The sequence below is a fragment of the Ictidomys tridecemlineatus genome, chromosome 5 (assembly GCF_052094955.1).
Source record: "Ictidomys tridecemlineatus isolate mIctTri1 chromosome 5, mIctTri1.hap1, whole genome shotgun sequence".
In the NCBI taxonomy this organism is placed as follows: Eukaryota; Metazoa; Chordata; class Mammalia; order Rodentia; family Sciuridae; genus Ictidomys; species Ictidomys tridecemlineatus.
In genome coordinates this window covers 80,697,974-80,770,062 of record NC_135481.1, presented here as the reverse complement: position 1 = coordinate 80,770,062, position 72,089 = coordinate 80,697,974, and the positions used below count along the sequence as shown (strand labels likewise).

Genomic DNA, 72,089 nt, shown 5'->3' with positions numbered 1-72,089 from the left:
TGCTGAGCTTAACCCAGTCAAGAATCAGCACACCTTGCTCCACACACATAATAACTATGACCAAACTTCAATGATACTTTCATTCAAAGAATGGAAGGGAAAAAATCCCAACTAACAAATGGCCCTAAGTAGGAACAGCAAGAGGAGCCTCAGGTCCCACACATGGATGGCCACTCTTATAGTAAAAACAGATAATTAACACAAAGACTGTGAGCAATATGTCTTGGAGGAGTCTCAATCTAGATGCTCCCATACCCCCTTTAGAATATACAGAGTTGTTAAGTGAACAAGAGCAATCCAGAAAGCATACCCCAAATACCCTGCTGTATACAACACAGTTGCCAGATCTACAAGAAGGACTCCAACTGTTTTGAGACCTACAGAGAAAGTGAAATCCTTAAGCCCTGACAAAATATACACTATATCAAAATACACTAATCATCAGCAAAGAAATAGCAGGGAAACTATACAAAATCCACTCTGAAATATATTGAAAAGTTTATGAGAAACTGGTTTCCCAGAGCACTTGGGCAAGAAAAGGCCCACACATAAAAGAGAAATCCATCCCAATAGATCATAAACCCCAACACAGGAATACAAGAACTATGAACAAACAAGGTACCAAAGATACTGAAGTGGATAAAACACCGTAAAAAAACTCAAAAGAATGATTGTAAAAATGATCAATAAGTTCCAAGAGAACACAGAAAAACAACTGAATGAATCAAGGAAGTCAGTGTAGTATATGAATGAGAAATTCAACAAAGAGATAAAGATAATGAAAAAGAATCCAACAGAAATCTTGGAAATGAGAGACACAATAAATCAAATAAAATGTTCAGTTGAAAGTTTTTCTAGAAGCATAGACCATGCTAAGACAAAATCTCAGAGCCGAAAGACCCAGTGGATAGCCTTGAACAGACAAGAACAAAGATAAGAAGTAACCATGGAGGCTAGGGTTGTAGCTTAGTGGTAGAGCACTTGCCTAGCACATTTGAGGCATTGAGTTCCATCCTCAGCACCACAATAAATAAATAAACAAATAAATAAAGTATTGTGTCAATTTGCAACTAAAAAAAAAATATTTTTAAAAAGTATTCGTGCCCAAACGTCGGTGAACCTAAGTACATAAACAGATACTACTCAACTCAAAGGCTCAGAGAAACCCCAGTACACCAATACTGGGTGGTTTCAACATACCTCTTTCACCAATAGATGTGTCATCTAGACATTAACACTCCCATTCCAAAAGGGAAAAATAGGGGCATAGAAAGAAGGGATAGGTCCAAAGGAAGATCAAAACCCAGTCAGTCAAATAGGTCCTGTAATTCTGTGTACAGCATCTAGGACACATGGCTGTGAGATGTTCTTTTCAAAGAACTTAGGCAGCCCCACCCCACTGGTCTTGCCAATTGCTGTCAGCAACATCCATGCCACTGACTGAATGCTGTGCTGCCTTGAAATTTTCTCCACCAGATTAATTAGTCTGCCCTTTTAAAATTCAAACAAAGTTTCAGGACATGGGCAAAATGTAACCAAGTTCTTTGCCAGAATATAACATGGATGGCCTCTAGTCCAACTCCCAAAAGAATCCTGATTTTGCTCTGAAACTTTATAAGCACAGTCCACATTCCTGTGAGCATTCTGGTCTTCTGAGCTCCCACCAGAATTGTCCATTAAGCTTTGCTCACAACATTCTAAAGCTTTTCTAACTCATACCTCTAACATTTTTACAATTCCTGCTACAAACAATTTCAACAACTTCTGAGTCACATGGTCAAGTTAGTCACAGAAATAACCCTACCTCTTGGCACCAATTTTTGTTTTAGTTAGCTTTTTCATTGCTGGTGACCAAAATAACTGACAAAGACAACTTAAAAGAAGAAAAGTTTATCCAGGGTACATAGTTTCAGAGTTCTTAGTTTATAGAGAGCCGACTCCATTGTTCTGGGCCCAACATGAGACAGAACATCACTAAGGAAGGGCACAGCCAAGGAAAGCTGCTCAGCTCATGGTGGGGTCAGGAAGCAAAGAGAGAGGGGAAGGGGCCACAAGAATAGCTCTTCCAGGGCATACTCCCCAGTGATCCACCTCCATTAGCTATGCCCCACCAGCCTGTAGTTATCACAAAGTCAGTTTATTCAAACTAGAATGGATTAATTAGGTTGCAGCTCTCATAACCTAATTACTTTGCCTCTGAATATACTTGCATTTACAAGAGCTTTTTGGGGACACCCCATCACCAAACCATAATACTCTATTTACAGATGATATGATCTTATACTTAGAAGACCCAAAAGCTCCACCAGAAGACGAAGTAGCAGTTTACAAAATTAACATACAAAAAAATCAACATCTTTTCTATACACCTCAGTCTGCTGAGGAAGAAATCAGGAAAATAATCCCATTCACAATAGCCTCAAAAACAAACAAGGAATTAATCTAACCAAGGAGATGAATGACCTCATCAACAAAAACAATAGAAAACTCAAGAAAGAAATTAAAGAAGACACAAATTGGAAAGACCTTCCAGGTTCATGGATAGGCAGAATTAATATTGCTAAAACGGCCATGTCACCAAAAGCAATATGCAAATTTATTGCAATCCCATCAAAATACCAATGACATTCTGTATGGATCTAGGAAAAAAAAATAGTCCTAAAATTCATTTAGAAGAACAAATCACCCAGAATAACCAGAGCAATTCTAAGCCAAAAAAGCAGTGCCAGAGGAATCTCAATATCTGACTTCAAATTACACTACAGAGCTATAGTAACAGAAAACACACGGTTATTGGAATAAGTACAGATAGACCAAAGGCCCAGAATAGAAGACACAGAGACAAACCCACACAGATACAGTCATCTGATCCTTGACAAAGGTGCCAAAAATAGACATTGAAGAAAAGACGAACAATATTTCTAATAAAAATGTTGAAAAACTAGTTATTTATATGTAAAAGAATGAGACTAGATCCTTATCTCCCACCTTGCACAAAAGTCAACTCAAAAAGGATCAAAGACCTAGGTATTAGACAGAAACTAGGCAACTCCTAGAAGAAAACATAGGGTGAACACTCCACATATAAGCACAGGCAATGACTTTGTTAATAAGATTCCCAAACATCAAGAATTAATAAATGAGATGGTATCAAGTTAAAAAGCTTCTTCAGAGAAAAGGAAACTATTAAGAATATAAAGAGAGAATCTATAGAATGGGAGAAAAGTCTTTGCTAGCCATTCTTCTGACAATAACCAGAGTATATAAAATATTCCAGAAATTTAACACCCCAAACCCAATAGCCCAATTAATAAATGGGAAAATGAATTAAAAAGACACTTCTCAGAGACCAACAAATATTTTTTTAAAAAATCTTCAACATTTTTAACAATTAGGGAAATTAAAAACAAAATTACACAGAGATTTTATTTCATCCAATTAGAATGGCAGCCACCGAGAACACAAATAATAATAAATGCTGGAGAGGATATGGAGGGAAATGAACACTTTTACACTGTTGATGGGATTGTAAAAGTACAACCACTATGGAAATTAGTATGAAGGTTCTTTAAAAGACAAAGAATGGAACTACCATTTAACACAGCTATGCCACTCCAATTTCAATGGATTAAAAAAAAACTAGAAATAAATCCTCATATATATGATCAGGTGACCTCAACAAAAATGACAAGACCACTCAGTGGGGAAAAGTCAGTCTCTTTAACAGATGATGTTAGGAAAATAGGATAGTCACAAAGAGTGAAGTCGGACCCTTGCCTTTAGTCACATACAAAAATTAACTCAAAATGGATTAAAGATTTAAATGAAAGACCCAAAACTTCTAGGGAAAAAAAAATACAGGAAAATCTTCATGACACTGAACTTGGCAATAAGTTTTTAGACTGGACACTAAAAACATAGGCAGAATAATAGATAAAGCTGTATATCAAACCTCAAGACCCATTGTGTAACAAAGGACACAGTTAATGGAATGAAAAGGCGACTTACAGAGTGGGAGAAAATATTGGCAAATCATGTATATAATAAGAAATCTTATCCAGAATATATAAAGATCTCCTACAACTCAACAACAACAACAACTATCAGATGACCTGATTTTAAAATGGGCATAGGAATCAAGACTTTTCTCCAAAGATGATAAATAGACACATAGCCAACAATATATTAAAAGATGTTTAGCATCACTAATCATCAGAGAAATGCAAATCAAAACCACAATGAGGTATCACCTCACACTATTAGAATGGCCCTATCAAAAAACTGAAAGTAAAAAAATATATATAACAAATTTTTAAAGACTGAAAGTAAGAAGTTCTGTAGAGGATATGGAGAATTTGGAAACTTTGTGCAATGTTACTGAGTTTATAAAATGGTGCAACTTCTTTGGAAAACAGTATAGAGTTTCCTCAAAAAGTTAAAAATAGAATTTTCGTATAATCTAGCAATCCTCTTTATGGGTATATAACCAAGAATATTAAAAGATGGTTCTCAAACATATATTTGCATATCTATATCATAGTATACTCTTCACAATAGACAAGAGGTAGAAGCAAACCAAATGTCCATCAACATATGAATGTATAAACAAAATGTAGCATACACACACACACACAAACACACACACACACACACACACAATGGAATATTATTCAATATGTTTTGGAAAAGAAATCCTGTCACATCCCACAATATAGATGAACATTGAGGAGATCATGTTAAATGTCAGTCACAAAAAAAGGCCTGTATCATTTCACTTATGAGGTATTTAAATGGTAGGAGCTGGGAGTAGAGGACAGAGGGTAGTTGTTTAATGGGTGAAGAGTTTCAGATTTGCAAGATGAAAAAGTTCTGCAGATCCATTTCATAACAATGTGAATATACTTAACACTACTAAACTGTACATTTTTAAAAGCTGAAGATGAGAAATTTTTTTGAAAAGCAACACTCACCCCCAAGTATTTGTCAAAACCCATATAATGGTATGAGTACACCTTAATGCAAACTATGAACTATAGTCAATAATAGTGTATCAGTATTGATTCATTAATTGCATCAAATGTGCCATTCAACCTAAAATATTACCTGGGGCTGAGCAAAGGGTAGGATGAATATATAGAACTCAATGTTCTACCTGTTTGATTATTCTTTAACTATAAAACTCAATAAAATATCAATTATTAGAAAAATAAAACATTTCACCTATAGCTACCTGGATGGGTGATGTTGACTGAGAAGATGCACTGGCTTGTGCACAAACTCAAGTGCGACACAGATATGGGAAGAGGATAGAATAGTAAGCACTGTGGAACTGGCGGCCGCTGGTGGTGTTAAAGAGAAAATGATCGGGCTGGGGATGTGGCTCAAGCGGTAGCGCGCTCGCCTGGCATGCGTGCGGCCCGGGTTCGATCCTCAGCACCACATACCAACAAAGATGTTGTGTCCGCCGAGAACTAAAAAATAAATATTAAAAATTCTCTCTCTCTCTCCTCTCTCACTAAAAAAAAAAAAAAAAGAGAAAATGATCCACTCTGAATAATCAGTCACCAAAGGGTAAAAGCTAGAGAACCCCCTTACCTCCGTGCTGTATTTAAAGAAACCCTCATCTCTTACAGCCAGAGGGCTCACCAAACTGAGGACCAAGTCATGAAATCATTTTAAGACTATCAAAATTCTATCAGTATGAATTCTCAGCTCTAGCAAGTATTTTATACCAAATTCATAGCCCTGATAGGAAAGCAGGAATGCTTAAGACTTGGGATGGGGATATTTGGGTAAACACACTTGACAACACTGAACCTCAAATTACCCTGGATCCTTCAAACCTGTAAATGTTTCTCCATGTTAGAGAATAGTGGCTACTCCTTGCCTGAAGACAATGTAGGTTCTTCAGTGGAGGAAAGTACCTTATAGGACAGTCATGTCCTCTTTGGGATGTGCTCTCACATTCTCTCCTGCACCAAGAACTACGGTCAAAACCGAATGGCCCAGCTAAGAGAAGTTCAGACCTGTTAATGGATGAGAAGGATTATACACTGACCAGTGCAAGAGCTGGCCAAGATGAACCCACAGGAAAGACAAGAAGTTGCCCAGACATGGACCATGAGAACTAAGGGGAGAAGAATATGAAACTGAATAAGAACGAGTTATCAACTTGGGGCCCAATCTTCCATGACACAAGATTTACCACCCTGATAAAGCTCCAGAGGTTTTTCCTAATCTATTGTTGAAATGGCTCTTGGAAACCTAGAAAATGTAATGGCACATATGAAGTGAAAAAAAGCTAGCAGAACTACCATGACAGACTGTGGGCAAAGGATTAAGGGCTCATAGAAATGGGCATGCTAGAATGGACTTAATATAATGCTTTGTACTGGAAAACCCATTAACAGACTATATTCCTTGGAAGAGCCTAGAGAACATTCTGGTTATCCAAACAATATTAAATGCGCTGGAGAAAAGGTTTTACCAGCATCATAGAGAAGCTTGGAAATAGTTGTCTTCTGTAAACTGAACTTAATAGATAAAGGATGCTGTTTCAGCAGTGGGCCCATCACTAGCTATAGGGATCATAAAATGCAAAAATACCAGAGGCCTCAAATTAGCACATAGTTGCCCGAAGTTAAGTGGTCATGATCGCTCAAATGCACAGCAAAGTCAGAATGGTAGTCAAGGTTGACAGATCGACAGGGATTCACAGGACATGATATTCCTAGAGGCAAGACAGATAGCCAAGGGGTATTGCTTAATATTGTTTAATAGGTCAAGTTATATAGGCAGAAAATTGAGATCAGCTTTCCTCATAGAAACCTATGGTCCTCTCCCTATTTTTCCGAGTAAGTTCTCAGATCCAGAATTCACTGATTGAAAGGGAAGACAGATTAAATCTGAGACAATTTGAACAACAAAATAATTATGGTAAAGGATTATAACATATTAAATAAGTAAAAATTCATAGAGCTACACTTATACAATAAAGGAGAAGAAACAGCTCTTTCTTGCAGTAGAAAGTGAATAACTATTAAGGGAATAATGAACTTAGACATAACTATTTAATAAGCATCTCCAGAACTGGGGGGAAAAAAAGTTTCAGGCAAAAATAATCAATGATTGCTAAAATAATAATGAAAGTCTGATAAGAAAGAGAATATAGCATTCCCATAATCTCAAGTATCACTCTCACAAGACACTTACAAACTGACAGGAACAACCTTACCCAAATTATCAAATTTAGCATTTGCTGTAGTAGGACTAATCTGTGCCTATTACTATGATGGACTGCAGAGGAGAAAATATTGCTTCAGTGGTAATTTTACCAAAAATCCATTTCCTGTTTCTGATTGTAAGGCAAACAAACCCATATTGAGAGACACTTTACAAAATAATTGGTTTGTACTCTGGAAAGCAGTATTGAGATGTCTCAGGAAACTTAAGTAGAACCACTGTTTGACCCAGTTATCCCACTCCTTGGTATATACCCAAAGGACTTAAAATCAACTAAACTATGGAACCAGCCTAGATGCCTTTCAATAGATAAATGGATAAATATGTGATATATATATACATAAAGGAATATTACTCAGCCATAAAGAAAAATGAAATTATAGCATTTGCTGGTAAATGGATGGAACTGGAGACTATCATGCTAAGTGAAATAAGCCCCAAAACAACAAAGGCTGAATGTTCTCTCTGATATGCAGGTGCTAATTTACAATGGGGATAGAGGGTAGGGAAAAATGTGGATTTGACAAAGGAGAGTGAAGGGAAGGGAGGGGATTGGAGCAGGAAAGTTAGTAGAACGAATCAAACATTATTTCAGACCTGCTAATGGATGAGAAGGATTATACACTGACCAGTGCAAGAACTGGCCAAGATGAGCCCACAGGAAAGACAAGAAGTTGCCCAAGACTTCTATATATGAACACACAACCAATGTAATTCCACATCATGAACACCCAGAAGAATGGGAAGTTATTACATATGTGTAATATGTCAAAATACATTCTATTTTCATGTATTTAAAAAGTTGTTCTGTACTCTTCAAAAATGTCAGTTTCATGAAATACAGACTCAGAAATTGTTATAGAGTAACAAAACCAAAAAGAGCAGACAACTGAATATAATGCGTGATCTTGGATATTCTTTTTGAAAGGATGTTTTAAGGACAATTGGTAAAATTTGAATACAATCTGTAGTTCACACAATAGAATTGCACCCATTTTAGTTTTATGATTTTGATAATTGTAGTGTGGATCCCCTTAATGGAGATCTCTTTGCTTCTAGAAAATGCATACTAAAGTGTTCAGAACTAAATAGAATCATGTCTATTACAATATGATATAGCTCAGGAAAAAAATGTGTGTGATACATACTCCCTTATCTACCTACAGAGAAAAGGATAAAGCATGTACAGGAAAATGTTAACATTTGGGGGACCTGGGTGAAAAGTATCCAAGAATTTTTTTTTTTTTTGCATTTTTCTTGCAACTTTTCTGTAAGTTCAAAATTATATAAAAATTAAAAATATACATTCATATAAAAATAAAAGTGAGGAAAATTCAATATCACAACAACCTTATATAGTAGTGATTATCCTACAGCTTCCTGAACGGGGTCCCTGGTAATTTATTCAGATAACCATATCCTGGAGGAAGTGGATACCCAGATCTTGAAAGGGCTATTATGCACAGGGTCCCCATTGACGCTGATACTCAGATCCGGAACTTTCATCATTGCAGAGTCATTTGGTGTCAGGTAATAGTCGTACCTTTGGGTCCATGGATCTAATGGTCATTTCTCTAGTTCCCAAAGTGTAAATGGAATGTACATGCTAATTTGCAAAACGCTCACATTGAGCATTGCTTCCTTAACCACTGGAAGAATTATAATAGGAAAGGTCAAGTGGAAGCCCTTGAAACTGCCCCACTTTAACCAAAAGAATAAATTAATAACCAAAAGAATAAGTTAATAAACAATATCATTTTCCAGGGAGCAATGAGAGATTAGAGCCACTCTTAGATTTCAGAATAAGAAATATTACTCTCAGCAGAGATCAGAAGAACCACTAACTACAAAGGTAATGGTACCTAGCCCTGTGCATATTCTCATTGAACTCACCTGTATTGATAAATCATAGCGGACAGCAGTGGAATAGCACAAAATTAATCAAGTTGTAGTCCTTATTGCAGTTTTTGTGCCAGGTGTGGTATCTTTACTAGAGAATATAAATATAGGCTCTAGAATGTAATATGTAGCAGTTAATCTGGCTAATGCATCCTTTTCTGTGCCTATCAGGAGGAAAGATCAGAAACAGGCCCTGTTCACATGTGATAAACAATAATGTATATTCATGATCTTGTTCTAGATTCTTAATTATTCTGCTGTCTATTAAATGGTATGATTTGGATATGGTTTCAGTATGTCCCACAAGGGTTTATGTGCTGGGAACTTTAGTCCTAATGTGGCAGTGCTGAGAGGTGGTAGGGTCTTCAAAAGGTGGAGCTTAGTGGCTGGTCCTTGAGTCACTGGGGGAGCTGCTTCCAGAAGAGATTAAGGAACTCTTATGGAACCCCTGAGTTATTCTGTCTTCATACAGAGAGAGAGAGAGAGAGAGAGAGAGAGAGAGAGAGAGAGAGATTGTTTAAGAGTGAACCTAACCCTGAGTCATTCTCTGGCTTCCAGCTTAGCAATGTGATCTCTTCCTCTCACATGCATTGCTGACATTTACTATGAAGTCTTCACCAGAGCAAAGTTGAACTGAGCCAGTGCCATGCTTTTGAATCTCCAGAACTGTGAGCTTCACAAAGTGAATTTGCCTCAGGTATTTTGTTATAATAACAGAAAACTAATACAGTCCCAAAGCAACCGAGAACGTCTAGGCCGTCTACAGATAACACACAGTCAGTAGGTATTTACAATCTAACAACAACAAAAAAGTCCATCAAAAGAGGGTAAGCTATGAGACACAGAAAAGGGAGAGTTGGAGAAGTGAACGCTGGCAGCTCTGAGACACCTAGGAAGCGTGCTGCACATCACATATCAAAACACAATGAAGTTTCCTACATGCACACACACTCCCTTAACAAGGAAATAAATGGAAATACACCACTTTATCTAGCGGCTGGTTAGTCTGCATGGTGATGGCACACTGCTAAATAAATAACAGTGCTTCCGTTATACAACCACTATTAAGTGACGACTTTATAAAAAGAAGTCAGTTTGTTTCACCAAAGATACATCCAAAACCAAATAAGATAAAATATGCTCATTAGTTGCTCCAAAAACAGTTTGCAATGAGTTCCTTGAGATGCATAACATAATATAATGGGAAATTAAAACAAAGGCTTCAAAGAAGACATAGTATTTAAGTTCATCTTTAAACAATAAGATTTTGGCTGGTTAAAAAAAAAAAAAAAAACAGGCGAGTCAAACTCAGCAAAGCCTTTTCCTCCTAAATTAACGAGTTGTTTTTCAGACATCTCTAGTGATTGCTAGATAAAGAACAGGTGAGTAAGAACAAACCTGTCACCACAACCAGATCAATAGTTCAAAAGACAGATCCAGCTGACGGCAGACCAAGGGTGTCACAGTCATACAAAGAAAGGTGTCCACGTGGGAATGAAGGGAGAGTTGTGTAAGAGAAATGTCTGGCAGCCAAGTAACTCCTTCTACCAGGGCAGTACCAAGCCTGCACTGAGCAACCTTCAAAGGTCTTCGAGGGCTGGGGGAGGCATTCAAGGCAGGAGGTGCGACAGAGGCAGTTAAACACAGGGGTTGGGCTCCCTTGATTTTGTAGCCTTAGAAAACCGGGCCACTCCATTACTACTAATAATGCAGGCAGAGAAGCAAAGACAAGAATGCTTTGCTTTTGAAGATAAATCCCCACAGGAAAGCTGCTTTGCTCTGTGTTGGAAGAAACAGACAAAGAGTTGCAAGAAAATGGTCACATCCTCCAACACTTTCATCTCCTGGCTGCCTAGCAACTTCCATAGGTAGAGTGTGGAGAGGGAAATTCTCCTAGAAGCCTGAGAACACAGACAGGGCACCATGTGTGCAGTGTCGTCCCCTCTGAGCGCTGGTAACATAGACTTTGAAGAGCTGCCCTGCGAGACAGCAGCCTGTCCCTGACCAATGAGGGTCCGGGGCGGTGTCCTTACCTCTTTATGGAGAATCTGATTTGGGGTTGCTTCTTGGGGCTTATGGATTGATATGTGGTGGGCTTCTCAGGCTGCCAGCAGAAAAACAAAAGTCGTTGTACTGATTGAAGCCAAAGGAATATTATGGTTTAAAAATAAGCAAGAGCAAGCTTAATTGAATCATCAGTTTTTAATCACCTTTTCACTCAAGTATCTCAACATGACAGTCCTTGTTTCTGCCGGTGCCAAGCCAGTAGCAGGGGGCACATCTTGCTCGCTCTGTTATAGGTTCCTCAAGCTCCTACAAAGAGCATCCTAATCTTAAACCAAATCTCAGCTCTCAGGAATTCTGAGATAAGTAATTATGAGAAGAAAAAGGAAAATTGAATAGGAAATATTACTCTCAGCAGAGATCAGAAGAACCGCTAACTACAGAGCAAGATTTCAAAACAAACAAACATTTTTTTAAAAAGGATCTAAATCCCAAGTACATGTATCTAGAGAAACTATAGAATTTTTTTTTCAGAATATTTTAGACCCTATGAGGCTGCGACTATAGCTCAGTGGTAGAACGCTTGTCTCACACATGTGAGGCACTGGGTTCCACCCTAAGCACCACAAAAAAAATACATAAATAAAATAAAGTTATTACAACTAAAAAAATTTTTTAAAGAATATTCCAGACCCTAATAGAGTATTTCTATTACTCTGCACATTAGCAAGGATGATTTAATAGAGGTCTATAAGTGTTCAGTAATTCTATATTCTTTTTTAAATAATTTTTTCATTTGTTCTTTTTAGTTATACATGACAGTAGAATGTATTTTGACATATTATCCCATTCTTGTGGTTGTACCTGATGTGAAGTTACATTGGTTGTGCATTCATATATAAACACAGGAAAGTTATATCCAATTAGTTCTACTCTTTCCCATTCTGTCCCCCTTACCTTCTCCATTATATCCATTTCCATCCATTTCCCAACAAATTCAAAATTTCATTCTTTATGGCTAAGTAACATTCCATTGTGCATATGTACCACATTTTCTTTATTTATTCATCTATTGAAGAGCACCTAGGCAGGTTCCATAGCTTAGCTATTGTGAATTGAGCTACTACTATGAACATTGATGTGGTTGCATCACTATAGTATGCTGGATAATTCTCTCTTCTTATGAAAACAGACTTTTAATTGTTTCTGAAACAAAATCTGTTCAGATATTAGATTACTGAAATCCTTTTAAGACTTATGGCTTTGAAATTTTAGTTATGTTCTGCTTAAAATATACTCTCAAACTGGGAATAAGTGAAGAATAATAATAAATATACTAACCACTTAGACATTTTTTTTCACATGGAAATTTTAACACCAAAAAGAATTCTTGGTTCAGAAGAAAATAAAATAACCTGAGGTTAGAAACTACTCAGAAATAAATAATTAAAACATTAATTACTACAATTAAATATTCCAATTTCTACCTAAACGTCAAACACTGTTCTAACTCCCTTATGCTTGTTCCTCACAAAATCCTTATAACAACACTATGAAATGAATGTTGATAGTTTTCATTTTTTCAAGTGATAAACTGAGGCATATAGAAGTCAAATAATTTGCCCAAGGTCTTGTAGCCAGTAAGTGGCAGTCAGAATTTGAACCGAGATAGCCTGGTGGTAAAGCCCACAATCTCACCCAATACAATGAATAACTTTATACAAAACCCACAGGAATGACCAAAGCCCCAAAGAAAATCTGTCCTTGTGTTTTATATTTAAAAAATGTAGATCTGTTAACCCAAGATCGAAAAGGATGGCAGACTTTGTTAATGAGCCTATTGCTACCTTGTGCTCTAAATGTTTAGAGATGGGAAGAAGCAGGGGTGCCCGCGCGAGGGGGCCCACGCCTCGAATCCCAGCAACTCCAGGAGGCTCAGGCATCTCCAGTTCAAAGACAGCCTCAGCAAAAGCCAGGTGCTAAGCAATTCAATGAGACCCTGTCTCTAAATAAAATACAAAATAGGGCTGGGGATGTGGCTCAGTGGCCCAGTGCCCCTGAGTTCAAACCCAGGCACCCTTCCCCCCCCACACACATACACACAAAGAAATGGCAATGATTTTGCCCTGGCAGTTTGAGATTTTGCCAGTGACCACGCTGTCGTGAGGGAAGCACAGATCTGTATACCCACACAGATTGAGGGATTGCTGGAATCATGGCTTTGACTAGCGATGCCATGACTATTTTATGCATATCTGTGCATATTGAGTCCTAATTATTATTTCTGTGCATATTGAATCAAAATCGAGTTCTAAGTGATTACATCTCTAATGGCTTTAATTACAGGATCTTACTAAATCTCTGTAAATGGGGACTGCAGGGGACACAGCATTCAAGAGCCCAGGCTGTGGTGTCAGACTTTTGCTTGAGGCTATGGCTTGGCCACCTGCTGGTTTTATGACCTTGGTAAAAGTTACTGAAACTCATTTTCCTCTTACATAAAAAGGGGAAACAATAGCCTCCACCAACTCTACCATTTCCTGGGGTTGTTGTAAAGACAAATTATAAAGCAGTTAGTCTGTTGCCTGGTGCAGAATAGCTTCCTTATCTCTTTTTATGTACATTATAGACTCACACACAGCACTGGTAAGTAAGGAATTGATATGAGCAGACCAAGAACTGAAGAATATGAACCCTCCAAAGCCAGAAAGCAGGCAGAAATAAATGTCAAGGGAAATCTTGAAACTTCAGAATCTCTGTAATAATTGTTTAAGGATATGGACAAGCCTTTGTGGGGAAAAAAAATGAACAAAAGCAAACCTCAAATTTATGATTAAAGTATTACAAAAGACATCCCCTTTTAAAAGAAGAGCTACCCACTATCATGTATAATTTGAATGCACCAATTAAAAAAAAGAAAAAAAAAGTCAGGTGGGACAGTGCACACAGGTAGCCCCAGCTATTTGGGAGGCTGAGGCAGGAGGATCGAAAATTCCAGGCCAGCCTCTGCAACTTAACAAGAGCCCTCAAAAACAAACAAATAAACAAAACACACACACACACACACACACACACACACACACACACACACACACACATACGATCAAAAGGACCAGGGATGTAGCTCTGTAGCTTAGTGATAGAGTGTTCCTGGGTTCAGTCCCCAGTTCCAATCAATCAATATTTAAAAGTTAGAGGAGCTAATACCAACATATTTAGAATAATAACAACATAGTTAGAAGTTAACTAAAACAGAAAGAATTCTAGAAGTCAATGGGCACAGAGGCCACTTTTGTCTGAAGATTTGCTGTTTCTACTAGTCTTGAAATTGCATGTGGATGACTTTTACTTGGCTGTAAAAAATAGACAGATGTCAAAGATCAGACAAAACAGGGAGTCTTATAGGAGATTCTCTTCTCAAAAAGCTAGAGGACCAAAGATGAGGATGAACCAGATGAATCCAGGCCTTCTATGAGATGTTATATCCAAGATAGTCTCAGAACTCAAACTTTGAAATAGAATTAGGGTGGTTTTGAACTAAAATTAATAGAAGCAAACTCAAATACTCTCTGGAAGGCTATAACTTTATTCTAGTTTACCACTGTTCTTAGAAATACTTCCAAGGCAATAGTCATCAATTATAAATGTACATTAAAAACAAATTATCAGCTGGGAATGGTGATGCATGACTGTAATCCCAGTGACTCAGGAGGCTGAGACAGGAGGATTGAAAGTTCTAGGTTATCCTCAGCAACTTAGCAAGACCCTGAGCAACTTAGCAAGAGCCTGTCTTTAAACAAATAAGTAAATAAAAATAAAAAGATTTGGGGATGTAGCTCAATGGCAAAGCACCCCTGGTTTCTATCCCTAGTATCAAACAACAACAACAAAAAATTACCATGAGAGAGAAAAGTATTAACAAGTACATATGTATGCACGCATTTGGGCACCAGGTTCTGATTGACTATAAAAGAATTCTTTTATTATTATTATTATTATTATTTATATATGACAATGGAATACACTACAATTCTTATTATACATATAGAGCACAATTTTTCATATCTCTGGTTGTATACACAGTATATTCACACCAATTCATGTCTTCACATCTGTACTTTGGATAATAATGATCATCACATTCTATCATCATTAATAACCCCATGCCTCCTCCCTTCCCCTCCAACCCCTAGGCCTTATCTAGAGTTCATCTATTCCTCCTGTGCTCCTGCTCCCTATCCCACTATGAGTCATCCTCCTTATATCAAAGAAAACATTCGCATTTGGTTTTTTGGGATTGGCTAACTTCACTTAGCATTATCTTCTCTAACTCCATCCATTTACCTGCAAATAGTATGATTTTATTCTCTTTTATTTCTGAGTAATATTTTTTATCCATTCATCTATTGAAAGGCATCTAGGTTATCATTATGTTTAAATAAATATTTAAAAAAATTTTAAAAGATCCAGTAAGAGGTAGAAAGTGCAGAGGAAAGGTCAAAGGCATTCATTTGGGGACAAAGACCACAGGGATAATGGCTGAGATTTTTCCATAAATATAGGATTATAGGGCTCAATGAAATCCAATTAAGATAAACAAAAATAAGACCTAAATATAGCACAGGGAAACTGCTAAAAACCAAAGACAAGGAAAATACTCCTAATTTAAGTCAGAAAAACAAACAGATTTTCTTTAAAGCAGTATCAGAATGACAGAAAACAGTGAATTGATCTTTTAATGCATTGAAGATTATTGTCAACTTAGAATTATATCTCCAGTGACAATATTTCTAGAAGACATATTATTTTCCAAGTAAAGGACAATTTAATAGAGTCAACTCAGATAGAAGTAAAAATGGTCCAAAGCCAAAGATAAGAGGTGTGAAAAGAATTTGTGAGTTCATCTAAATAAATACTGAGTGCATAAAAAAAAGATTGTGTGGGTCTGAAATATATAAATAAAATAAATGATGATAGCATATAAGTTAGAAAAGGGAAGGGAGGGGAGGGAATGGGGAGGTACTAGGAATAAAATTAATCAAATTACACTGTTTTATTGTGTGCACATATGAATATATTATAACAAATCCCACTGTTATGTAAAATTATAATGTGCCAATAAAAAAAGAAATTGGAAAAGGGATATACAGGGTGGAAACTATTCCAGTTCAATTCATTTCCCAGGAGAATGGTAAAGTTCCAAATTCACTTTAAACTTTGACACGTGTTGTAATTTCTAGGATAACATCTAACAGGAATGGATAGAGAATATAGAATGTCTAAAACAAAAGAGGAAAAACATAATTACAAAAAAAATTAATTGAAAACTGCAAGAAAGTAAAAAGAGTATAAGACGAGGTAAGCACAAAGCATAGAATAAGTTGTTAGATTTAAACCCAAATAAAACAAGATCATAATTGAAATATACACAGGAGACTAAGGAAAATTTCTAATAGTAGATACAGGTGATTTTGAGACTACACTTTTAAGTGAAGAAGAAAAGTGCAAAATTTCTTATGTTTTATGAAAGAGGAATATATATAGGTTTTTTTTTAACTTTATTTTATTTATTTTTATGTGGTGCTGAGGATCGAACCCAGGCCTTGGACATGTGAGGCGAGCGCTCTACAGCAGAACCATAACCTCAGTCCCTATAGAGGTTTATTTTTGCAAAATAATAGAGAAAGGATAAATGAAATAAAATTATCTATTTATGGGAATGAAAAGGGTTGATATCTATTGGGTAGAAGAGACAGAAAAGGGAATGAGACTTTTTTTTTTATTAGGGATTGAACTGAGGGGCACTCAACCACTGAGCCACATCCCCTGCCCTATTTTGTATTTTATTTAGAGTTGCTTAGTGCCTCACTGTTGCTGAGGCTCGCTTTGAACTCGAGATCCTCCTGCCTCAGCCTCCCCAGCTGCTGGGATTACAAGTGCACACCAGCACTCCCAGCTGGAATGAGATTTTTGACCATACCTACTGATGTAGTTTTAACTCTTGAACAATTTTAATATTTTTTGTATTCAAGAAATAAATTGAAACCAAAAAATACAGAAACCCCTAAAATCAAATAGAAACAGAAAAAAAAGGCTGTGAATATATTATAACAAATCCCACTATTATGTATAATTATAATGTGCCAATGAAAAAAGAAATTGGAAAAGGGATATACAGGATGGAAACTATTCCAGTTTCACATTCATATATAATTACACAAAAGGAAAAAAATTAATCTAAATAAATTCTGAACACAATACTCTGACAATACACCTTCAGTGTAATACACTTTGAGGACAAAAAGCAAACTGTACTTCATAAGTTTGTTGTTGATGAAGCAATCATGAAATATTTTGAATATATTAAAGGATCGAAAAAATATATGATTGGGAACTGAGGTTTTCATTGTGGGAAAAGAAAGGCATAAATATTGAATGTGGTCAGTATAAAAAAAAGACCAAATGATATAAGAATGGAATTAGAGGCATTGTTAGAATAAATTCAACATTCATTATATCACTTAGTTCTTTCCACAGAAAAATGCCTACAAGCAATTTAATTTCTGTACCAAGGAATGCACTTCATATCAGGATCTTACCAAGGAATGCACTTCATATCAGGATCTTAGCTTCCAAGTACTGTTCCCCACTGCAAAGGTGAATATTGCAGGACTAATACAGGGTGTCATGGTTTGGATACAAGGTGCCCCTCAAATTTCTGTGTTAACACAGAATTCAGATGTGATTGAATCGTGAGACCTATAACCTAATTTCATCCTAGTTTCGATGAACTGACTGGGTGGTAACTTTAGGCAGGTGGGGAATGACTGGAGGATATGGGTCACTGAGGGTGTGCTGTGGAAGAGCTGATCTTCCTGAGGCTCCTTCCTTCCTCTCTCTCTGCTTCCTGACCCCTCCATGAGCTGAGCAGCTTCCCTCTGTTGTGTTCTTCCTCCCTGATGTTCTGCCTCACTCTGTGCCCAGAGCAATGGAAATGAACATCTATAGACTGAGAACTATGAAACCCTCAGCCCCAAATACTTTTCCTGCTCTAAGTTGTTCTTGTCAATAATTTTGGTCACAGCAATGAAAACTTTCACTAAAGCAGAAATTGGTACAAAGAAGTGGGATCATTTTTGTGACTAATTTGACCATATGACTCAGAAGACTTTGGGGATTTGGGGCTCCAAAATTTTAAAAAGTTTAGCCATCCAAGCCAGCAAACCTTTGGAATGTTGTAAGCAGAGTTTAATGGGTGATTTGGTAGGAGCCCAGAAGATCCAAATGCTCACAGGAATGTGGACTGTGCTTATATTTCATAGTAAAATGAGAATTATTTCTAGAAATGGACTAGAGACCACTCATGTTATATTCTGGCAAAGAACTACAATTTGCCCATGTCCTGAGAATTCATGGGAGGCTGAATGTTAAAAAGATGGACCAATCAACCTGGTAAAGAAAATTCTAAGGCAGCACAAAATTTAGTGGCATGGATATTGCTGGCAGCTTTTAGCCACTTTACTGTGAGAATAAGGAACAGAAAACAGAATTGAAGGATTTTAAAAACTTGTAGTTTGGCCAGAAAAGTGCAAGGAAAGCTGGAGCCAAGGAAGGTGTGCTTTTTGAAGAGATTATAGCTCCTAAAGAGATGCTAAGTACTTTGCACAGATAATAGGAAAGATGCCTCAAGAGAATCTCAGAAATTTGCAAGACCACACCCACCACAGACTCCAAGGTTCAGAAGAGAAAATTCCTTTGAGAAGAGATCATGGTGGTTTCTTGCTTTCATGGGGGCTCGGAAGGGCTAAGAAGTTGTTTTACCATGTTGAGCCACACAGGCACTCAGTGACTGCTGCAGCTGTGATTCCAGCAAGCTCAGGATTTCAGAGGGACCAAGTTTTGCATGAGCTGGCAGCATACCTTGGCATCATCCATGTGGTACTGGTTCTGCAGGAATGCAGGATGTTGGAGCTAAGGGATCATGGAGGCTTCCACCCAAATTTCAAAGGAAGACCTGGGAGGCCAAGCAAAGAGTAGCAGGGTCAGAGTCTCTGCAGGCTCCCCCTGATAGGGAGAAGCATGAAGCTGTGAAGGTGAAGGTGAAACTGGAATGGAGACCCAGGACTTAAGAGATGCTAGTAATATAGATTGTTTGCCAAGAGTTGCTAGCTGCAAAGAAAGCCAGGCTAAAAAGAAGCCCATGTGCACTGCAACTGTCAAGACCACAGGAGTGGAGCTGCCTAACCCTTTGGAAATAACATCTCATAGCCATGTGTCCTGGTTGCTGGTACATGGAAATACAAGACCTATTTGTCCAGCCAAGTTTTGATCTTTCTTCAGCCCCATCCTTTCCTTATATGCCCCTATTCTTAATGGGAATGTTTACTCTGTTCCACTGTATGTTGGATATATGTGATTTGCTTTGAATTTTTATGGGAACTCACAGCCATGAGTTTGCCTTGGCTCTCAAAGGAGACTTTGGACTTGGGCATTGCTAAAACTGTTAAGACTATGGGATTCTTAAAGATGGACTAAATGTGTATTGCATTATTGGATGGACATGAGCTTTGGGTGCCAGGAGTGAAATGTTTTGGTTTGGATATGGGGCTGAGGGTTTCATAGTTCTTAGTCCATAGATTTTCAACTCCATTGCTCTGGGCACAAGGGGATGCAGAACATCGTGGAGGAAAAACACCACACAAAGCCTCCTGTGTTGACATAGGTATGCTTAGAGGTGAAATGATGGGATTGTGAGAGCTGTAACCTAATCATTTCATCTTAGTTTGAATGGAAGGATGGGTGGTAACTTCAGGCAGGTGGGTTATGGCTGGATGAGGTAGGTCACTGAGGACATGTCCTAGAAGGGTTGTTTTTTTCTGCAGCCCCTTTCACCTCCCTCCTTCCTGACCCTGCTATGAGCTGAGCAGCATCCCTCTTCCATGACTTTCTTCATCTTGACCCTATAGCTATCTAAGGACTAAGACCTCTGAAACCATGAGCTCCAAATAAACTTTTCCTCTTCTAAGTTGTTCTTGTTGGGTATTTTGGTCATGGCAAAAAGGTGACAAAAAAAAGAAAGAACAAAAGTAAAAAAAAAGAAAAGAAAATCTTATGTCAGCGAGAGAAGAAATGGACAAACAATGGTTGGTACTATCAAAAGGACATGAGATCTAAAAGAGCTCTCAATAGCCAAGTGGATCATTCAAACTTCAAAATGAATAATGCAGGAATAAATTGTAACAGTGTAATGAAGTAATTCATGAATCCACACTGATACTAAAACATTCTTCTAAAAGGGATAAGGCAAAAGATGAGAGGAAGAAAACTTTTTCTTAAGGCAGAATGCCAAATAATTGGCATAAAAGGAATGATAGAAATAGAAGACAATTTTACAGCCAGTAAAAATCACCAGTGGATGATAAAATATTGGATAGAAGGTTGTTGAGAAGCAGAATGTGAAGAAATCTGACAGATTCTCACCTGAACCAAGTGATCAACCTTAGTGTCATTAACTATGGAACCAAATACATCATGCAATCCTAATATACCACACTTAGAAGAACACAGCAACATCATTTATCTATATAGTACTTCTGCCAAAAATGCATGTTATATTAAGAGAATGTAAATATTCTTAAAAGCTAATCAACTTACATACATTTCATAAAAGTATAGGTGCGTATACATCTGCATTTGTGTATATACATATATATAGAGAGAGAACAGCAAAATGTTAATTAATTGGTGAATCCAATTGGTGTTCATTATTGCAAATTTTCTGCAGATTTAAAACTCTTCAAAATAAAAAACTAGGGAAAATTTAACTGAAACATCCATTTTAAAAACAAAGGTCGTTATTAAAAAATTGAACTATATGCCATCTCTAAGAGCCACATTTAAACCTAAGGATATGAGCCAAGTGTGATGGCATTCACCTATAATCTCAGGAACTCAGGAGGATCACAAGTTCAAGGCCAGACTAGGAAATTTAGCAAGACCCTATCTTAAAAAAAAAAAAAAAAAGTAAAAAGGACTGAGGATGTAGCTCAGAGGCAAAACATTCCTGGGTTCAAGTCCCAGTAGCCGCCCCACCCCCAAAAAAAGGAAAATGAAAAGAGAGAAAACTGGGTAGTTCTACAAATATCAAACAAGAAAGATTTTAATGAGGGTGTATGACTATAATCCTAGTAATTCAGCAATCCAGGAGGCTGAGGCAGGAGTACTTCAAGTTTGAGGACAGCCGTCACAATTTAGCCAGATCTGTCTGAAACAAAAAATGAAAAGACTGGAGATGTAACTCAATGGTAGACATCCCTGGGTTCAATCTCCAGTATGGTGGGGGAAAAGAGAGAGAAAAATAAAGAAGGAAGGAAAGAAGAAAAGATTTCAAACAAAAAGCATTATAAGCAAGAATTAAATAATTTTTCAAAAAGTTCAATTTACAAAGATACAAAAATCCTAAAAACATATATGTCAGTAAGAGAGCTGTAATATAAATATCAAAATTGTTGCAACTACAAGAAGAAAAGAAGAATCTACAGGCATAGTGAAAGATTTTAACCTAAATCTCAGTTAAGTATAGACCAGGCAGCCAAAGTAGCATTCAAACAAGAAGAGGATAATCCAAACATATAGGAAACTGAAATTTGACACCCAAGGATAGTTTCTGAAATATTGTTATATAATGTTTTCTTATTAAGGGAAAAACAAAAACAAAAACATGAACCCAAAAGGAAGACTTGAAATATAAAAAGCCATGACAATCTAGAAGGCAATTAAACATCCTCTAAAAATTCTTTGTTATAGTAAACAACCCTAGAATTGAGATCTTGAGAGATTATCTGAGATTATCTGCATGTGAGAAGTGGATGGGATACAGAAAGAAGAAACCGAAAACAGGCAAACAATCTTGTTTCATACAGGAAGAACCCATACATTCTGAACACAGAAAAATGCTTAGACATATGTCAAAAATTTAAGATTAACTACTAGAAAAACATAAAGTATTCTCTTTTTTCTTTTTAGGATATTGTTTCAAACCAACTAGAGTTAAAAACAAGAACAAGAATAAAAGTAAACAAACAAAAAACTGATCATAGATAGGAAAGGAGAAACAAATAAGAAAACAAGAAATACAATAAGACATGTCCTATCAACCCATCAGTGAGTACGACCCAAGCTACATCAAGGGAAGTAAAGCTTTGGGCTATTTACAGATAGCCCTAAAATGAAATACTACATAAAAGCTGAAAATAAATGGATGAAAAAATACCAGGGGAAAAAAGGTAAAAAGTTGATTATAATAATATTAATAGTGGCTTAAACTCTTTGTTGCTGCTATCACCGAGATAAAACAAAGAAGGATATTTTTAAAATTATAATCCACATATAATAGTAAGAGACAGAGTGGCTTCAAAGTACATAAAGCAAATAGCCTTGTTAAAAACATAAGGAGAAGAAACACAGAAAAATGTTTAGACATATGTCTAGGCCACAGTAGGCCTACCTCTTGGAATCGACTCACATAGATATTCCACAGGATCTTCCTGCTACATTAGCAACGTCCTACAATTCATTTAGTACCTAAGTTAATTCTTCCCAAGTCATAATTTATATGTCTCTAGAGTATACTGAGGATTGACTCCACCTGTAGGAGAAAGAGTAACAAGGGATGGTTGTGGTGGGTCTTTAAAAGAACTGGCATTCCCATCCAATGCATCTGCCTCAGATGGGGTTATCATGGGGTTTTCATGCATAGGAAAGCTAGACTGGTCAGACACCAGAGGTGAGGGACTCCCACTGTCAAAGGAAGGTTGGGGTTACCTGAGGTTTCAAGATTGTCAGTTTTATCAGAATCTAACCAGATGTTGCAAGTTTCTGAATCCCATTCTTTCCTATTCCATATCCTAAATTTTAACATAATAAACTTGAAACACTGAATCCAACTATTCAACACTGATTCAACTACCTACTAGATTAAATTTTGTATCTTATTTTCAGCAAGATCAGCTCTTTGACCACAAGAAATAATCCTTTTTGGGGAATGACAAAGAAATTTTTGGTTCTCAGACCACGACTTGAGCTGAGCATTAAAGGACTAGGCCTTATTATTTTCTCTCTGTAAATACTCTAATAAACGCTGGAAAATCTGCCCCATGTCACAATCATCACCACTGCCACAACAGTCAAGCCAAGCATTTGTTTAGGATCCCAAAGAATCTGCATCCATAGGTCACAATTAACCACAGGTGAGAACTTAAATGTGCTGCCTCTATGTGCTCTTGATCGCCAGCATCCTGTTCCCATTGGCAAGCAGTGGAGCACTGCACTTAAGCCCAACAAATCCCCCAAACACCATTTGCGGGCATGTTCACTCAGGCAGGAGATACCTATCTCCTGGGACTATATTAGTCAAGGTCCAGGCAGGAGATGGGAATTAACTAGTAATCTGAACAGGGAAGGTTCAACAGGAAGGACTAAATCTAGAGTGTATACTGATGTTTAAGAACACCTTTGAGTTGAGGAAGAGTAGCCAAGGAAGAAACTTTGAAGGGCACCTCCTTCACAAGGCTGGGATGCAGATCTCCAGGGAGAGGATGAGGCTATGAGGCTGCAGTTCACTGCATGGTGGGCCAGAGCTGATCCAAACTCCTGGTGCTAAGACTAAATGGTGGAGGCACCAGGAAGAGCACATAGAATGGGCACTGGCAATAAAACTTGCTAAAAGGCTAGCACCACCTGGTGTCCTACATACGAGCCACTGGCAACCACACAGCAACCTGAAATAGATGTATTCAGAAAACAGGAAGAGACCCCTTCCTCCTGCAATGTCCCTCTAGCGTCCTCTATTGACAAGGTTTAATGTTGCACGCATGGAAAGGAGAAAAGTTTATAGACTCCTGCTCCATACCCAAAGCAATGAGAAGGGTGGATTTACAGTTGAAAAGAAGTAAATGGATAAATATTTAACTTACTGTGCATTTCACCTCCTTTTTCTTGGACCAACTGCACAGCTGTCCAGAACTCTTTACCTGAAACAGTAACCTGAACCCTCATTCCCAACCGGGCAGAGCCCTGGGCAGCTTTACTAGAACAATCAACCTTTCTTACTGGTTATGAGTCTGGACACTGTGCAAAGCCCTGTATCTTCCACCCCCATTTCTCTGAGTCCTCTTTTGGCAACAGTGACTTTAACTCTCCCTTGATAGTTTCTTCAAACACTCCAGATAAATCTGCGTTTCTTGTTATCATTCATTTTTGCCCATTTACCTCGCAGTGACTCTTGAAGCTATGACTGGATATTGGTTCTCTCAACCACCAAATTCAGTGTAAGTATCACTGTGCCTCTCGGTGGAACCAATTTCCTTTGGCACTAAAACCTTTACGCTAACAGAGCCCCAATTCATGGGGACAAGAATTACTTTGTAAGTGGGTTATCATATAATCACTAGAGGGAACGGAGACAAGGTTATAGAGAAGGAAGTGGAGGCACAGAGATTTGATCACTTACACAGTTTGCAGAGCTAGAAAGAGCTGTCCTAGAGTTTAAAACCAAGTTTGACTCCAAAGTCTCTGATGTTTCCAATACAGCATATTGCTTCCTACGGTCTACCAAGCTGCCATGAAGTATTGGAGATTAATTAAGACAATGACAGACACAGACATCCAGTGCTCTGCCCCTTGGCATCTAGGAGAATCACCTACTCAATATCCTAAATTTATTATTATTATTATTATTATTATTATTATTATTATTCAGGGGATTGAACCAGGGGTGCTTAATCTCTGAGTCACATTCCCCAGCCCTTTTTTGATATTTATTCAGCGACAGGATCTGAATTGCTTAGAGCCTTGCTAATTTGCTGAGCCTGGCTTTGAACTTGCAATCCTCCTGCCTCAGCCTCCCAAACCACTGGGATTACAGGCGTTCGCCACTGCGCCCGTAGCCCAATATCCTAAATTTTAACATGAGAAGCTTAAAAACATCTCACAGACACACAACACTGATAGCTGTGCTGAGTTGCCCTACGGTGTTCCAGCCCACGTGTGTTGTTCACCATCCCCAGAGTGTCTCAACTGCATAGCTAGAAAATCCTTAGCTTATGACAGAGCTGAACCTTTTCTAGCAAGATCTTGGAATCCTGCAGCAAGAATGAGTGCTTGAGCCCAGTATTATCTTGGCCGTTATTACCTCACTTGTCCTAAGGGCCGTAGGCATTCAGCCAGGCTGAGTTAAGTGTGGTGATCACGGTTTTATAGAAAAAGGTGCACCTGGTCAGAGAGGGCGGGGTCAAGCTTCTGAGGGAGGGACCTTTAAGGACTGCTTCAAGCCTGGGCTCCGCTATTTGTTCAGAACAGGAGTAGCAGCTGCGAAGGAGCTGAACCCTTACAGATGGTTAAAATGTCACCTACGCCTGTCTTTCACAGCTTTGAAATTGCTGTTTTGTGATCATCTCTATTTCTGTGGCACACTCACGGGAGCAGGAGAGCAAACACATGGCTGGAATCTGGAAAAAACTCAGACCAATAGTAAATGCAAGATCCTTTTTTTTTTTTTTTTTTTTTAGGAAGCAGCTGGCCATAATGTAATAGGGAAAGAAATGGCCATGACGTAATTGTTCTCCCTAAAGATGAAACTTCATTACAACATTACTTTCATTTGTATAAGTCATCAACGAGCCCGGGCTCCCACGTGGGTCTAGAGACGTGATTGGGTTTGCTAGTTCTAAGTGCTCAGGTGGGGCAGGTCTTATCCATCTACTCCGTTCCCCAGTGAGCCACAGAGGTAAAGAAGCACAGGCCACCTTGGGAGACGGAAAAGTGCCTTTCAGCTGCTGCCACCCAGCAGGGAGGCCCCTTCTCCCCTTGGTCCAAACTCCCTGGGCCTAGGTCTTATCCAGCTGTGCCTGGCACTGACTAAACACGTTACCTGCATCCCGTGCCCTCAGAGCCCAGGTATCAAGTGATAAATCTGATTCGACAACCAGTGCATATGCAGAGAAGCAAATAGGATGTCCCCCATGGAAGTCTTTGGAGAGAACATATTCACTTTTTCTACCATGGCAGTAGTTATCATAGTTTTTTTTTTAAGTTTATTTAACCAAACATGAATGTGGCTCCTGGCATGGTAATGTGACCGGCACTGTTGCAAATATTCATTCATTAAAACTTATAAAACCTTGCCAAGTTCAGTGACACACACCTGTAATCCCAGTAGCTTGGGAGGCAGGAGAATTGTGAGTTCAAAGCCAGCCTCAACAACTGCAAGGCGCTAAGCAACTCAGTAGACCCTGTATCTAAATAAAATACAAAATAGGGCTGGGAATGTGGCTCAGTGGTCCAGTAACCCTGAGTTCAATCCCCGGTACAAAAAAAAAAAAAAAAAAATCTTATAAAAGCCTTTAGGAAATATGTTCTATTGCTTGCCTTGTTTTATAGGCAAAGAAACTGGGGCACAGAGAGGGTAAGGAATTTACCCAAGGCCACACAGCTAGTAAGCTAAGGCAGGTTTCAAAAGTTCAGTACTTTCTCCTATACCCACACATACAAGTTTGGCATTTACCATGTGAAATTCTCAGAATGGCAAGCCTGCTCTGCATTTGCAATTAGAGAAAACCCCTATTATAAAGAGATATAAAAGATGTTCGAGCAGAAACCAAAGAAGGATGTATTGTTTCCTTAGAAGGTAAGCCTTTCTTTTCTGTTTATTTTGTTCCAAATTAGCAGTGACAGCCTTCAATCTCAGATTCCTCTGTCATCTGAAGTCAGCCAATACCACCATCTTCTCTTGCTTGCAACTAATAAGCAACCTGGAACTAACAATACCTAAGACTTTTATCCATCCAGCTCAACACAAACTAGAAACCTGACCCACGAGATGAGACTGGTAAGAGCTAGAGAGCCCAGGAGTGTGGATCTAGCTGGCTCCTCCACCTGGGCCTATCCCGGACTCCTTCCCCTCTGTATTCTGTAGCCATGGCCCAGGCCACTGCAGAGACAGCAGAGCCCAGGGACAAGAAGAGAGGGGACTCATAGAAGCAGACCCTCTTCTGAGGCCTCCATGAGCTGCATGAGAGATTGTTTTCATCAAAGTGAAATGTTTATATTTTTAAAAACAGAGCCTCTTAGGAGACAAGTCATTGGAATTACTTCACTCTTGTTTTTCACAGAGTGAAAGCACCTGCTGTAGTTTGGATAGGGTTTGTCACCCAACCATTCACTTGTTGGAAGCCTGGTACCTAATGTGGTGACATGGGAGGTGATGGAACCTATAAGAGGTGGGTCCTAATGGGAGGTCCTTAAGTGGTTTGGGGCACTGGCAGAGGAAGGGAAGGCTGGTCTCCTGTATGGGGATGTGCTCTCTTGCACTCCTGTGCACCCCCACCATGATGCCATCTTTTAGACCCTCACCAGAGGTAGAACCAATGGGACCTCCTAATCTTGAATTTTCAGAACTATGAGCTAAGAAAACTTCCTTTCTTCATAAAGTCAGTCACATCATGTCTTTCATTATTCTAATGAAAAATGGACTCAGAGTGTCCTAGGTGATCTGGAGAGGGTGAAATAAATTCATATACGAAGACCTGATCCCAACCTTTGAACTGCTAATGACTCTAAAGTCCATGAATAAACATATTAGCTATCCCCTGATTAAAAATAGAGGTTCAAATCAGATACTGCCATCAAGGACTTGCAAGATATTTGGGGAACAGATAGGATTCTTGAAACTCCTTTGGGAGGATAAAAGGCAGTGCTGGTGATCAAACCTGGGGCTTTGTGCATGCTAGGCAAGTGCTCTGAACCACAACCCCAGCCCTCAGAACTCCTTTATCTGCCTCACCACTGTAGAGCCCTAGAACAGGAATACCTACCAGTGCCTGAGCTGCCCATGTCCTCTTAAGAGAAACAGAACTCAATAGCCCAGTAGGCTACCACTGATTCTACCCACGCACTCTGTTGGTATTCTGGGATAAGGTGTGCATGATTTATTAGTCGTACTCAAGTTATTTGATAAGTCTTCCTTCCTGTAAAGTTGTACTACAGATGTTTTCTTTTCCTTAATTGTTGTTTCCAAGTGCCTATTTCAATGTTATAGAAAATGCTAAGTGACCATATGTACGATGCACAACAGAATTGAGCAAGACTTGAGAGATAACTGGTCCAATGAGAGCAAAGTGAAGTCAGAGAACGTGAAGTTCAAGTCCCACGCAGCGTTCCCATGCACAGTCCTCTCTGGAGAACACAGCCATGCACTGCAAGCCCCAGCCCCCTCTTCAGGTTAAAAACTTCCTCCTCACTCTAGTGTGAGTTGGAAAAGTTTCTGCCATAACCATAAATAGTCGTATTCAGAGAGGGGGAGTGGCAGGTCAAAGGCTAAAAAGAAAAAAAAAAAGAATGTATATATACTTAAGTAGCTGAGATAAGTTTATGACCAACATACTTGTCTGGAAAAGCCTCGGGCAGAGGTCATGTGACAACCAAACAAAACAAAACCAAAGCCCTTTGCCTTCATTTGGGTGAAAACTGGCTCTTTGATTAAATCTCAATCCAAACATCTTGTAAACTCATGGTAGTTGTTACACTGTGGAAGTCCTAGTGGCTACAAGGCCATGCTAATCATTGCAAGTGCCAGCTGTCAAGGAGTTGTTGTTTTTTTTTTTTTTAAGCGGGTGTCCTTCATCAAGATAACGTAAATTTACTGACAAAAGGAAATTTACCGACAGCCCAGAGGGGAAGCAGGAGGTAAGGGTGAATGGCCCGGTTAAAAACAGCAAAGTACTCGCAGAAGAAAGTTCCCTGACCTTGGAAACCACACCAGGTTCCCAGCGCCCTGACCAGCTGCTCCATCAGAAAAACTCTGGCTCAGAAAAGCATAACCAGACATTTCGCTCACACCTTCTGAGAAAGCCAGAGAAGGCAGAGAGAAGTGTGTGGGCCTATGAAAATAAGAAGCAACACGGAAAGGATGTAGGGGTTGGTTAAAAATAAAACTTATCAGATGAGAATTAAGTCCTGAGAATGTTATCTCTCCCCGCAGGAGGGTGGAAAAAAATATAGGCATGTCAAGGAGAGCACAGGCCACAGGATGAATAAGCATAAAAAATAGGAGGAAATGACCAAGCAAACGTGCCAAACGTGCTGGAGGAGGACCTCTGGAGGTACGGACTTCCCAGGATCACTCAGCTCTTCCCAGAGGAGGAGTCACTGAGAATTAGAGAATTAATAGAAGCCCAAACCCCTCGAGGGATAGGAAGAAACTGCCAGAGGAACTGTTTGGTGGGGAAAGACATTTTTTTTTCCCCTCTCTATGCCTTTCCAAATAGATTGTGTTCTTTTTTGTATGTACATGCATTTCTTTCAAAAGAATTAATGTCTATGGAAAGTTCTTGGGAAATTCCTACTTACCAGCATCTTATGGCAGGTAACCTGGTCCCCAATAAATTTTTCAAAATCGAGAGAGAATTCGTGAATACTTAAATTCTTTCCCAGGTGCTTGCTTCTCCCTCGTCCGCCCAGGGCCATGCCCCAGCCCTGAAGGGAAGAGGCTTGCTGGGAACAGCCTTTCTCCTACTCTGAGACCTGTGAACCTGAGCTGTTCCCAGAAGTCTCTTCAAAGGTGCACACCACACCGTGAACTGTTCTCTCTTAAATCCCACTTCCCCTGCAGCTCTTGAATGATAAATATTCTCTCTACTCCTTCATCCCAGCTGGGTGCACTTGTGTACACCAGTAATCCCAGCAATTCAGGAGGCGGAAGCCAGTGGATTACAAATTCAAGGCCATCTTTAGCAATTTAGCAAGACACTGTCCCGAAATTAAAAATTAAAAAAAAAAAAAGGACTGAGGATGTAGCTCAGTGGTGAAGCGCTCTTGGGTCTAATCCCCAGTACCAAAAAAAAAAAAAAAAAAAAGACATTCCTTAATCCCAAGATCACCTTTTGCCCCTTCATACATTATGCATAGGTCATAGGGATATGTGTTTCCCCTTAGAAAAGGGCAAAACAGACTACCCATTAAATTAATTGTCAATGAATTAACTTATCTACTTCTAAAATAATTTCACTCCACTGCATTCAAATCTATTTGCAGAACTGAGACAATAAAACATGACAGCCATTCTCTGAGATGTTTCTCTAACTTAAAAAAAAAAAAAATCACAAAATAGCTGGGTGTGGTGGCGGCCACAAAAAGAGCACAGTGTGCCCGGGATTCTAGAGGTTCCAAAGTTCAAGGCCAGCCTAGGCAACTTCATCAGACCTTATCTCAAGATGAAAAATAAAAAGGACTGGGGATGTAGCTCAGTAGTAAAGCATCCCGGGGCTCACTCCCCAGTATCAAAAAAAAAAAAAAATGTTCTGAGAAATTTTGGCACTCGGGAACATTAAGGAGCAACTACTTCCATAAAAGATGTCTTTTCTAAGTGCTAAGTTTATCAAAGATCAAACAAAAGAGATCTAAGGATGAAATGTGGCCCCTTTCCAACACCCAGTCTTTCACAGTATATAAGCCAAAGAGCTGTGTGTTTTAAAGAATTTAAGAAGACATCCTAATACAGATAACTTAAAACGATTAGGTAGATAGCTCAAGTACCTTGGAGAATTAAAAATGTTTGTAAATCTGCACTCACTGTCACCGGGAGGTGAGAGAAGTATTCCACTTGCTTATCAGATGGAGAGGTATCAGCAACAGAACCCACCAAGCTCTGCCTCCAAGACCAAGGTGGGCAGTTAGGTGAGCCAAACAGAAAGGCAACATCTCCTTTACCCTTCACAGAATGCATCCGACATAGGGACAGGAGGGCAGCAGCTTGTATCCTTGCCTAAATGTCCGAGGGTGCTGTGGCCTGATGGAATTTCTCCAAACTGTACCCACGAATCCCAGTGTTTCCTGTTCTTAATGGTCCCTGCTGCTTAATAGATATTAGGGTGGGGGCACACACCAAGGAGCTTATGCAGAGCCTTAACTCAAGGGGCCAACGTTGGATGTAAACCCAAAGCTCCTCCATGATCCTATGAGGTCTGGAGGGAAGATCCCATTTCAAAGTCAAGAGAAAATTCAACCATGAAGCTGTTTTGTGTGTGTGTGCTTTTGCAATACTGAGGATTGAACCCAGGGGTGCTCTACCATGGAGCTACATCCTCAATCCTTTATTTATTTTGAAACAGATTCTTGCTAAGCTGCCCAGGCAGGCCTCCAAACTTGTGATCCTCCTGTCTCAGCCTCCCAAATTGCTGGGATTACAAGAATGTGCCACCATGCCCCCGCTGTGGCATTTCTGCTTGTGTGATTGCTATCAAAGAATTGACACTCTCTTCAGATGCTGGACATGACACTCTTGTTAATAACCACAATTATGACTATAGTTATTATTATGCAAAAATATCAAATAAGCATTTAAAGCTCTACCTCTCTGATCTGCACTCAGTCCTGTTCTTTTGTTTGGCTTCTGCTCTGCGGGAAGGAGATGCCAAAGACAACAAACACTGAGGAGCTGGAAGTCTAGAGGCAAATAAATGCTGGTGTGCTAGTCCATCACCATGTAACCTTGGATGAGCCACCTAGCCTCTCTGAGCACATTTCCTCAGCTATGAAAGAGGAAGAGCTGTCCCACGGTGGTTGCAAAGAATAAACATGCGAGAGCACGTAGCACAGGCTCCGTCACATAGGTATTCAGAGTACTGAGTCAACCTACCCATTGTTCTCAGCTTCTGTACATCATGACTCTTTAACCTCTAACCCTGGCCTTGAAAATGTGAAGGAGCTAAACCATGGTAAATCCAGCATCTTTCTCTCTCTTTCTTTCTTCTATTTTTTGTAATGCTGTGAACTGAACTCAGGGGTGGCCACCAAGCCAAAGGACTGGTCCTTTCTATTTATTAAATTTTTTTTTTACCATTTATTTGATATCAGGTATTGGGCCCAAAGACACTTTACAACTGAGCAACAACCCCAGTTGTTTTTATTTTGCATTTTGAGACAGGTTCTCACTAAGTTGCTGAAGCTGCCTGAATTTGCAATCCTCCTGCCTCAGCCTCCCAAATTGATGGGATTATAGGCATGTGCCCCCATGCGGAGCCAAATCCAGCTTTCAAAAGATCTAAACTATCAACCCAGTGAAAAGCAACATATTAAAGATCCTGGTTAGATGGAGGCAGTTTGGATAGTCTCGATCTTTAATATAAACCAGCATATATTACCCAATAGAGTTCAACCATAGTCAGCTTCATTATGAACTGTTTATTGCCAGTCTGTTCTGATAATAGTCTCTAACTACCTCACCAAAAAAAAAAAAAAAAATGGTATTCTTTTCATGCCATTCAAAATAATTCAAGACAGAAGCTAAGTCAATTTTGTGTCTTTTTATTTAAAATGACTTTACTAAGAATATCCCTTTTGCTCGTCTTTATAGTTGACTGAATGTCAAAGTACCTGACAGATCAACTCCTGTCGTATACAAACTGCTGACCCAGCAAGGCTTTCCCATCATTGCTTTCTAAAACAACACAGGAAATTTCAAGACTGAACAGCCAGAAGAAAGTAGGATGATCTAGCCTCTAAAAAAAAAAACCTGAGTTATTTAAAGATAAAAAATAGAATCATGTCTGAATGGATAATTCATGATTTAGACAGCCCAGAATATAATTGGTATTAACTACTCTACTAAAGATCTATTTAATGCACTTAGGTAAGACTTTTTATTTCTGTGAAATTGGATTTTTGGTTCAAAATTTAATCTCCTACCAACGACTCTGTACAATATAGATGATGTAACGGTGAGGTAGGCTCTTAACATTTCATTGCCAGGAATATAAATGAAATTGATCAGATTATTTGCCAAATAATGTTTCTTTAGCAGAGCTAAGTCGTCCCCTAAGTGGGCTGTCAAAGAGAAGAGCAAAAAGCAGACATTGGGTATTAAACTTATATTTTCAGCTTAATTGTGCAGTACTCAAATTCAGCCATGAAAAATCAGCCTGCATGGTACACACTGATTTGTTGTACAGTTTATTAGTTCGTAGGACTTTTGTCTGGAGGCAATGAGGTCAGATCTTTTGGCAAGTCAAAATATCAACTAAAATGAAGATTAAAAAAAAGATAAGTCATGCTACTGGAACTACACAACACTCCTTCAGAATAGTATCACTATGGTTCTCCTGGCATTCGTAATCATAGAGAAAATACAGTCACAAGATTACAGAATATAAAATTTCCTAATAAACAACCTTCCTTCTTTCTTTTTCTTTTTGGTACTGGGGATTGAACCCAGGGTCACTTAACCACTGAGCCACATCCCCAGCCCATTTTATTTTTTAAGACAGGTCTTGCTAAGTTATTTAGGGCTTTGCTAACTTGCTGAGGCTGGCCTTGAACTTGCAATCCTCCTGCCTCAGGCTCCCGAGTTGCTGGGATTACAGGTGTGCGTCACTATGTCCAGCCCATTCTTTCTCTCTTAATGAGTTTTTAAAACATTGGTCCAAAGGCAGAATGTACTCTGTTCCATCTGAAGCTATTCTTCTGTTATTCCTAGAGTCCCAAAATACAAAAGGGAAGAAATGCTATTTGATCAGTTTTGGGATTCATAGTGGTCAATGAGTGACTGGTTTGGAGATAAACACATAGAAAATGACACTATGGAAAAGCATTCTAAAACTCTTAACCTAAATTTATAAGTCAATAGTGACAGAAAGATGCGTGTGAAAATTTTTGTGAGCCCTTCCTGCAAAAGATGGAGAAATGAATCAAACCATTACAATACTAACAGAGGAGACTGAGTTTATTCAACAAGTATTTACTGAGCCATTACTATGCACCAGGCCCTATTTTAGGTACTGGAAATATATTGCATTGATTAAAAACATACAAAATCCCTGTCTTCATTGTGCTTACACTCCAGAGGAAGGATACAAGACAATGAACGTAATAAATAAGTATATTACATAGTAAGTTAGAAGGTGATAAGTACTATGATAAAACAAAATAGAGCAGTTGTGAGAATGAATGACAAGTCTTATGTAGAAATCTTCCAAAACCATAGAAGGAAAAAATTTATTTCTTGAAAAGACTAGATATCCATGCCCAACCAAAGAAAATGTTTCTGAGTCTTTACTGTTTACGAGATTTTCAAGTAAGAAATTAATGGGCCTTTAAAAATTCAAATGTAGAATTGAAAACTAGGAAGGGTGACTTTCATAAAATAGGTGCTCAACACAGAGTTCCTGAAGCACTGCCTACCACAGTGGATCTGAGGAGTCAAGTTGGCTAAAGAAAGTCCAGTAGGGACACACAATGTAAAAGAACTCAAATAGCTTTGAGATTTTTTTAAATTTCCATTTCCTCTTGAAAATGACACCCTATCCTTTTTATTTTGTTAAAGAAGGGTGAGCTCATTAAAAAAGAATACTGGGAAAAAAAAAAAAGAGAGAACACCCATATTTCCGACTCCATCTTCCTTCTCAAACAACTGTTCACACTGCTCACACGTTCATTGTCTATCAACAGATCTAGCTCTCTTCACACTCTTTTCAGAGGCTAACCCTACACTACCAGGTAGACTTTTGTCCTCTGATTTAAATTCAAATTCCCATTCCAACAAAATAACCAAAACAATTAATGTCTAGTTTGGGCCTCTGGGTAAGTGGTGTCTCCAAGTAGAAGGGAAAATAAAGAATGAATGGTGATATCCTCTTCAATCAGAAAATCATTATTTTCAGCAAAATGGGGCAGAGGCAATAAAGTCCAAATTGTAAGAGAAGGAAAAAGGAGTGTCTGCACCATGGGACACTTATAAATCGGTCACTATGACTGCAGCCCTTTCTAGACGTCATGTTTCATTGGGTTGTAGTAATTTTCCAGAAACCCCAACAGCTCTGGATTAACAGCATCTGGAAATGGTTCAGATGACACCAATTTCTATCTCCTTCTGTTCAGGCTTCAGTGATGTCTCTCTGTGGCATATATCACAAATTGGTTTCTTTGCAAACCTCCTCCTTTCAAATCAGGAAATGTAAATAAAGTGCAAGTAAAGTTCATTTCTGTGCTCCCAGGGTCTAGTTTTGATAGCCAGTATCACCAAATCTGTCAGTTAAACTGCTGGCCAACGAGGATGTCTGCAGGTCTTTCTGGAGTTAGCAAATGAATTCATCTGGAGAAGACAGTCCAAGAAGTCCTGGCAAGAAAACATGAAGTACCACATACAAGACAGGGATGTGAAGGATGCAAGCAGTAGAGGGGAACTTATGGTCAATGAAGAGGTCATCTTTGGATCTCAACTCTTAAAAGAGAATTCTGGAACCATTACTAAAATAAACAAGGCCAGCAGATTTCAGAGCACAGTCAGTCTTCAGTAAGGGCAGATTCAGTTTTCCCTGGGTTGGGGACAGAAAAGAGAACAAAAAAGTAGAATGTCAAATCTGTTGAATTTTATGTCACAAATGTCACCAAAAAAGTTCCAGTAAATACTTCCCATTTTATAAAGCAAATGAAGCCCTAATAGAGTCTTCCCCCCCAAAAAAGGCAGTCTTCTTTGGTGTTTGATGGATATATAGTCCAAATGGGTCACAAGCTAGGCAACATTACATACATTTCATTATTGTAAGACTTAAGAGTCTTTGTGTAATATGCAATAAATACTGTCACTCTTCAAGAGAGGAATACAGTACGTAAGCATTTATCATATTTGGGGGGCCAGAAGTTTACCTTTTCTTAAACCAACTTGTTAGGATTAATGTTTTAGTGCACCATATTTGGGGGAATGCTACCTTACAATACTGGTTGGAGGGGACAGGAATGGTGTTGTCATGTTCAATTTATATTACATGGATCCTGCTTTTAAATTGAGTCACAGTGCCACACTAACAAAATAAATTAGCCATTTTAGCTGGGCTCTATTATATTTTCTTTGTAATGTATCAAAATCATGGACCAAATTTAATATTACCTATGACTAGTTAATACTGACAAAAGTTAATTATTTCTATCGATTATAAGCCATCATAGAATTGGTGGGCAATCTCAGGGAATGCCCTTTTCGTTTTTTCTGATTTTTCCAAGAGTGCTAAATCCAATGTTTCAGGATTAAACCCAATAAGATGTCATTATGTAGGAAGCTAAACCACAACTGAGATTAAACAGAATATATTACAAAATATATAAAATTAAACTCAAGGATTGACTTGATCAAAGGTTACAGGACATTATCAAACATGTACTACCACGTACTAGTTAAATTCCTGAATTTCTTTTTGGCTTCTGCCCTTTCTTCAGCATCAAAGTACCACACAGTCATAGCATATCTGTAAAAGATAAGCAGGTATAAGAAAAGACTACTTCAAAAAAAAAAAAAAAAAAACAAGCTTACTATAAATCTCACATTAAAGTCACTCATGAAACCAATATGTAAAGGTTTACCTATTAGGAGAAGTCTACCTCAATTTTAATTTAAAATTAATTTCTCTGGTTTCAATTTTGTTTAAATGTTTTAATGAAACACATAAGGATGCCTGGTGTGGTGGCACACACCTGTAATTCCAGCTACTTGGGAGGCTGAGGCAGGAGGATTGCAAATTTGAGGCCAGTCTGACTACATAGCAAGATTCCATCTCAGCATAAAATTCTTAAGGGCTGGGGATATAGCAAAGCACTATTGGGTTCAATCTCCAGTATGAGGTGATGGGATTGGGGGGGCTGGGGGTCCTGTCAACAGATCTTCTTTCTCATGAATCTCAGGCTCTTAGCAGAAAAGACAGGGAATTAAATATGTAACAACAAGGAAATGTGACCTATATGGAAAAGACTGGAAATGAGTCATTCTGCTAAAGACTGGGAAACTCAAGCTAGTGGGGACAGAACAAAGAAAATAAGGTAACAATTGAGTGAAGCTTTGAAGAATAACTGATTTAAATGATAGGACAAAAAAAATTCTTGGCTTTCTTTCTTTCGTTTGGGACATTGAGGCAGAGATTCAATTGAATAACAATGCCCTCGAGCTTTCTACTGCGTTCCAATTAATTGGCCTTATCCTGTCTGAGATAGATTGTAACAGAAGCCATTATTTCATGCTTGGGTTTTTCAAAGGTTTCCCTTTGTGATTATTGTTCGCCACAGCAATTTCTATAACACTTGATTTGTTTTCAAGGGCTTCTCATCCACATTTGCTAATGTCCCTGTGAAGTCAGTCACCATGGGACTGGGAATAACCAGAGAATTCTACCACATAACACAGGGTCCAGTTAATGTACCCCATAAAACAAGCCACAGGCAGACTTCTGTGGTAGACTTCTGTGGAAGAGGTGATTACCTGCTTATCTAGAGCTCAGTCCAAGCTGGCATTGAATATGGAACTCTGGAGCTCAGACGGGTACTTCTGAAGGGGGATTCGTGATTTTCTCTGAATTAGGCTTATTAAGGTTTAGTTCTTGCCCTACCTAAACTCTCTGCCCCTGCCCTCATCTATTATTCTTAGCACAGGCTACACTCACATCATTCCCATACTGCCAGATCTTCAGCTTCAACCATAAATCAAAGACAAATGAGAGACAGAATCAAGAATTAAGATTTTTACCAGGAATTCCTATATTAATACGAAACAATACAAAGTTGCTCAGTTATGCTGAAAATCTTCACATCTGTATGCTAATAAAAAAGATTTTAAAGCATCTAATTGTTGAGACATGGATATAGCTAGTCCAACAGGCCAATTTTATGCTACAGAAAACGTAAAAAGGAAAAGAAGTCAGAACAAATTACTTTAAGTTTCTCTGCTTGTGACTGGCAATTTGTAAAGTCATCTAAGGTAACTACATAGAACTGCTGTTATTTGATATGGAAGGGATACTGAGAATTTAATTCAGGGGGGGTGTGTTTTGCCACTGTGCCATATCCCCAGCCCTTTTTATTTTTTTATTTTGAGACAAGGTCTCACTAAGTTGCTTAGCACCTCACTAAATTGCTGAGGCTGGCCTTGAACTTGTGATCCTCCTATCTCAGCCTCCTAAATCGCTGTGATCACAGGCATATGCCACCACACCAGCAACATTTAAGTTTCTAAAAGGGGAGCAGAAAAGGAAATAAAACAAAGCCAGTGAGAAATCTAGAATCCTATGTACACACACCTAACAGAAAATAATTTGTTAATATTTATTTCAAACCAAAGTTTGATTTGTGTAGTACAGAATCCAAAGTTTCTCCTTTAATTTTTATCACTCCAAATAGTTTTACCTATCAGCTTTGGGGTGTGGTCCATCCCCCACATGCACAGAACAAGAGTTTAGAGAGTTCACTGGGAACTAGACTTTGTACAACAATCCCCCAAAGAGGAATCAGGGCCCTGGCTATTACCTGGTAGCATAGGAAGGCTGGACTTCATGCGGGTTCCTGCGATCTGACCAGAAGAACAGGAGTCTGTCAAAAATGGGCTCCACATCAGCTATGAATGATTTCCCTTCTGGAAATATCCGCAAGATCCCACCATGTAGCTGAGGACCACAAGAAAGTATATTATTTCCTAGCCACATGTATAGTTTATCAACAATGATACTTTTAGCCCTATCTGGAAACAATGCCACTTTCTAACCTCCACTCCAAGTATGTTTTATCCCCTAATTTTTACTTTCTTAAATTTTATTTCAAACTTAGCTAGAGATACCTTATGTACCTCATAACTAAGCCTTCCAACTTCCACAACCATAAAGCCCATGGACAAAAAAATAGGGTACTATTAGATCTTATATAGAATTGCCACTATATGTTTTTGACCTACCCAAACACCCTAGCAACATCAACTGGTTACATCTAATATTAACAACTTCCTAAGGTATTCATCACATGTAACTTCCCCTTCAATAAGAATTTATAGCTTTCTTCTCTGCACGCCTCACTCCTATCTGACCTCATTAGTTGAATGTTACATGCTTTTTTTCCCTGTACTCTCAGACTACCTGTACCTTTTATGACATACATCACTCTCTTAAACTGCTTTTTCTTTTTCTCATGTATACTCAATCTATCCTACCAGAAAAATCACATTCTCGGTATAATGCAGGCCTACCACATCAATGTTCCTCCACAGCACAGTGCCTGACACTAGCAGAAACTCAAGTATTTGAGGGTCTCATACTTTGCAATTTACTGTTATTGACCTGATAACTGTGCCCACAGCAGCACCCGTGAAGGTTATGAAAGAGAGCTAATGGATATATTCCCACCATGTTAATAAGTAGGGAGAATAAACCTCTTTACTGATTCACTAGTTTCCCAGGTTTCATTTTTCTGACTCTCAGATAAAATATACTGCTTTATGATAGCCAGAGTCTGCCCTAATGAACAGGAAATGGACATGCAGAAGGTTCAAAAGCCAAATAAGCTCGAAAAATTCTCTGACTTCCCAGACTCTTAAATCATGCTTAACTTTCAGAGAGCATACAAAGTCCAGACGAGTGTGTGTAAATGTGGAACCAGACTTCATATCTCTCTCTCTCTCATGGTATAAAATACAAAAATAAGCCACGTAGCCTTGGCACTCACAAACCATAGTAAGCCATGGCAAACAGCCACCAAATGAGACGTATCACTCAGCAAAAGAGGATTGTGTGGGAAATCTCTCTTGGGGATCCTACAATTCTATTTTTGTGGAATTCTCTTTCAGTGTTGCTGCTGGAAGGGAAAAGTATATATCTTACTCTGTTCTGAGAGTCATATCAGCTCTGAATTATATGGAAAAAAACTGATTTATAATCCTCATATTAAATTACCTTCCCTTCATCAACTACTCCCCACACTTCAATAATTGCCCCACAAAATTAACTTCATATCCATTATTTTTATGTCATCAACTATACTACTAATTCCATAGGTGGGGGGAGGGAAAGCATAAAGGAGAAATAGAAAAGATTTATCAGGAGGCAATAGGGCTATTAGGAACTCAAAACTCCCCACTGAGTTACGTGAATTCTTCTCCTATTTGGAGGTCACATGCTCTTCTCTTTTTTCTGAATTCTTAGTCCACCTTATCTGCACCTTTTATGACATATAACCCCACATGCACTGCCACTGTTCCAAAGTACCTTCGCATCCCAATTCTTGTTCAGATAGTAGATGCAGGTGATACAGCGGCCATCACCATTGGGGTTGTCCACATGGCGAACATAACCTGTTCCGTTGCCTGGATAACACGCCACCATTGCCTAGGGAGAAATTCCAAGGACATGGTTAACAAAGCTGGGCAATCCTCCCCTCCTACTGATAAACAGACAAGCCTCCTTCTGTGATATATGGTATTTATGGGTGATCACTAGATTCTTCATTGCACGTATAGTACATAAATTCAGATTACAAACAAAAGATTAAAATATTAATCTTCAACATGTAAGATTAACAGGCAAGTCACACCCAGTGGAAGATGGTCCAACAACACCCTTACAGTTCGAGAATGTTTTAAAAGACTTATAACCCATCTACCTCATCATTAGGATGACCCACATTTCTGTAAAATTCCTTAATGAAAGTCCAGGTTCTGGGTTCCCATCCTCAACCCACCTAAAAGATCAGAATCACACGTGTGGAGCTTAGAGCTCGTGCCTGGTTACTGAGTACTGCTGAATGGCAGAATCCTACTGTCTTATTTACAAATACACAAATCCAAACACAGAGGAAGAAAAGGGTAGGTTTACTCAATACAACGTTGGGCCAGAGGAAGGCAGAAGGGTCAAGAGGAAGCTATGTCCTAACTTAGCAAAAGCAGCCCAGGGAGATCCCTTAACAGGGAAAAAGCTACACATATCTTTTTTTTTTTTTTTTTAATTTGGGGGGTGGTACTGGGGATTGAAGCCAGGGGCATTCTGTCACTAAGCTACACCTAGAGCCCCTTTTTGTTTTTTATTTTGAGACAGGGTATCACTAAGTTTCCAAGGATGGCTTGGAATGTGCAATCCTCCTGCCTTAGTGGGATTACAGGTATGTGCCACTGGGTCCCCAACACACATTTTAATATTCACTTCTTAGTGATTTTCTTCTTTCTACTGATAATTATCAAATCGAGTGATAATCTGAAGTTCTCTTCCTTTGTCTAAGTGCTACCTGTATCAAATCAGGTAGAGAATAAAGCAGAAAGCCATGTCAGAAACCTTACTGAAAATTACTATTTGAGAGTTACTACCCGAGGGTAACAAAACTTCTAATCGTTCCATGAAAAAATTGTAACAGAAAGTGGGGGGGGGCAGGGGAGCAAAGTACAAAAGCCTTTTCTTTTCTTTACAGGACACTACTATATTTTTAAAATATGTTTATAGGGATTCAATGTGCAGGAGATTAGTGAATTGGTAATATAAAATGAGGGCAGAGAATTTTTTTTCCCTGTTCACTGATGTATTCTTAGCACCTAGGACAGTGCCTGACACATAGATGGTGCCCATTTAAAATCTGATGAATAAATCAAATTTGGGTCTTTCCCAAAAATGTATGCTCACATTCTACCTAGATTGATAGGTCTTTCTGCCATTTTAAAAAAACCTACTTTCAGGAAGAATGGAAGAACTTTGGATTGAGCAGAGGGGAGTGGGGGGAGGGGAGGGGGTAGAAGAGTGGGAAGGACAATGGAATAAGATGGACATTATTACCCTATGTACATGTATGATTGCATGAATGGTGTGACTCTGTATCATGTACAACCAGAGAAATGAAAAGCTGTGCTCCATTTATGTACAATGAGTTGAAACACATTCTGCTGTCATGTGTAACTAATTAGAACCAATAATTAAAACAAAAAATCCACCTTCAAACATATATGTGGAGAAACAGGTCATAATATTCTCTGATAAATGGCGGAGTTGCTTCATTGGCAAAACTACCAGGTGGGAAGAGCACCAAACTGATGCAGTAATAGTTCAATGAATCAGTTTCAATGCAGGTCATTGCCAGTAGTAACTGGGAAACATGGAACTAGGCATCTCACACATTATGTACTAGAATAATCAGGCTGAATGGTAATCTGGCTTTACAATGAGTCTTAAAGCTTAAATCACCATATCCCCCACACTTCAAATCCTCATGCAACTAGCCATCTTGCCTTTGAACCTTGAAAATGTTAATGCCATGTCATTCATACAGCTGAAGTTAGCCTGTTAGTTTAACATCTTTCCAAAGATGGGGTTTTGAGAAGACTGCAATAAAGATTTAACAAATGATGGTACCTCCAAGTAAAAGATGGCTTAGAGAAAGAGAACTGGGAGCAGACAGAAATGATAGGCCTAGTTGGAGAGGAAGAGATAAATGAAGTCATCCATAATGAGTAGGGAATTACCCATCCCTGGAAGCAACTATTAGGATTATAAGAGCCACAACTGAGCCAATAATGAAAGTCACTTAGGCCACAAACAATTACTGGCTAGATTCCCTATCATCTCAGCCTCCCCCACTATGTCTGTCTGAAAAGAAAAAGTATTCCATCAATGCTACAATCTTATATTCTTAAACAGCTCTACTCTAAGGAAAAGGTCAGTGATCTGGATGTCTGCCATCTAGTGCACTCTGCAACTAATTGTGTGATCCCAGGCTCAGTTTCTTTCCTATAAAGAGGGGCTTAGCTGAGCACACATAGCGCATGCCTGTGATCCCAGCCACAGGAGGCATGGGTAAGATGATTACTAGTTCAAGACCAATCTCAGCAACTTAGCGAGGCCCTAAGCAACTTAGCAAGATCCTGTGTCGAAATAAAAAATTAAAAGATCTGGGGAGTAGCTTAGTGGTAAAGTGCCCCTGGGGTCAACCCCCAGTATCCCTGCTCCTCCCCCCAAAGTAGAAAGACTCGGGTTACATGGTCTTCAAAGTCCAAAAAGAGCTAAGACTTGATCTATGCATCAGCTCCAGGAAAAGCAAGATTCTTCAGGGAATTCTGAAATGCTTAGTTGCCTCAGAACTCAGCTTAGATAAAAAAAAAAAAGAAAGCATAAAAGTACATCCGCTACTAATTGCTGCACGTATAAAACACACATAGATAAAGAGCTAGCACAAATCTAAAGAACTTACTATTAGGACAAAACCCCTAAATGTAAGCAAACATTCTGATTGCTTAAGGGAGACAAAGGGACCATTTTTCTGGCCAGAGCAAATATTCACCCTCTCTCCTTGTTCCAGAAGCCACGTGCATCATGTTTGTTACAATGGAAGGAAATTATTGTGAGCCTCAGTGGGCCTGTTGAAACTACACTAGCCAATTGTATCAGCGAGTTTTCTGGATGAGTGCCATAGGAGATGGGTCTCACCTCAGGCACATTCCCAACTATCTGCTGATCTCTGACAGGGGCTAAAACTACCAAGCAAAGGATGTGCTAAGAAGCAAACCACACTTAATAAATAACTAGTCATTTGCTTCTGAGCCAATTTGTGCACGGGGCAGTAACAAACTCCGGAAGCTAAGCAGCTCAACTAAGTTGCTATCTAAATCTCATCAATCCCGGGAAGGGACCTAAACGGTATAATGGAAGAAAAAAGGTTTTATGCTTTATTGTTAAAAGAACGGAGCAGGAGTAATTTAATGATTATGTAACCAACATGGCAAGCACTAACATTGACATCCACCAGGAGGATGTCTTATTACAAACCTTTCATTTTAAAACTTCCTGACTGGATTACTATTTATCTTAGAGAAAGTTAATAACACAATAGTGTCACCTATAGGAGCATATCCAGTGTAGTCCGATTGCTCTAATTCTTGGAAATGCGGATGAATTCACTTGTCCCCTTGTGCATCACCATTCATTCCTCTGGCCCCTCTGTGTACCTGTCAGGCCCCCATCCCCAGAGGCCTCTCCATAGCTCTGTAGCAACAGGAAATGAGAAGAGGAGTGTACCAGGTATTCCTAGGCCAGCTTCAGATCAGAGATATGTGCTCTAGACATCTACGAAGTAAGTTCAAGCAGGAAGTATGCATGCATTCTTTAAAGATGTATACAGACATATAGAATCATGACCATCCAAGTCCAAGTATCAGATTTGCTCCCTAAATGACACTGGTGGAAAAGAAAACAGTGATTATGTTGAGTTGTTATTAGTGAATTGACTTCATAAAACTGTATCTCGTTCAAGTTCAAAGATAAAGCTGTAAAACAAAAGTCTAGGTTTTTCATTCCAAGACTGAATGAAAATGTTCCTGAAACAGAATGTTCCTGAATGCCATTAGTTAACCACAGCTTAACTATAATATACAAACAACTGAAAAAATTAGCACCAGCAACCTTTACTGTCTATTCAGCAATGATGATCATTTTTTCAGACCCACGGGTGGGAAAGGGGACATCCACCCTCCAGTTAGACTTGTACTTCTCTAATAAATTATACAATCCCCAGCAACACAAAATACAAAAACAACAACAACAAAAAATCATACCATGTATTTTTCTGCAAACGTATTTTACATTATTCATAAATTTGGAGTCAGATTTGCTAATAGGAATTGATTTTGAACCAGTTATAATAAAGTGGCATTTCGTGCAGATTTACCTCAGTAAATTAAAACATCAAGTGCCTCACTTTACAAAATTTGCAATACATGAAAATCCATTGTCTTATATTTGTCAAGAATAGCCTAACTTTACGGGGCACAGCAGCACATGGCTATAATCCTAGCTACTCAGATGGATGAGGAGGAGAATCACAAGTTCAAGGCCAGTCTAGACAACTTAGCAAGACCCTTTCTCAAAATAAAATAAACAATCAAGAGTTGAGGAGGGAATAAAAGAGACCATGCACCTTCTTTAGCCTGGAAAAAACAGCCAAGCAACTCATCACAGTGGAGAAAGTAATAGCTAAAGTTTTCTAGCCAGACATGAGTCTCATTTATATTCAGGTGCCAGCAGGCTAGGTGACAAACTTGCCAATGTTTTCAGTCTGAGGGCAGAGGAGCTGAAGGCTACACTTCCGGGGACATTTTTCTGGGTGACTTGTGTTCAGCAGATCTTGTAACACACATATTGAATGGGGACAGCGGGCAGGGCAGTCCCATGGTTGCATGGCTATGTCCTTCATTCATAAAGACGCCTACTGAGGTTCGGGGGTCCCCTGGTAATTCATCAGGGTGGGAGAGGGGAACAGAGGCACTGAATGTGTTAGCAGCAGCTCTAAAATTGAAATTATCCCATTTAAAAAGTAAAGCAAAAATACAAAACCCTTAAGTATCCAAACTGCTATATGCAGGCATCCCACAGGAAAGGACAGAGTAGGAAAAAACTGAAGAGGCATGATCTTTGCAAGTTTTGTTCTTAAAAAAAAAATTAAAGCCAAATTAAGGCCAAATGTCAAATTACCTTATTTTCCATTTGGCTTTGACAAAGAGAACTCCAGAAATCCTTTGCAAATTAATTCCAGAGGGCATGAAAAAAACTAACTGGAATTTGCTGCATTAGCCTTTTGTCACCTTCCTTGTTCAAAGGTTTGTGATCTTCAAGGATACCCTATGGGATCCGTTGTCACTTAGATAAGTTCCTATAATACATGGTCACAAGGCTCTTTACAAAATGATAACAACTATGCAAAGCTTTCACCAAGGTTCAAGAAAATGTCACCAACACAAAGTTCATACTTGCTGCTAACTAGTCCTGTCTATTATACAAAGTAGAACATATGAGCCAGATCTCGATGTGATGATCAAATGGCACTACCTTACGAAGCATTAAAAAGTGCTTTAGAATTTTTATACTTTCATTCATATACATATACATTTCATCCCGAGACTGGGAAAGAGAAATGAGTTGTAGATAATGTAAGATAGGAAACTGCTCAAACTGTCATTTGCTATCTTAGGCATCTTGCTTGTTATCCATGTTGTTAGTTAAGATTGATTCTAGCTATTTCCTTCCTTCTAAGGCCTCTAGTTAGAGATTGGAGGAAAAAATAAGGGGAAAATAGAAAATATACTTTTAGAGTGGTCAATAACATGAGCTGCGTCCAGCTACCACATTCCCTTTCCCAATGTTTTAGCATCTCACCAGACAATTTGAAAGACTGCCAGACACTCAAATCTGTCAGGTTAGTAGTTCTTCCAATAAACCTCAAATTATTCATGAAAACGTTTTCTACCATTCTATTTCCACAGTAAAAACTACTTCCACCTCGTTTGTTCAAAATCCACACTACAAGTAACTCCGTTCCCTGAATCTATAACCCAGAATGTTGCTACACATTAACCTCACCTCCCAGCGTAAAACAGTGCTCACCATGCCCTTACACCTGAATTGTGTAATAATGTGGGGATTTCTGTACTTCTGCAAAGGAAGTCATAACCGACACTTAGTTACTTTGGTGAAGTGGGTTTGCCTGCTCTTCCTTGTCAGGCAAGAGTACTGTGACTAGAAGGGCAGAGAATTTACCATCTTCATTTTAAAACCTGCCTTCAGATGAACTTGGCCCTTAATTCCGGATCATGCAAACAAGCATCAACAACTCTTGAGATTCTGAAGTTTTCAATTTAGTTGTGTTGAGTCAGTGACAAGATAAATCTACCTCACCAGAATTGCTCCCACCTGCAGGAAATATACATATCCCTCCACCTGAACCCCCCCAACACACACACACACACACACACACACACACACACACACACACACACACACACACACAATCTGCACAAAACTACAGAGTATTCCCAGGCCTGCAAAGTCTATCTGTACTAGGTCAAGATTCCTTTCCAGAGAATCCTACACTTCATGCATAAACTTCTGATTAAATCACCCTCCCCCAAGCAGCCTCTAAAACTCTGAGACCAGGAATTTAAGAGACTATTGTCATTCCTTTCTCAATTAATTCCTCTCCTTGGAGGGGATTCAGCCAGAGCCCTGCAATTAGGCACAGTAAACAGGCCAGGCAACATCGACATATCAATACAGGCTCTTTGGGTTTGGGAAAGCCGCCCTTCCCGTGGAGGCCTGGCTCTAAGCCAGCTGGGTGACGACTGAGTGACAGGGCTACGTGCGCTTCGTGAGGGTGGCAGCCAGCCCACACCCGAGCACACCGCCAGGCAGCCTGAGGAGGGAACGGACACTGGGGAGCCCTCCCCCTCCTCCCCCATCACTACCCCAGTCACCAGAGAAATGTTTTCAACAGGGACTTCCTCACCATTACAAAATCAGCGAAAGTCAGTCAAAGCCAGGGTTGACGACATCAAATAAGACAGGCATTTAACCATGTCCTTTCTGATGCCTTTCACCAAATATTAACAGCTGCCACTTCCTGAGAACCCGTGTAGCCTGGTGGCACACATCCCTCTCTAATTGCCTGGTTCAGGGAAAGGTGAGCAGCGGCCATGTTCCCTGAGTCACACTGCTCCCAAGGCCTCAGTGGAAGTCATTAACCCTGGAAGTTATCGAACCGATCTAGAAGTTTTCATTATATAGAAAACCAAATTCATAAGTAATCCTTAAGGCAATGTGGGGATAGGGACTCAACAACATTTAACTTCTTTTGATGTGAGAAAACAGGCTTATCAGAAAAATACAACTTCACCTGTAGATCTATAGAGACTTTGAGGATAATAGAGAAAAGGAATGCTGTGACTGCAGAATTGTCAAAGGATTAAGCGTGGATCTCTTTACATTTCTCATCTGAAATTACTTCTAAAATAGTTGAAGGAATCCGCGATAACTTAAATACAAACTAGTAAGACAACACTTTATTAGTGGATAATATCTAAAAGCATGGTTACCAATCAAAACATGTCATGAAAACTATCTTGAAGCATATTGTTTAGACAAAAGAAACCTATATTTGCATTTCAGCACCGGGAAAAATGTATCTGCTGAATGAAAGAAATAGTACATAGCAAGTCAAGCAGAGACTCAAAACTCATCAAACAGCAACCATTCTTATTTGCTCAACAAACACTTATACTGTGCTTACTGTGTGCCTGACATTGTTTTGTGTGCTTCATAAAATACTGCCTCATTCAATCCATAACAACCTCACAAGGTGGGAACATTTTCTCCACTTTACAGATGAAGAAAGGGAGGCACAGGAGGCTGGATAACATGACTTTTCAAACCCAACTGGTCTGGCAGAAGAGTGTGAGGCGTAAGTCATCAGGCCATGCTTTACCAACAGTTTGGTAGCATCTAACATTAGCCTATTTATTCCTATCCTATTTTTCTATTTTTGAGGGAACTAGGATCTCCACTTGAAGTACAGTTATCCCTTAGTCTTCACATGGAGTTGGTTCCAGGATACCCCTACCACCAACCCTGGCTCAGATATCAAAATCCATGGATACTCAAAATCTTTATACAAAACAGCAAAGTATTTGCATATAACCTACTTACACCCTTCCCTATACTTTAAATTATCTCTAGATTATTTATAATACCTAATACAATGCAAATGCCTTGCAAATACTTTTTATATTACATAACTGTGAAAAAGCCTATCCACGTTCAATACAGAGCCAATTTTTAAAACATACTTTCAATCCACAGTTGGTCGAATCTGAAGATATAAAGAGCCTACTTTATTTGATTCACCCTTTCCATAGTGATACAAAAATCATAAAATGCAAAAAAAAAAAAAAACCACAAAAATATGAAAAAACTGAGTGGACCTGAAATTGAAGCTATGAAATAAAAGCTCCAAGGGGAGATATTTTAACAAGAGCCAGAGGCAAAGGAAATTGACCCTGAATCCTGCAGAAAAGCACTAGTGTCCAACTTCTTGTCTGTCCAACTTATTCCCACTGCAGGGCCAACCTCAATCCCACCATAAAAACTCCTGGGCTCCGTCCGCTTCATGTACAGTAGGTCAACAGCCTGCATCTTAAACCCAAGGCCAGTCCACAGGCTGAGCTGTTCTTCCCTCCCTGAGGTCCTGCAGGAGGAAGTCAGCCCCTCTCTCTAGGTCCTTGCTTCATTAGATCAGGCCAACACCAACCAAGGCTTTCAGACTTGTTTCAAACTCAAGATGATAAATGGCCAATGCAAAATAATTCAAAAAGGAAATACAAAAGCATATTTCCCCTGGAAAGAAAAAGAGCAGCACTTGGTAAAGGAATCCCCAAGATGGGATCAATTTTTCCCTGTTCAGCCACAGTGCTGATTTAGGAGACATCTTAACTCTACTACTACTACACTAATTAGAATTCATGGGATACAGAACTTTCTAAAGTCACGTTAATTAGAATTCACTGGATACAGACTCACTAGCTTAGAGGAGGGCTGAGATCCAGAAGGCCTGTTACAAGGGTAGAAAGTAGAAGACTTTTGAAAGAAATGACTAAAAACTATTATGGGGAATGGAAAGGGGGATTAGAAATAAAGGCAAGCCTGGCTATGAACAGGGGGTGGGGGGGATGGTTAAATGTCCCCCTGCTCCTCAAAGATGGCCACGAGCCCCATTTTACAAATTTGGAAAATAAAAGAGTGATTTATTGGATCTTATGGAACCAAGTAGATGAGCCAGAATTCCAAACCCCACGTTCTTTCCATCACTAAACACTACTTCTGAAATATCAGGGGAAAAGTCTTATTCAAAAACAGGAGTTATTATTTCCAGAGGGAAAGGAATGATATTACCTTCTTTCAACTTCAGAATAAGCAAAGATTCTCAGATAATTCTCGACTCACCAAACACAGGCTCAAACCTGTAAGTGGAAAATCAAAGCCCTCCGTGCCCAAATAGGAAAAGACAAATGGCAGCCACTTAACCACTCCTACCTAATCATACCTTTGACTCCAATCAAGCTGAATTCAATTTGTTTGTCAAGTTTCCCCCCAGACCCCCATAGCTCATCCTTCTCTAGCCTCCTAAGGATAGCCATCTTGCCCTGGAGGGCCAGAGACCACTCAGGCTCCTGTATGATGTTCAAGTTAGCACATAATAGATGCTCATGATTTAGAGAATCACCTTCTCACAAGGCACTACTTCCCATTTGGGATCCTCCAAAGTCACTGTGATTCTTTCTCATTCTTCCTGGTTTCTTCAGCTCACACCCCTTGCAAGACTGTTGGATTTATGCATGAAAAGGAGCAATAACTTGCAGTCATTCACAAAGATTTTTTTTTTCTATTCCACTCACCACAACAGGAGGGAGACAGATCCAAATTTTTTACTCCAATTATAGTCCTGGAAAATTAAGTTTACTGGTACAAATAATAGAAACATAATGTATGTGTATGTTTAACCCATGGAGAGATTTTTTTGAAAAAAATGTCCCAAATAAAAAACAAGGGGAATTTTTAGTTTAAGTTTTAGCAGTGAATAAGTTTTGGAGCTGTTCAACTGAACTATTATTTGTCTTGCTAACAGAAAAATTATAGGGAAATATATCACCATCCCTATTTAGCTCCTCTTAAAGCATGAACTCCTACTCAGTGGTTCTCAAACTTTAGCATGTATGAGAACCACCTGAAGAATTGGTGCAGCTCTGATTTAGATTTGGGAAGAAGCCCAAGAATTTGCATTTACAGCAGGTTCCCTGCTAATAGTGATGCTGCTGGTCTGGCCTCTGAGAACCACAACTATTCTGTGCCAAAACCAAGAGTGGTTGTGTGATGCCTCACCCTCAATGATAAAAGGCTTAAAAAAAAAAAAAAAGTCACCGATACTAATTAATTTGGAGAACAGAAAGCAGGGAGGTAGAGCAGGAAGTGAAAGAAATTTGTAGGGCAGTTTCTGGCAGAAGCTTTTCAGGGTCATTCCTAAACTGGCAAGAAACATTCTAATTGTCACTTTTTTTTTTTTTAATCTTATTCACTCATTTATTTTTATGTGGTGCTGAGGATCGAACCCAGTGCCTCACACATACCAGACAGTGCGTCACCACTGAGCCACAACCTCAGCACCTCCGATTGTCACTTTCTAGCATCACTGTTTGGTGTTGGGCTGTGCCTCTGTGGATTGCTGTCTTGTCAGTTCTGGGGTCTGACTGTAGGTATGCATTTTACTCTCTCCAGGAATCAAATATGAGGCACCGAAAGCACAGATGGAAATCTGGTCTCAATTTTTCTTTAATTCCTTATAATCCTGGAAACAGAGACCATATTGTGCTTATGCTATAGATGGAGAAAGGGGGCTCAGAGAACTGACTTGCTCAAGATCACAGTAAGCTGAGGTAAAATATAATGTCCATCCCTATGCCTAGTCGTAAGTATTGACCAAAGTTAAATTAAAACAGAAAATAAATAATTAAATCATCCAAAAAGAAGTGGAAATAGAGGTCCTGAGATGTCCCTAGTCAGGGGCTGAGCCAGGATCAGAACCTGGGGACTCTAAGCCTCATGGTCCTGGGCTTTTCTTGCTTCTTTGAGTCAGACTTATAGAGGAGCTGCTTTATATACGAACTATGTAGGAGCTGCCAGAATCCCAATGTGACTCTGGAAATTTCTAGGGTAGACCACATAATTTCAGAACTGAAGAAAAAAATTTACAAAGCTAAGGTCCTCTTATGATCTCTTATACAGTGTCAAATTATGTAAACACTCAGCATCCCATTAGAGACCATTCTGCAAACTCATTACTTTAACATTTTATGGCTTTTTTTTTTTTTTTTGTATGCTCTGGCATCTAACAAGCATCTTTAGGGTTGAGTTTTGTCTTTGTTTTTGGTAGTGGAGATTGTATCCAGGGTGCTTTACCACTGAGCTATTTTCCCAGCCCTTTTTTAGTTTTTGAGACAGGGTCTCACTAAATTGCTGAGGCTGGCCTCCATTCAGCGATCCTCCTGCCTTAATCCGAGTCCATGAGATGACAGGCATGGGCCACAGTGCCCAGCTAAGCACCTATGAATTTTAAGGGACTATTCTAGGCAGTAAAAGTATATGCAAAATGCAACAGTCTCTGCATTCAAGGAACTTCTAAATCTGTGAGGGATAAAGTAAAACAGGCAAAGAAAGAAATGTGCTAGGGCAGCCTAGACTGAGCCACCACAGAGTTCTAGGGAACAGAAAAAATTCATCAAATGGGCACTAGAACTCACCATACCTAGCAAATCATTTTCTAGCATTTCAGGAACCGAGAGGGAAGGAAGGCAGTCAGCAGGAGATTAAATGTAGAAAGGTCAGATGCGGTCAGACGTGGAAAACTTTCAGTGTGTCACCAAGAAGTTTACAGCGCTGTAGGCAGACAATGGGGAAAGAGCATGGCTGGTTTGTGTTTTGTTTTTAAGAATGGAGACTGTGTGATTTAGAAGTGGGTCCAGACTACTACACTCTCACCGAACCACAGAAGATGGATTACAGAGAGAATGAGACCCAAAGGCAGGTGATTTATGGTTAAAGCCAATCTCTTTTAAAAACTTTTCTTCCTCGGGGTTTTCTACTAAGAAGGAGAAATTTTAGTTGAAAAGAAAAAGACAAAACTTGAGGTTTCATAATGAACATAAACACACATCAGTGAAAAAAGCACAACAGGCCAGATTTTGACTAATAATACTATATATTCCCGTTTGATACTGTGTATTTTAAAAGCATTTTGCTGCGCCATTCCAGTCACTCATATTAACCCACAAAGTGATGAAGATGAAAAAATAGCTAGCCAAAAACAACTCACCATGATTGCATGGGAGGGACTGAGATTTCTGGTTAATAGTTCCCAGAATTGTCTGGAGGATGAACTGGATGGAGGGAGGGGTACAGGTAACAGGTAGAATTCTTTGCTCTCTGTCTAGACAGCACAGAGTGAGCTCTTGAAGGTATGCAAACTGTCTAAAGCAACATGTCTTTACTACATTTCCAAGCAATGCTTAAGTAGAATATTATCCTGAAAACTTCAAAACAACTTCAATGTCCCCCATTAGAACCAAAAAGAGATGGCACCGACACCTAGAATTCAGTTTCCCATTTTTGTCTTCTTCTCACTGGCAAATAATCAAGACTACTATCATATTCTTTGATTCTGTGTTTGGAGATTATTTTTATGGGTAATACTTGGTATTTTTATTGCCAATACTAGATATGAAACCCAGGGACACTCTACTAACAAGCTACATCCCCAGCTCTTTTTTGTTTGTTGGGATAGGTTCCTGCTAAACTACCCAGACTGGCCTCGAAGTTGAGATCCTCCTGCCACAACCTCCTAAGTAGCTGGAATTATAGGCAAATGCCACCATGCCCAGCAACAGTCAGTATTTTGGTCTCATTTTGAAAGGAAAAAAAAAAAAATATATATATATATATATATATATATATATATATATATATATATATATATATTTTAATATGAGATAGACACATTCATTCCAGAATTTTAGAAATGTTATCCTAGTACCTTTCTAAAAAATAGAAACTTGTCTTGACTTATAAGGATGTATTGACACTGCTTTGAACATAAGGAACATTTATAGCAAGTAGGTACCAAATAAATCCAATACAAGATCTGAAAGAGTGCATTATACAACAGCAACCCACGGGTATTTAGCTGAGGTAGGGTTGAGGTAGGGAGTAAAAAAAATATGTACATATAGTCATTGTTTTTAGCTCACTAAAAACAAGAACAGAATGTCATCCACAAATCAATATCGAAAGAGGATGCAAAATTAAAGTAAGTGTCATACTGGTTTAAGTTAGAAATAATTGAGAGAAAGGGGATACAAATTCTATGTATAATTAACCAAGCTAACTAATCTTGCTTGGCAAACAGACACTAGCACTGAATCTAAGCCAAATCAATGGTTCCTGGCAATCTGCCAAAGCTGAATTCCTTAGTCTGGCATCACAAAATGATTTGTCTGTTGTATTTACAATTCCAATGCCTCTGGATTCAGCTACCCGCTGGGCACCCCTGGCAGATGCCCAGCAGAATACATCTGAACTATCATTACTGTCAGAACATGTGCATTTGACAAACACCAGAGAAAAGTGACGTGCATTTCTTAGAACAATATCAGCTAACAGCTACAAAGTGCTGCTACAAAAGAATTATCGAGTCTGTTGCTGTAATAATTAACACAAAATTAATAGCCTTGTTCATAGTGTTTACCTGTAAGGTGCTCCTTGGTCTTCAATGGGCACAGGTTAAAATGTCATTTATTTACCCAGGGCTACAAAGTTGAACCAAAAACAGAGGCCTTGCCAGACGGAACAAACATAACCCACAGGTGAGAAGCCTCTGTGCTTCTCTTGAAGTACACATGCTATGGATGCTTAGAGATGCTTCTCACAGGAGCTCTGCTCCTCATGGGGTGGGTGGTATGGAACTTCCCCATGTCCACTTTTTGGCCTCTTCAGAGGTGTCTTCCACACATGGTAGGTCTCAGGAGGGGTCATAAGATGCAAGGCTGTTTGCTATTTATACAATTAGAAGTTTTCCAGCCAGAGTCTGGAATCAGAGTCTGGAAAAGTTTTGCTTGAATATGGTCAGAAAGTGAAATAATTCCCAATACCCAAAACCTGAATACAAAAGTAGGCTATATAATTTCCACCAAAGGGTATTTTTAAATATTTAGTCAAAATTCTATTCAAAATTCTCACATAAAATGCTAATGCAGCTGACACATGGAACAGCACGAGCTAGTGTAGGTTCTTGTCTGTGAAGCCCCTGTTCTCAGGCCCAACACCTACCCCAGGCCCTTCTCAAGACCTGCTCAGGGTATTTTCTGTCTAAATATAAAAACAACTGATGAATGACTGAGAGATTGGGCAGATGTGATTTCTGATACCTCTCTGACTCTAATAGTCCTTACTATTAAAGTCCTGGTTACTTATACTGATCATTTAGTTTTAAACAATAGAGAAATTATATAAAGCCCAAAGAGAAAAAATGACTAAGGAGCCCAGAGGTGGACTTTTTCACCGAGGGGGGCGATAGGGAAGGCAAGAAAGAAAGAAAGGAAAAAAAAAAGTCAGCAAGAAAAAAAAGTTGGTGACAACTATTGTACCACACTCAACTCTCAGCTCACTTCTTCAGATGGCTTTAGAGTCATTTCCTCCCCCCCCCCCCCCCCCCCGTACTTCCCCCATCCATGTGCCACAGTTCAAGGCAATTTAATGGTTTGCAAATTAAATTGATAACCCCTAATTTCGGGCTTTACTGCAAGCAGATAAGGGTGTGATTAAGTGGCCCAAAATTGAGCAAGAGGAATGTAAATTAAACACACAAACAAACACACACACACACACACACACACACACACACTCACCACTCTCCCTTCTTTGTTCCAAGTGTCACTCAATAAAATAGAATAAAATAAAATAAAATAAGAACACCATGAAAACTCATCCAGCAAAATGCCTTGCTTCCCTGTCACTGGAACTGTGTTCCATAAATTATTTCCTTGGATTAACTTCCTTCCTTCAAGAGAAAAGTTACCTTTTATAGGAATCCTTATAAAAAAAAAATGTTCAGAGGTTCAAACAGTGCCTCAGTCCCTTAAATACCTTATTCACAGACTTTTAAGATTTTAGTTGCAGAAATCTGGCTATGGTGTCCAGACCACAAATTCTGTGCTCTGAGAACTACACCTCTCATAGACTCTGGCAACCTTGTTTTTGTGACATGACTGATTTTATGTGCCTCCCACCACCCCACCCAAGGCTGACAGGTCCCATGAGCCAAAGTGGGACAGTCAGACTCTCTCCAAGGCAATGAAAACATGAATTCTGTAATGTTAATCAAGCCTCCATTCACCTGGAACTGAAGGCTGCACTGGCTATCATAGGGCAGCCATCTGATTAGAAGGAGAGAGGGGAAGAAATAAGGTGCACAGGCAGAGAAGCAAGAATGGAGGCCGAAAAACTCAAGGAACTCACACACCAGATGGCCTGAATCTGAAGGACTTTCTAGTTTATGGCTCCAGTCTTCTTGATTGCCTTTCCTGCACTTGGATCCTGAGAGACATCCTAGCCCATGTTTGCTTCAAGTAGCTTGCAACCAGGATAAGTTCTAACAAACAATCAGAATATTCCTAACATCACATGAGAAGGGGGGCCAAAACTGTTATTGTTCAACAGCACCTTGTAATACCTTTTCTTTTATTCATAACCCTTTTGTCCTTTTAATAGTCCTCTAGATTGGTTCCAGGAAAAAAGACTGGTCCATCTGTTCACAATGCAACCCTCAGAACATCACTGTCCAGAGACACCTTGGTTAGGAATTCCTACACCCAATGTTGTTAATACTTTTCCTCAAAATAATAGGAAACACTACCACAGGAGTCCCTTTCTTCTTAGATATACTCAACTGACAGACATCAATTTTTTTCCTGTTTAGTCTTTTCATAAAGTTTAAGAATTAGTCAAGTGTGCACTAAAGATTCCTAAAATTCAAAGGTATATCTGAATATACTCACTGTTGTACCCCCAGCTCTGAAACAGTACCCCACAAAGTGAATACTCCCTCAGCACCTGCTGAATACATGAAGGGGTAAGAAGTGGGAGAAGATAATGGTTAAGAATACAGACTCTGGAGTCAGACGGATCTGGGTTAGACTCCCACATCTCACTTAAAGCCTTATAACACTGATGAAGATCAGAATTTTACTAAGAATTTTATGTACATTATCTATTTAATGTTTCTTCCTCTCAAAAGCTTTCTGGTGAACAAGTCATTCGGGTCAGCCCCTGTAATCCCAGCTACTCAGGAGGCTGAGGCAGGAGGATAACAAATTTGAGGCAGCCTAGGCAACTCAGTCACACCCTGTCTTAAAATATAATAAAAAAGGGCAGAGGACGTAGCTCAGGGTTCTATCCCAAGGACTTAAAAAAAAAAAAAAAAAACTTTAAATATTATCTTCCCCCATTTTTACACTTGGTGAAACCTAAGCAACTTACTTAAGGCCACGAGGTTTAGTAACTGGAAACCTAATCCCCTAACCCCTTTCATAAACTGCTTCTTACCACTTTGAAACCCTGGGCAAATTATTTAAGCACTCAATTTGTTTAAGATTGTGGTTCTGAAGATAGTATTTGTATAGTGCTTAACGCGGTACCAGACAGCACAAACTACTCAATAAAAGTTTTTTGTTATTATTAGAGTTAGTAACTGGTGAGTCTACAGTGAACTGTTTCAAGCAGAGGGAACTTTTGGTTCTATAAATTACACGTTCTCTGGAAAACAGCCATTTACAAGATTTAGGCAGCCAAAGAAAAAGAGCAAATTATAACCAGTATTTATCTTGGATATAGTCTAAACTCTCCAGGAGAGAGTAACTAGCAGATAAGAAATCCTTTGCTGGCATGAAAGCAAGGATCATACTTGAAGTTAGGGGGCGCCATTCTGCAGTGCATTATAGAAAACCACTCCCCCCAGTGGGTCTTCAGCACCCTGTTTTTTTTTTTTCTCCAACAAAGATTAAGTAGATAAATTCTGACCAATAATAATTTTTTGGCAGGAAGTAATTCTTTCATTATTTCAGTTTTAGGTCCAGTATATATTCTTGTTTATTTCTATTGCCTTTGCTATGTATTCATTAAGATATACATTACGAGGGCTGGGGTTATGGCTCAGTGGTAGAGCACTTGCCTAGCACGTGTGAGGCTCTGGGTTCAATCCTCAGCACCACATAAAAATAAATTTAAAAAGGTATTGTGTCCAAATACAACTAAAAAATAAATATTAAAAAAAAAAGGGACTGCAGATGTGGTTCAGTGGTAGAGTGCCACTGAATTCAATTCCTCATACATCAAAAAAAAAAGATATACATTACATTATTCAATGACCTTTAATAAGAGTCCAGCAAAAAAAAAAAAAAAAAAAAGTTCATTAGGATGTATGCATTCCTAAGTATAACCCCAAGAAATCTAAAGTACTTAAAAAACAGTTGGTCTAAACTACACGTATATATTGACAATTGTTGAAACTGGGTAAAGGGAACTCATATTAGCCTCTACATTTGTCTGTTTGAAAAGTTTAATAGAATGCTACAAATAAGTTTAAAATATATGTACAAATTCTGTCTTTTGAAAATTTAGTTTTTACTGAAAACCTGTTTAAAGGATACAGCAGGAAATTGGGTCTATGTACATCACTACTCTGGGAAGCAGCCCAAACAAAGGACTCCACTGAAGGAGAAAAGCCAGTAACGAAGAAAAAAGGTTACATTAAGGTAAAACTAACATATAGCATACAGAAATGGGTGTTTCTCCAATGCTTTAATAATGAACTTTGAATACAAGACCCAAGGTCACAGACTTCTTTAGACAAGCAAACCAAACTTAAAAAAAAATACTAATTGCGCAAAAATACTAATTGCTCAAGCTTGGTTTGTGTCTTGGTTCTAATTGACCAGGGATTATTCCAACCTAGAGGTGATTTTTCTAAAGACAGGAATGAAGAGCTTTGTGCCAAAATAGCCAAAGTAAAGCTGGAATCTGGGTGTGGGCAGATGCCTTTTCAGCAGACAAGATGAATTTTCTCTATCTCACAGTCACCTTCTGACTGGGTCAACTGAAAAGTTATTTATCCACCCAGAAGATAACCCATGACTGAAGAATCATATCTAGAGATTCTTTTCCTTACCCTGACTTACACAGCATTTTCATTTCATTTGAGTTCACTTCTCGCCTGAAACCCTATCCTCATCAATTAAGACAAAACTAGATAAAAATATTTAACTTTCAAATGTTAGTGACATCATCATTCTACTAGTTGACTTCCTTCAGAGCAAAACTGTGTTCCTAGAATGCTGGGGTAGAGAGGGGTGGAATTCCTAACACCTGAGTTTAGAAGAAACTTTCAAAAAAAACCCTCAAAAACTGATAAGCCATTTGCTCTTCCAGGTTGAAGCAATAAGCACCTCCACCACACCAAGGCTTTCCCTCCCCCTCTCCTTTTTCTCCCCCTCCCCCTCCCCCTCTCCAACCCCAGGAGAACAGCAAGGTCATTCAGTGCAAAACAAAACTGATCAAAAGACAAATGACTTTCTAATCCAACACCACAAACCCATGGAAGTAAAAAAACAAAACAAAACAAAACAAAAAACGTCAACATCAGTCTTCTACAGAGTTCAATTCTGAACTTTTCCCAAATCAAAGTAAAATTTCGAAAGAAATATTTTCTTCTAAGATTTACTCTGTGTCCATTTACTACTATGCTTGCAGACCCTTGTCCTCCTGGTTAGAAAGATATATAGCAATCCATGGCTGCCCATCCCACTCACCCATCTCAACCCACTTCATATTTTCAGTCTCATTAAGAGTGCTCCCCTCAGCTTGTGGGGAAAAATGAGATAATAGTTTATCACAGGATAAACCTTAAATTGAGAAACATTACATTTATTGTCAAAGGATGGTACAAAGGTGAGTGTTCATTTTTCCTCACATGCTAGTATGCTCTCTGCCTCACTGTGCTTCGGGACAAGTTTTCCATCATTTTGAGCGCTCCTCATACAAGAGCATAAAAGAACTGCCACTGGAAAACTGGCTGGACTATCATTTGAAGGAAGAAAGACTGAGTAGCAAGACTATCCCAAAGTAAAGTACATGCACCAACATCATGATACCTACATGTTGCCAATTTTTGTCAATCTACTGTAAATGTTTCCAAGATAAATTACCACCCAAGCAATCATTTCCCACTATGTGTACAAAAATATGCTTTCTACCCTAAGACACTTCACCATTCTCAGGAGCACTTAGCCGGTCGTTTTGAGTGGATTTTGCAATTAACTGACAGAAAAAAGGAAGGTGATGGTGTGGAGCTCAGAAGCAGGAGGGGATTTTCAGTCAGGTAGATGGTCTAACAGTATCCTGGGTTCGAGAGGTCAAGGGCAGCACTGAGAAGGGAAGAGGAGTTTTAGCCTTTGACAGGTCAGACTCTTCCTTCTCACCCCTGCCAAATTCCACAAACCCAACTGCCACAAGGCAAAATCGCAAGTGACTCCAGAATTCGGAGTGCTGTTGTAGGAATCCCTTCTGACCACAACGAAAGGATTAAGTGGCTACTTAAGTAGGCATTTAAGTTTATGAGTACATGTGTGTCTCTAATATGCTTTCGCTCATTTGGATCTTTGAGAATCTTCATGTCTTAAAATCGGACCAACAGCCACAGTTGTTCTGTTTGTATTACCCACCAGAACAATTATTTCAAAGTCAACAGAGGTCATCATAATGATACACCTGAGTCCCTTGACTTAACATGGACTTTCGCTCAGAGGATCTGGGGCGGGAGAGGGAGATAAGAAAGGATATAAGAGGACAAATCAGGATGACTTTTTGATTAAAAACCAAAGTTCGCTGCAGCCCAGCGAAGGCCACGTACAACATGATTCGGAATGCCTCCGATTCCCGCGGCAGCTGCGGTGGGGCGCCCGAGCGCGTCCTACCTTGGACCTTTCCTTGACGTAGTATTTGCCTAGCCGGCTCCCGCAGTACAGGACCAGCCTGTCGATTAGAGACAGGAGGAAGCTGATGGCCTCGCAGCCCTCCTCATTGCCCCCGATCCACGTGATCTGGTCGCCCCGCAGGTGCCGCTTGGAGACTCCGGCGCGCGGCCCGGCCAGCTGGCCGTCCCGCAGGGCCCCGTTGTAGTGCAGCTGCTTGACACGCTCCAGGACGCAGTCTCCCACCACCTCGCCCAGGAAGTTGTCCAGGTAGCAGAAGCCGACCTCGTGTAGACAGGGCACTATGTACTCCAGGGCGATTTTCTCCAGATCCAGCCTCATGATGTGTCCTAGAGGCATCTCGCCCTTAAAGCCGAGGTCGGGGACCCCCAGGGTGCACCAGAAGAGGGAGTGGACCTAAGAAACGCGAAGCCGAGGTGCGGGGCCCGGAGTTCAGCAACCTGCAGCGGCAAAGGTCCCCAAGCCACAGTAGAGCCAGAGACCGGGGAAAGTTGCTCACAACTCTGTGGAGAAGGGATTGCGGCTCAGGGACCCGAGAGAGTACTCCAGGGCGCCACGACCAAGGGCCGGACTGGCCCGCGAGAAGTCGGAGGGCCCCTTTTGGAGATGCCTAGCCACCACTGCAGCGCCGGAGGCCGGAGGCGGGGAGAGGGTGAGGTCCGGCCCCTAAGCCGGCAGACCTCGGCGCGTCACGGGCCACGCCCCTGCCCCGCCCTGGGAACGCCTCCAGGACAGCCCTTCCCCCAACCGATTACCCCTCCCGATCTACCCCTCGCGGAGGATCCGGGCGAGCTCCGATGCAACCTCAGTTGTTTGTGACCCGGCAAAGGCTGGAGAACAGACGGATATTTTAGCATGCTCTCGATTTGCATATTGTTTTGCATAAAATCCCACTGCAAACTTGAAAATCTGGATCCTCACTCTGAAATGTACATGAAATTCACAACACAGTTCACTGCCACATTCTGGGATAGTCACCTCACAGGCTTCTGAGCAAGATGATAAACCCAGGAGCAAATATATTTATTAAACAGTGGTCTCAGTCTAGCTTTACCTGGAGTCTTTCCTTATTCCCCTTTTCTCTGCTGTTTGACCCAGGTCAGGAGGTTTATGTCACTAAGAGAGTGAAAGAAATCCAGTTTTAACTTAAATTAACCCGTTAACAAATATTTCTCTTAGCCTCTACTGTGTGCATGCCCTATATGCTAAAACAAAGGGGATATGCACAATGAGGAAATGCTAGATCATATCTGCTGACTCCTACGATATTGTATTTTGCTTTGCCACATAATTTCGTTCACTTATCATTCAGGCTTCTTTTTTGTGTATGAATTTTAGTTGTACATAAAGGTGGGATTCATTGTTAAATATTCATAATGCATATAATATAATTTGGCAATATCTTTCTCCAGTATTCCCCCTTTTCTTTCCATCCTTTCTTCTCCTGGTCCATTTCCTCTGTGCTACTGATCTCCCTTGATTTTCAAGGGACGGCCCTCCCACGTTTCTTTTCCTTTTTCCTCTCTAGCTTCCACATATGAAAGAAAACATATGACCCTTGACTTTCTGAGCCTGGCTTATTTCACTTGATGTAATGTTCTCAAATTCCATCCATTTTCCTGCAAATGGCATAATTTCATTCTTGTTTATGACTGTCATTCAAGCTTCTTGCTACGATATGATGTTCTGAAATTCTACCTTCAAAATTAATCACATGTTCATGTAACAGTAGACATGGGCATGCCCCCCTTCCCCAAGTCACACTCCAGGTCACTATTCCAGGTCTCTCCTCTCACTTTTTCCACAAGCAGCTGCACTCACATGAGAGAGCTGGACATTTCCAATTCTCCACAGAGAAGCTGATTGCTTTGCATATTTTTTATTACCTTTCCTTCCAAATACCAGAGATCAGAATTAGGGGAAAATTTTTCATAAATAACAAGCCAAGCCATTTCCACATTTTTAGTTCACATTATTGTGCCCTCAGGTTTTTTCATTTAAGCTGAACAAAAGAATGTACTGGCTCTGCAGGTATTGTTTATTTTGTACACAATTCCCTACAGCCTTTTCACTTTAACTCTTCCAATTGCCCTCTCTATCTGGCTCAGAATGGAGAAATGGAGTGAAGTTCAGATCAAGAACAAAAGGTAAGGGTGGGGTGCATGCCTGTAATCCCAGCAAGTCAGGATGTTGAAGCAGGACCTCAGCAATTTAGTAAGGCCCTAAGCAACTTAACAAGACCCTGTCTCAAAGTAAAAAATAAATAAATAAATAAATAAGTGCTGGGGATGTGGCTCAGTGATTAAGAGCCCCTGGGTTCTCATTCCCTAATACCCAAAAATAAAAGCATAGAAAATGGAAGGATACTGCTACATGATAGAAGCAGAAACACGTGGTCAAGTTAAAGCCAGCGGGATGTTCAGGAGGGGCGTCAGTGGTGGAGGGTCTAAGAAACTTTGGTGAAACTTCTAGCTATATTGAGAGCAGGGGTCCTGCAAAATCAGTGATGAGTTGGCACTTTTGTATGACAATGGGAGTTACACCTCCTTGGGATAAAGGCTTGAGCTGGCCAGGACTCAAAAAGCTGTCATCTAAATTCCCATAGCAGCTCCTTGATGATAGGAACCCATCATCCTTGGAACCCCAGTGCCTAACACATAGTAGATGCCTAGTCAATAGTACTGGGGCTGGCACAGCTTAATATGTAACTACTAGGGAGACTGAGGCAGGAGGACTGCAAGTTCCAGGCCAGCCTTGGCAACTGAGCAAGACTCTGTCTCAAAATAAGAAATAAAAAGGGTTGGGATATAGCTTAGTAGTAGAGTACCCCTGTGTTCAATCCCAGTGCCAAAATAAAAATAAAAGTGAGAAAGGTCTTCTCCCCACTTCTGTTTGAATCCCATGTAACCAGAAGCCACTTTGACCCCTCCAATGATCTCCTTCAGAGACACCATGGACAACAGAACAACCAAGAGAAAACTGGTATGAAGTGACCTGAATATAGGCCCTGGTGGCAGTGGCTTATAGTTTTTGCAGCTTTGTGGACTGTTGTAGCAGAAGTAGATATTCTTGAAGAGGACCAGAATTTAAAAAGGGGACAAATGACACATAGTCCTTGGCCATAATTTTTCTAGCTGAAGTTTGTTGTTGGTTGTGGTGGTTGGTTTTGTTTGTTTTGCTACAGGAGATTGAACACAGGGGCCCTTTAGCATTGAGCCATATTCCCAGCCCTTTTCAGTTCTTATTTTCAGACAGGGTCTCATCAAGTGGTGTAGGGCCTTGATAAGTTACTAAAGCTGGCTCAAACCTGAGATCCTCCTGCCTCAACCTCCCAAGACCCTGGAGAACAGGTGTGTGCTACAATGCCTGGCTTAGCTGAAGGTTTTCTCTAGATATAACAATACTTCTAGGAATAAGTATACTTCTAGGAATAGGATACTTCTAGAGCATATGCAAGGACTGGAAACCTACAGTAGCTGGTAGAGGAGGTATTGGTCAGTAAAATACAGACAATTATATACCTACCTCCCCAGAATGAACATGTTGACCCAGGATTATAAATCCCAGGACTGGGTAATTTGATTTACTGTTCAAATAATTTTTCAATAAATTCAGAGTAAAATTGGAACTAGTCTAGTTATAACTAGAATGATAGGTTAAGGAAGCTCTAGTAACTGATGACTTTGGTTTCAAAGCACGGGCAGTTTAAAGAGGAATTCAATCCTATGGCATTTATTAATTCATCAAGAACCCCTCCATCAGTTGGGGTTACCAGCACTACATTTGGCAGAGGAATCAGAGATACTTTGTCAAAAATCAGAGTGCATGATTATACAGAGGGGAGAGACACCTGGAGTCAGGCATAGGCTCTGAGATTGAGCATCAGAGAAACAAAGCCCATGCTTATTGTTAAAGTGCATTTGTTTTAGTTATTTGTCCATTAATTTGTGTCATTTCAATAATGAATCTTAGTGCCCAGCTTTCTGTCATTGTGACAAAATACCTGAAATATTCAACTTAGGATGCACAAAGATCCATTTTGGTTCATAGTTTCAGTCCATAGTCATTTGATCCCATCACTTTGGGACTATGACAGTATAGTACATCACCTCATAGTGATCAGGAAGAAAAGAGAGGGAGAAAGGGTTAGGGTTCCAATAGCCCCTTCCAGGCACACTCCCAATGACCTAACTTCCTCCCACTAGGTCTCCCCTCTCAAAGGTTCTACCACCTCCCAATAGCACCACAGGCTGGTGACCAACCCTTTAGTATATGGGCTTTTGAGGAACACTTAGGATACAACCATATCAAATATTAAAATATCTTTTCATATTAATAACTGAAACCAATTAATTTCCTTGTCACTTAGTTATGACTTTGTTTTCCAGCATGCATCTGCAGCCCAGAATGCAGCCATTTTTAAGCATGTGGAAGAGAAGAGGAGAAAGAAGAATGTTGAACTTCTTGATCTTGGAATTTGAACTAGAAGGAATCTTGGTGGTCACCAAGTCCAACTTAATTCTCTTACAGATAAGAAAACAAAGGCCCAGAAGAGCTAGACACTAATGATTTTCCTGAGAACACTCCGCCTTCTCAGCTATTACAAAGAAAGTACACTCATATATATGCTTTCATGAGGTAAAATTCACAAAACCTAAGATTAACTATTTTAAAGTGAATGAGTCAGTGACATTTAGTATATTCACAATGTTGTGCTACCATTACCTCTCTCCACATCTAAAATATTGTCAATACTGCAAATACAATACTATACCCCCTAAGCACTTGCTATCCATTCTCACCTCTTCCCATTCCCTGGCACCACTGATCTGCTTTCTATCTCCATAGATTTACTTTCTCTCGATAATTCCTGTAAATCAATCATACCATTTGTGCTATTTTGAGACTGGCTTTCACCCACATTGTACTGTGCGTCAGCACTTACTTTTTTTAGGATTCAATAATATTCCATTGTGTGGATATGCTACTTTGTTTATTCACATATAAGCTTATAGGTATTTGGGTTCTTCCTACCTTTGAGCTATTGTGAATAGTGCTGCTATGAAGATATGTGCTTAAACGTTTGAGTACCTATTTTCAATTATTTGGGGTACATTCTTCAGAGTGAAATTTGTGAGTCATATGGTACTTCTAGGTAGTTTAACTTTTTTAGGAGCTTAACTTTCTCATGACATCTGTACCATTTTGCATTCCCAACTTTTTTTTTTTTTTTTCCTAATGGAAACCCTGTATATTTCTTCTGTGCCATCAAAGTCCTGCTATGCCTGAGGTTCCCTCCTAGCTGGTTCCTGAATATTCTTTTTGAAGGGTTTTTTTTTTTTTTTTTGTACCAGGGATTGAACCCAGAGGCACTTAACTACTGTGAGTCACATCCCCAGTCCTTTTTATTTTATGTTTTGAGACAAGGTCTTGCTAAGTTGCTTAGGCCTAACTAAATTACTGAGGCTGGCTTTGAACTTGTGATCCTTCCTGCCTTGGCCTCCAGAGCAGCTGGGATTATAGGGGTGTACCATCACACCCAGCCTTTTTGAAGTTTTTGACATAACATATCATCAAGAAGTTTATCATTATATTGAATGACTTTAGTGTGGGCAAGGGCTATCTCACTGATCAAACACTTGTTACATTTGATAATATGCCATAATTTTTTTAAAGCTTAATTAATTCTTACAACACCAAAAATATGTGCTATTATTATTTCCTAATGTAAAGATGACAATTATGAAACAAGGAGAGGTGAAGAACTTTATCCCAGTTTTCACAGAAATTATTTAACCATCTTCCCTTTGCAGGACAAAAGGAAGAGTCCGATGTAATAAGATTAGGGGGAAAGCTATGCTAAGCCATGGGTTTGGTATACAAATATTTTTGCCTTAAGTATTCTTTTGTTTTGTTTTGTATTTTTTTAGTACCAGAGATTGAACCCAGGGGTGCTTAACCCCTGAGCCATATCCTCAGACTTTTTATTTTTTATTTTGAGACAGGGTCTCACTAAGTTGCTTACAGCCTCACTAAGTTGCTGAGGCTGGCTTTGAACCTGTGATCCTTCCTGCCTCAGCCTCCGGAGCCTCTAGGATTACAGGCATGTGCCACCATGCCTGGCTTCTTGTAATTCTTAATTGGAAAATTTCACCTGTGATGACAGTTTTAATATTGCTTCCTTACTGATATTTGGTGAAATAGAGACATAAGCAAACTGAACCATAAATTATTTAGTTGACTATATTGAGTCATTTTTCAAGCTACAAATTAGGATTTGCTTCTTACTCCATTCCAAGTACAGCCCAGAATTTCAAGGAATCAAAACATTCAGTGTGGTATTGGTCTGTGGAGAACCATCACTAGCAATGAATTATACCTCGATCCACAGGAAAGGGTGCTTCACCCCTCAGGGTGTAGGAAATGAATTCATTTCAATGTGGCTAGTGAAACAAGTCAGAGCCCGAAATGAATGCTTGGTCTTGAGCTCACTGGTATAAATTGGGTTAAAAAAAAAAAAAAAAAAAAGGAAGTATCTGATTAGGTCTCTTTCCCCAAGGAGTTGAACCATCCTATCCTTTCTCTGGTCTAAGAGGATGGCGAAGAAAGTGACTTTTTATATCAATCCTTAATTGCTTTTCAGCATATAAACAAGCTCTAGCCTCTCCCATTTGCTCTTTGATAATTCTGGCCACATGCTGATTCTGGGAAATGTGAAATCAGGAATATTCATTAATATTGTCTAATTCATCACTTTTTAAAGTTGCAAATGTCTAAAAAACCTTTGCATCGATCATAAAAACACAGCAGTACAAAATATGGGGTACTTTAGAGAACCTTTTTGCTTGATTCCATAAAAGGTTTTCCAAGGTGTTTCTATTACTTAGCTTTTTACATTTTATTGTATCTTCTTTAGTATAAACTTAAAATAGTTTTATATTTAGAGAAAACCTATGAAGATTTATATACAGAGTTCCCAAATACCCCACAGTCCAGTTTCCTCTATTAATATCTTCCATAATTATGATAGATTTGTCATAATTTATGAACCAACACTGATACTTTATTATTAACTAAAGTCCTTATTTTGTTTAGATCGCCTTCCTTTTTACATACTGGCCTTTTTCTTTCTCATGATCCTGATAAAATTGGGCAGAGGTTGAAATGAAATCATAGTGTTTTCAGCGAAGTGTATACCAAGTCAGTCTTCCAGCCCTTTAGCTCCTATAGTAACTGATCTGGAGATGCCCAAGGTAGAGAGGGATGGGTATCTCCAGAACATGCCATCTTTCCTTCCTGTCAGCTCATTCTGGTGACTGAAAGGTAGAAGCATTGGGAGGTCTTCTCTGAAAGACCAGGGGCCTCTAGGGTTCGGGTAGCTGACCTCGCCCTACTCTCTCCTGGTCTGGTGGTAGGAGCAGGGAGTACAAGGTTCCACCGACCTTGGGTTTCACTGTCTATCAGATCTCTGCTTTTGTTGACTTATTTGTCTTCTGCCTCACTTCAGAGAAAAAATGTCTAAAGCAGTGAGTCTCAAACTTGAATGTATATCAGAATCACCTGGTAAACATGTTAGGGCCCATCATCTGCATTTCTGATCAGTTTCTAGGAGCTGCTTCAGTTGGTCTGGAACCACACTTTGAGAATCACTGTTCTAATCCAATCAGTTCATCTCATTCCCCTGGTGACTGTAAGTGGTCTCAGGGTAGGCAGATGACCTACACCAGGCAAATCTAGAGGTACAAAGCCACTGGAGTGCTGCAAACCTATAACTCCAGCTACTTGTGAGGTTGAGGAAGGAGGATCCCAAGTTCAAGACCAGCCTGAGTGTCTAACTTAGTAAGACCCTGTCTCAAAATAAAAAAATAAAAAGGGCTGAGGATATAGCTAGCTCAATGGTAGAGTACCCCTGGGTTCAAATCCCAGTATCACAGAAAAAGAAAATTACTTAGGAGCTTCTGAAAACACCCCATAGCTGGACTTAGCCCCAGATTAATAAAGTAATATTTCTGAAGATCATCAATTAATTTTTATAACAATACTATGAAGGGACTGGGATTGTAGATCGGTGGTCTGCTTGAACTGAGGGAATTTATATTAAAGTGAGAAGTCTCTCTCTCTTTCCTGCTCAACATGAAGAAAGGAAACACAGCCCTGTGGCCTCTGGTACCACGAAGAGAACCTCATCTGAGGACAAAGCCAACACAGAGGAAGGCAGAGCAGAGTGTTGAAAGAACTTGGGACCTTGCTGACATCACAGAGCTGCTTATCTTTCAGTTCTTGGAGCCTGTCCTACCTCGGGACTTCCAGTTATGAGAGATAATCACATTTCCTCATTTTGAAGCCAATGTAAGTCACGGTTTTTGGCTACCAGCACTCAAAAGCAATCTAACAATGCCTGAGAGATATGTGGTCGCCCTATCGTGGTAATAAACAGTTTCTGCTCTTAGGGACACCTTGCCGAGGCCTCTGCCTCCTGCTTGGCTCCCCCATCAGAACTCTGATTCAGGAGACACCAGACAGACTAGAGCAATGGATGGTTCCAGTGTGGTCTGCAGTCACAGTTCCTCTCCATCTCCACACTGCACATTTCCAGCCCGGAAGTTTTAAGAACTTTTCCCCAGTGGAAAAAAAAAATGAACAGGACAAGAAAAGATCTTATGTTTAAAACAATTATTAGTTTTCTCTAAATAAGCAAATAATATTATATTAGTGAAATAAGTAATGATTATCTTCTTCACAAACTATCTTCAAATTGCAAATCATTTTAAGGCAATAATTGCTTTTTTTAATATTTATAAATGGAAAATGCTGGGAACGTAAATACTTAACACTGGAAGCTACGTGGAACTAAGCAGATGTCCAGCAAACCTACAGTATACAAGGTTAGAGTTTCTGTGTGTGTGTGTGTGTGTGTGTGTGTGTGTGTGTGTGTGTGTGAGAGAGAGGGGGGGGGCGGGGCAGAGAGAGATCATTAATAACTGTTTCTGGATAAGTGAAAGTACGGAAGTTCTTTGTTTTTGTATTTGGTGGTGCTGGGAGTTGAACCCAGAGGCCCTTTATCCCTAAGCTCCACTTCTGGCCCTTTTTATTTTATTTTGAGACAGGGTCTACCTAAGTTGCTAAGGCTGGCATCAAACTTGTGATTCTCCTACCTCAGCCTCCTTTGTTGCTTGGTTTAAGGGTCTGGGCCACCATGCCCTGCAGCTATTCTTTGTATTTTATAATGGGCACATTTTACTTTTGTAGAAAGAAAGAAAAAAATAATAAAAGATACAGATTATTTTACCCACTTTAAAAATAAATCTTGAATTCCTCTGTGTCCTTGCCCTGTTGGAGCTAGGTGCCCCTCCTGACACTATGCACAGCTTCACTGGAGGTGGCTAAATCCTGAGAGTTGCATTTCCCAGTTTCCCTTGCCAGCTGGCCCATTTGGTGCTGCCAGTGGGAAGTGCTGATGGGAAACCGCATGAAATGAGAGATCACTCCCTCCCCCAGTTTTTTGGGGTTTTTGTTTTTGTTTTTGTTCTTTAAGCTTCTGGCAGTGGCGAGGACAGGCAGCCAGTAGCGGCTGTGGGAGTTCGAATAACCTTTGGCAGCTCCAGCATCAGCATCAATGGTTCAGGCCATGGCCCCTAGGCTCTGAACGCCTGGGCTCTGATGACATCATACCTCTCATCATTCCTCCAGTCATGGAAATGGCAGGGACTTCCTGCAGATACCCATCTCTAGGTTACTACATCTTTTTGTTGTTGTTGTTCCTCCAATCTTTTCAACATTTTTATTTCTGATTCCTTTTATTAAATTGCCTCTACACTGTAGCACAGCGGTAAGCACTTGCCTAGCAAGCATGAAGCCCGGGGTTCAATCCCCAGCACTAAAAAAAAAAAAAAAAAAAAAAAGCCTTCTATTTAAAATGCCTGTAGTGGTTTCTATTTTCCCAACTGGGCACTCACTATATGCTCATATATCCTCAATGCCTACATTGAATTCAGCAAATCCTATCATTCTGCTGCCATTTCTATCTGTCTCTATAGTCACTACCAATGCAGCCCACTGCCATCTCCACTTGGATGATTGTAGCAGACTTTCCTCAGACGCCCTCCTTGTATACTTGCCCCACATTAATCCATTGTCTGCACGGAAGCCAGAGCGCTCTCCTAAGACATAAATCAGATGCCCTCGCTCTTCTTTGTGAGACCTCTGTGCTTCAAATAGAATTCAGGTTCACCAGCGTGGCCCACCTGGATGCTTACCACCATCCCTCACCGTCTTCCTTCACTGTGATCCAGTCACACCTCTTTCCTTTCAGTTCTTGAAACAGGGTAAGTCTCTTACCACCTCAGCAGTGTCACTAATGTGGCTTCTTCACCTTAGAATGTGCTTTTCTCTACCCTTCCTAAAGGTGGCTTCTTCTCATTTCCTTACCATCCTAAAAAACAGGTGTCCCACCTCATTTTCTTCAAGTTCCTATTAAAAGTTGACATTTTTGTTGGTTTGCCTATTTTTTTGTCTTAAATGGGGCTATTTTATCTTCTCCAGGAGTCTGAAGACAGGAACCAGTTTGCCAAAGTATTTGCAGTGCCCAGCACTGTGCCAAACATGAATCCCCACCCCCTTATTATACAATGAAAGAAGGCTCGGCACATTTAGCTGTTTCCATATTCATGCTTAGAAATAAAAGAAATTTGTTAATTTCAATAAACTCTGTATAGTTGGATGTTTAAATTGTATTGTTTTGTTTCTTTATAGAAAAAGCTACAAGTTCATTAAAATCTAAGGAAAGGTAGGAAGAAAAAAAATTGAAAACAGACCAAATTGATGAAAGATAGAGATTAAAAAAAAAAAGAAAAGAAAACTTCCTATGAAAAGCAAGTTATTCTTTTTTTTTAGAAGTAGTTGGACACAATACCTTTATTTTATTTATTTATTTTTATGTACTACTGAGGCTTGAACTCAGAGCCTCACACATGTTAGACGAGCGCTCTACCACTGAGCCACAACCCCAGCCCTGTAGCAAATTATTCCATCAAATCTGATTTGGTCTAAATTCTTCTGTTCACAAATTTGCTTTTGCCTGAACTGATTTAACTCCATTAACTAAAGCTGATTCAGTTCTCTAAGCTGGTTTCTAAGAAAATTTTTAAAATTGATCTACTTTTTACTTAATTGCTCATTTTTTGGTGCCCAAACTAAGACATTTTTTAAATTAATATTTTGTTATTTTTAGATATACGTGACAGTAGAGTATATTCTGACATATTATACATACTTAGAATATAACTTTCCATTCTTGTGGTTGTACATGATGTGGAGTTTTAATAGTCATGTATTCATATATGAACATAGGAAAATTATGTCTGATTTATTCTACTGTCTTTCCTATTCCCATCCTCCCTCTCTTTCCTTCACTACCCTTTGTCTAACCCAATATACGTATATCCCCCCTCCCCTTTATGTGTTAGCATCTACATATCAGAAAGAACATTCAGCCTTTGGTTCTTTGGTATTGGCTTATTTCACTTAGCATGATAGTCTCCAGTTCAATCTATTTATCTGCAAATGCCATAATTTCATTCTTCTTTAAGGCTGAGTAATATTCCATTGTGTATATGTACCACATTTTCTTCATCCATTCATCTGTTGAAAGGCACCTAGGTTGATTCCACAGTTTGGCTATTGTGAATTGAGCTACTACAAACAT

General features: G+C 39.4%; 1 protein-coding gene across 1 annotated transcript; it reads right to left on the bottom strand.

Moving 5' to 3' along the window:
• Nucleotides 1-35,402: 35,402 nt before the first annotated feature.
• Egln3 (egl-9 family hypoxia inducible factor 3) lies at nt 35,403-60,859 on the bottom strand. The gene is made up of 5 exons (XM_005322670.5): nt 60,368-60,859; nt 40,206-40,325; nt 38,482-38,618; nt 36,364-36,437; nt 35,403-35,510 (listed from the first exon to the last, which is right to left on the bottom strand). The coding sequence occupies exons 1-5, from the start codon at nt 60,722-60,724 to the stop codon at nt 35,479-35,481; spliced, it is 720 nt and encodes a 239-aa protein (XP_005322727.1). The 5' UTR covers nt 60,725-60,859; the 3' UTR covers nt 35,403-35,478.
• Between the last annotated feature and the right edge of the window lie 11,230 nt (nt 60,860-72,089).

Excerpts from the sequence above, each read along its gene's own strand:
- Egln3 (XM_005322670.5), bottom strand. The coding sequence starts at position 60,724 with ATGCCTCTAGGACACATCATGAGGCTGGATCTGGAGAAAATCGCCCTG. Across the intron at positions 40,326-60,367 it reads ACGTCAAGGAAAGGTCCAAG|GCAATGGTGGCGTGTTATCC; the intron begins GTAGGACGCGCT and ends ATTTCTCCCTAG. Across the intron at positions 38,619-40,205 it reads ACAAGAATTGGGATGCGAAG|CTACATGGTGGGATCTTGCG; the intron begins GTACTTTGGAAC and ends TGTGGTCCTCAG.